Consider the following 72,089-nt stretch of genomic DNA (forward strand, 5'->3'; position numbering starts at 1 on the left):
TCGAGCACCACTACTTCTATCACAGACACTAATAATACTACCACCACCACGAGAGCACCTACTTCTACCACTGACCTGCCTACTCCTACCACCACCATGAGCGCTCCTACTTCTACCACAGAAACTACTACTCCTACCACCAACACGAGTGCACCTACCTCTACCACAAAATCTGTTACTCCTACCTCGAAATTGAGAGCACCTAATTCTACCATAGGCCCTGTTGCTCCTACCAACACCACGAGCTTTCCTATTTCTACCACAGAATTAATTACTACTAACACCACCACAAGCGCTCCTCCTTCTAGCACAGAAACTACTAATCCTACCACCAACAAGAGCACTCCTACTACTACCACAGACAATACTACTCCTAACAGCACCACTAGCGCTCCTACTTCTGCCACAGTCACTACTACTCCAAGCTCCACCACAAGTGCTCCTACTTCTACCAAAGAAACTACGACCCTACCACAACCATGAGCACTCCTACTTCTACCACAGAGCATGCAACTCCTACCACCACCACAGGTAATACTAATTCTACCACAAAACTTGCTACTCATATCACCACCACGAGTGCAACTACATTTACCACAAAACCTGCTACTCCTACCACCACCACGAGACCACCTACTTCTACCACAGTTCCTGCTACACCTACCTCCATCACGGTCAATCTTACTTCTACCACAGAATCTACTACTCCTACCAACAAGAAGAATGCTCCTACTTCTACCACAGAAACTACTAGTCCCACCACTACCATGAGGACATCTACTTCCACCTAAGACTCTAATACTCTTACCACCCCCATGATGGCTCCTACTACTACCACAGAAACTATTCCTACCACCGCAAATAGAGCCCCTACTTTTACCCCAGTAACTACTACTACTACAATTACGACAAGCGCTCCTACTTCTAAAACAAAACCTGCTACTCCTACCACCAACAAGAGCCCTCCTACTTCTACCGCAGAAACTACTACTCCTAATACCACCATTATTGCAAATACTTCTACCACAGACCCTGCTAGTCCTACCACAACCACGAGAGCACCTACTTCTAGCAGCTGTCCTGCTGCTCCTACCACCACTATGATAGCTCCTAATTCTACCACAGACATTACTACACTTATCAACACTATGAGCGCCCCTACTTCTACCACAGAACATGCAACAACTTCCACCACCACGTGTGCTCCTACTTCTAAGGCAGAAACTACTACTCCTTCCACCACCACGAGTGCAACTACTTCTACAAGAGACATTACTACTCCTGCCACCAGCATGAGCACTCATACAACTACGAAAGACATTTCTACTCCTACCACACACACGAAAACCATTGCTTTTACCACAGACACTAGTACACCTACCACCACCACGAGAGCACCTATTTGTACCACAGAGCCTGTTACTCCTACCACCAACATGAGCATAGTGACTTCTACCACAGAAACTACTACTCCTACCACCACAACAAGCATTCCTAATTCTACCACAGAGAATACTACACCTAACACCACCACGAGCGATCATACTTCTACCAGAGACACTACTATTCCTGCCACCCCCATGAGCGCTCATACTTCTACCAAAAACATTATTTCTCCTACTACCACTTCGAGCACCACTACTTCTATCACAGACACTAAGAATACTACGGCCACCACGAGAGAACCTATTTCTACCACTGACCTGCCTACTCCTACCACCACCACGAGTGCTCCTACATCTACCACAGAAACTACTACTCCTACCACCACCACGAGTGCACCTACCTCTACCACAAAATCTGCTACTCCTACCTCCAACAAGAGAGCACCTAATTCTACCATAGGCCCTGTTACTCCTACCACCACCACAAGCTTTCCTATTTCTACCACAGAATTAACTACTACTAACACCACCACGAGCGCTCCTGCTTTTACCACAGAGACTACTAATCCTATCACCAACAAGAGTACTCCTACTTCTACCTCAGAACTACTAATCCTACCTCCAACACGAGCACAACTACTACTACCACAGACAATACAACTCCTAACACCGCCACTAGTGCTCCTACTTCTACCACAGTCACTACTACTCCAAGTACCACCACAAGCGCTCCTACTTCTACCAAAGAAACTACTACCCTACCACAACAATGAGCACTCCTACTTCTACCACAGAGCATGCAACTCCTACCACCAACCCAGGCAATACGACTTCTACCACAAAACCTGCTACTCCTATCACCACCACAAGTGCAACTACTTTTACCACAAAACCTGCTACTCCTACCACCACCACGAGAGCACCTACTTCTACCACAGGCCTTGCTACACCTACCTCCATCACGGGCGATTCTACTTCTACCACAGAATCTACTACTTCTACCAACAACAAGAGTGCTCCTACTGCTACCACAGAAATTATTAGTCGTACCACCACCATGAGGACAACTACTTCTACCAAAGACACTACTACTACTACCACCCCCATGACTGCTCCTACTTCTACCCCAGAAACTATTCCTTCCACCACAAAAAGAGCCCCTACTTCTACCCCAGTAATTGCTACTACCACAACTACGACAAGCGCTCCTATTTCTACCACAAAACCTGCTACTTGACAACGACCATGAGTGCCCCTACATCTACTACAAAATCTACTACTCCTACCTCCTACAAGAGAGCACCTAATTCTACCATAGGCCCTGTTACTCCTACCACCACAATGAGCTTTCCTATTTCTACCACAGAATCAACTACTAATAACACCACTATGAGCGATCCTGCTTCTACCACAGAAACTACTAATCCTACCACCAGTACGAGCGCAACTATTTCTACTACAGACACTACTACTCCTACCACCAAGATGAGTGCTCCTACGTCTACCACAGTCACTACTACTCCGACCAGCAACACGACCGCTCCTACTTCTACCACAGACAGTACTAATACTACCACTACCATCAGCACTCCTAATTCAAACAAAGAAAGTACTACTCCTAACAACACCACGAGCTCTCCTACTTCTACAAGAGAAACTACCACTACCATGACCACGATTGCTCCTACTTCTTCCACAGACACTACTACTCCTACCACAACCACGAGTGCAACTACTTCTACCACCGACAGTACTACACCTACCACCACCAAGAGTGCTCCTACTTATATCATAGAAGCTACTACTCCTACCACCATAACGAGAACTCATACTTCAACCCCAGGAACTACTACTACCACCACCACCACGAGTGCTCCTACTTCTCCCACAAAACCTCCTACTCCTCCCACCACCACGAGAGCACCTATTTCTACCACAGGTCCTGCTACTCTTACCACAACCGTGAGAGATCCTACTTCTACCACTGACACTACTACTCCAAGCACCACCACGAGCACTCCTACTTCTACCAAAGACTCTACTACTCCTACCAACACAGCGAGCGCTCCTACTTCTATCAAAGAAACTACTACCTACCAGCACCATGAGCGCTCCTACTTTTACCACAGAACATGCAACACCTAGCACCACCACAAGCAATATTACTTCTACTACAGACACCACTACACTTACCAGCAAGATGAGCGCTCCTCCTTCTAGCACAGACACAGCTACTCCCACCACCACCACAGGCACTCCCATACTAGCACAGACACTACTACTCCTACCACCACCACGAACACTCCTACTTCTAACAAAGACTGTGCACCTCCTACCAGCACAACGAGCACTCCTACTTCTAAAACAGAACTTGCTACTCCTATCACCAGCATGAGCGAAACTACTAACACAGACCCTGCTAATCCTACAACCACCAGGAGAGCACCTAATTCTACCTCAGGCCATGCAACTTCTAACACCACCACGAGCGCTCCTACTTCTACAGCAGAAACTACTACTCCTACCACCACCACGAGCGCAGCTACTTCTACCACAGACTCTAGTAATTCCTACCTCCACCACGAGTGCGACTACTTCTGGCACAGACACTACTACTCCTGCCATTATCACGAGCACTCTTACTCCTACCACAGAAACTACTAGTACCCCTTCCACGTTGAGCGAAACAACTTCTACCAAAGTCACTACTACTCCTACCACGACCACGAGCACTCCTACTTCTACCACAGACTGTGCAACACCTACCACCAACACTAGCACTCCCACTTAAACCACAGACAATACTACTCCTACTTCCACCACGAGCGCAAGTACTTCTACCACAGAAACTACTACTCCTACCACCACCACGAGTGATCCTAATTCTACAACAGACAATACTACTACTACCAACACCACGAGCACTCCATCTTCGACCACAGACACAGCTACTCCTAACACCACCACGAGCGCCACTACTTTGAAGAGACACTACTACTCCTACTACCACCATGAGTGCTCCTACTTCTTCCACAGAATCTACTGCTCCTAATACCACCATGATTGCAACTACTTCTACCACAGACCCTGCTATTCCTACCACAACCACGAGAGCACCTACGTCTACCACTTGTCCGGCTACTCCTACCACCACTATGATCACTCCTAATTCTACCACAGACATTACCACTCTTATCACCACTACGAGCTCCCCTACTTCTACCACAGACCATGAAACAACTTCCACCACCATGAGTGCTCCTCCTTCTAAGGCAGAAATTACTACTCCTTCCACCACCACGAGTGCAACTACTTCTACCACAGACACTACTAATCCTGCCACAAGCACGAGCACTCATACAACTACGAAAGACATTACTACTCCTACCACCCCCACGAGAACCACTGCTTCTACCACAGAAACTACTACTCCTGCCACGAGCACGAGTACTCATACAACTACGAAAGACATTACTACTCCTACCACCCCCATGAGAACCACTGCTTTTACCACAGACACTACTACACCTACCATCACCACGAGAGCTCCTATTGTTACCACAGACCCTGCTACTCCCACCACCACCACGAGAATTGTGACTTCTACCACAGAAACTACTACTCCTACCACCACAACGAGCACTCCTACTTCTACCGCAGAGAATACTACTCCTAACACCACCACGAGCGCTCATACTTCTACCAGAGACACGACTACTCCTGCCATCGCTACGAGCACTCATACTTCTACCAAAAACATTATTACTCCTACTACCACTTCGAGCACCACTACTTCTATCACAGACACTAATAATACTACCACCACCACGAGAGCACCTACTTCTACCACTGACCCACCTACTCCTACCACCACCACGAGTGCTCCTACTCCTACTACGGAAACTACCACTCCTACCACCACCACGAGTGCACCTACCTCTACCACAAAATCTGCTACTCCTACCTCCAACAAGAGAGCACCTAATTCTACCATAGGCCATGTTACTACTACCACCACCACGAGCTTTCCTATTTCTACCAGAGAATTAACTACTACTAACACCACCACGAGCGTTCTTGCTTCTACCACAGAAACTACTAATCCTACCACCAGTACGAGCACAATAATATCTACTACAGACACTACTACTCCTACCAGCAGGACGAGTGCTCCTACTTCTACCACAGTCACTAATACTCCCACCAGCAAGAAGAGCACTCCTACTTCTACCACACACAGTACTACTCCTACCACTACCTTCAGCACTCCTACTTCGAACAAAGAAAGTACTACTCCTAACACCACCACGAGCTCTCCTACTTCTACCAGAGAAACTACCACTACCATGACCACGATTGCTCCAACTTCTTCCACAGACATTACTACTCCTACCACAACCAGGAGCGCAACTACTTCTACCAAAGGCAGTACTACACCTACCACCACCATGAGTGCTCCTACTTATACCATAGAAGCTACTACTCCTACCACCACAACCAGAGCTCATACTTCTACCTCAGGAACTACTACTACCACCACCACCACGAGTGTTCCTATTTCTCCCACAAAACCTCCTACTCTTCCCACCACCACGAGAGCACCTATTTCTATCACAGGTCCTGCTACTCCTACCAAAACCACGAGAGATCCTACTTCTACCACTGACACTACTACTCCAAGCACCACCACGAGCGCTCCTACTTCTACCAAAGACTCTACTACTCCTACCAACACAGCGAGCGCTCCTACTTCTATCAAAAAAACTACTACCTACCAACACCATGATTGCTCCTACTTTTACCACAGAGCATGCAACACTTAGCACCACCACAAGCAATACTACTTCTACCACACACACCACTACACTTACCACCAAGATGAGTGCTCCTCCTTCTAGCACAGACACAGCTACTCCCACCACCACCACAGGCCCTCCCACTTCTACCACAGACACTACTACTCCTACCACCACCAAGAACACTCCTACTTCTACCACAGACTGTGCAACTCCTACCAGCACAACGAGCACTCCTACTTCTAACACAGAACATGCTACTCCTAGCACAACCATGAGCGAAACTACTGCTAACACAGACCCTGCTACTCCTACAACCACCAGGAGAGCACCTATTTCTACCTCAGGCCATGCAACTTCTAACAGCACCACGAGCGCTCCTACTTCTACAGCAGAAACTACTACTCCTACCACCACCAAAGCGCAGCTACTTCGACCACAGTTTCTAGTAATTCCTACCTCCACCACGAGTGCGACTACTTCTGGCACAGTCACTACTACTCCTGCCATTATCACGAGCACTCTTACTCCTTCCACAGAAACTACTATTACCCCTTCCACGTTGAGTGAAAAAACTTCTACCAAAGTCTCTACTACTCCTACCACCACCACGAGCACTCCTACTTCTACCACAGTCTGTGCAAAACCGACCACCAACACTACCTCTCCCACTTATACCACAGACAATACTACTCCTACCTCCACCTCGAGCGCAATTACTTCTAACACAGAAACTACTACTCCTAACACAACCACGAGCGATACTAATTCTACCACAGACACTACTACTCCTACCAACACCACGAGCACTCCTACTTCGACCACAGACAGAGCTACTCCTACCACCACCACGAGCGCCACTAATTTGACCAGAGACACTACTACTCCTACTACCACCATGAGTGCTCCTACTTCTTCCACAGAACCTACTACTCCTAATACCACCATGATTGCAACTACTTCTACCACAGACCCTGCTAGTCCTACCACAACCATGAGAGCACCTACTTCTACCACTTGTCCTGCTACTCCTACCACCACTATGATCACTCCTAATTCTACGACAGACACTACCACTCTTATCACCACTATGAGCTCCCCTACTTCTACCACAGACCATGCAACAACTTCCACCACTACGAGTGCTCCTCCTTCAAAGGCAGAAACTACTACTCCTACCATCACCACGAGTGCAACTACTTCTACCACAGACACTACTACTCCTGCCACCAGCACGAGCACTCATACAACTACGAAACACATTAATACTCCTACCACCCCCACGAGAACCACTTCTCCTACCACAGAAACTACTACTCCTGCCACAAGCATGAGCACTCATACAACTACGAAAGACATTACTACTCCTACCACCTCCACAAAAACCACTGCTTTTACCACAGACACTACTACACCTACCACCACCACGAGAGAACCCATTTTTACCACAGACCCTGCTACTCCCACCACCACCATGAGAATTGTGACTTCTACCACAGAAACTACTACTCCTACCACCACAACGAGCACTCCTACTTCTACCGCAGAGAATACTACTCCTAACACCACCACGAACGCTCATACTTATACCAGAGGCACGACTACTCCTGCCATCCCTACGAGCACTCATACTTCTACCAAAAACATTATTACTCCTACTACCACTTCGAGCACCACTACTTCTAGCACAGACACTAAGAATACTACCACCACCACGAGAGCACCTGCTTCTACCACTGACCCGCCTACTCCTACCACCACCACGAGTGCGCCTACTCCTACCACAGAAACTACTACCTCTCCCACCACCACAAGTGCACCTACCTCTACCACAAAATCTGCTACTCCTACCTCCAGTAAGAGAGCAACTAATTCTACCATAGGCCATGTTACTACTACCACCACCACGAGCTTTCCTATTTCTACCACAGAATTAACTACTAGTAACACCACCACGAGCGTTCTTGCTTCTACCACAGAAACTACTAATCCTACCACCACTATGAGTGCAACAACATCTACTACAGACACTACTACACCCACCATCAAGACGAGTGCTCCTACATCTACCACTGTCACTAATACTCCCACCAGCAAGAGGAGCACTCCTACTTCTACCACAGACAGTACTACTCCTACCCCTACCATCAGCACTCCTACTTCGAACAAAGAAAGTACTACTCCTAACACCACCACGAGTATACCTACTTATACCATAGAGGCTACTACTCCTACCACCACAACGAGAGCTCATACTTCTACCCCAGGAACAACTACAACCACCACCACCATGAGCGTTCCTACTTCTCCCACAAAACCTCCTACTCCTCCCACCACCACGAGAGCACCTATTTCTATCACAGGTCCTGCTACTCCTACCACACCCGCGAGAGATCCTACTTCAACCACTGACACTACTACTCCAAGCACCACCACGAGCGCTCCTAATTCTACCAAAGACTCTACTACTCCTACCAACACAGCAAGCGCTCCTACTTCTATCAAAAAAACTACTACCTACCAACACCATGAGTGCTCCTACTTTTCCCACAGAACATGCAACACTTAGCACCACCACAAGCAATACTACTTCTACCACACACACCAGTACACTTACCACCATGATGAGTGCTCCTCCTTCTAGCACAGACACAGCTACTCCCACCACCACCATTGGCCCTCCCACTTCTACCACAGACACTACTACTCCTACCACCACCACGAACACTCCTACTTCTACCACAGACTGTGCAACTCCTACCAGCACAACGATCACTCCTACTTCTAACACAGAATATTCTACTCCTACCATCTCCATCAGCGAAACAACTTCTAACACAGACCCTGCTACTCCTACAACCACCAGGGGAGCACCTATTTCTACCTCAGGCCGTGCAAATTCTAACACCACCACGATCGCCTCTACATCTACAGCATCAACTACTACTCCTACCACCACCACGAGTGCAGCTACTTCTACCACAGACAGTAGTACTACTAACATCAACACGAGTGCAACTACTTCTGGCACAGACACTACTACTCCTGCCATTATCACGAGCACTCCCACTCCTACCACAAAAACTACTACTACCGCTTCCACGATGAGCGCAACAACTTCTACCAAAGTCACTACTACTCCTACCACCAACACGAGCACTCCTACTTCTACCACAGACCGTGCAACACCTACCACCAACACTACCTCCCCCACTTTTACCACAGACAATACTACTCCTACCTCCACGACGAGCGCAAGTACTTCTACCACAGAAACTACTACTCCTAACACAACCACGAGCGATACTAATTCTACCACAGACACTACTACTCGTACCAACACCACGAGCGCTCCTACCTCGACCACAGACAGAGCTACTCCTACCACCACCACGAGCACCACTACTTTGACCAGAGACACTTCTACTCCTAGTACCACCATGAGTGCTCCTACTTCTTCCACAGAATCTACTACTCCTAATACCACCATGATTGCAACTACTTCTACCATAGACCCTGCTAGTCCTACCACAACCATGAGAGAACCTACTTCTACCACTTGTCCTCCTACTCCTACCACCACTATGATCACTCCTAATTCTACCACAGACATGACCACTCTTATCACCACTACGAGCTCCCCTACTTCTACCACAGACCATGCAACAACTTCCACCACCACAAGTGCTCCTCCTTCTAAGGCAGAAACTACTACTCCTTCCACCACCACGAGTGCAACTACTTCTACCACAGACACTACTACACCTGCCACCAGCACGAGCACTCATACAACTACGAAACACATAACTACTCCTACCACCCCCACGAGAACCACTGCTTTTACCACAGACACTACTACACCTACCACCACCACGAGAGCACCTATTTTTACCACAGACCCTGCTACTCCCACCACCACCACGAGAATTGTGACTTCTACCACTGAAACTACTACTCCTACCACCACAAAGAGCACTCCTACTTCTACCACAGAGAATACTACTCCTAACACCACCACGAGCGCTCATACATCTACCAGAGACACGACTACTCCTGCCATCGCTACGAACACTCATACTTCTACCAAAAACATTATTACTCCTACTACCACTTCGAGCACCACTACTTCTATCACAGACACTAAGAATACTACCACCACCACGAGAGCACCTACTTCTACCACTGACCCGCCTACTCCTACCACCACCATGAGTGCTCCTACTCCTACCACAGAAACTACTACTCCTACCACCACCACGAGTGCACCTACCTCTACCACAAAATCTGCTACTCCTACCTCCAACAAGAGAGCACCTAATTCTACCATAGGCCATGTTACTACTACCACCACCACGAGCTTTCCTTTTTCTACCATAGCACTTACTACTACTAGCACCACAACGAACGCTCCTGCTTCTACTGCAGAGAATACTACTCCTAACACCACCACGAGCATTCATACTTCTACCAGAGTCACTACTAATCCTGCCACCCCCACGAGCGCTCATACTTCTACCAAAAACATTGTTACTCCTACTACCACTTCGAGCACCACTACTTCTATCACAGACACTAATAATACTACCACCCCACGAGAGCACTTACTTCTACCACTGACCCACCTACTCCTACCAGCACCATGAGCCCTCCTACTTCTACCACAGAAACTACTACTCCTACCACCACCACGAGTGCACCTACCTCTACAACAACATCTGCTACTCCTACCTTCAACAAGAGAGCACCTAATTCTACCATAGGCCATGTTACTCCTACCACCACCACGAGCTTTCCTATTTCTACCACAGCATTAACTACTACTAACACCACCACGAGCACTCCTTCTTCTACCAGAGAAACTACTAATCCTACCACCAGTACGAGTGCAACCATTTCTACTACACACACTACTACTCCTACCACCAAGGCGAGTGCTTCTACGTCTACCACAGTCACTACTACTCTCACCAGCAACACGAGCGCTCCTACTTCTGCCACAGACAGTACTACTCCTACCACTACCACCAGCGCTCCTACTTCGAACAAAGAAAGTACTACTCCTAACGCCACCACGAGTATACCTACTTATACCATAGAGGCTACTACTCCTACCACCACAACGAGAGCTCCTACTTCTACCCCAGGAACTACTACTACCACCACTACCACCAGCGCTCCTACTTCAAACAAAGAAAGTACTACTCCTAACACCACCACGAGTTCTCCTACTTCTACCAGAGAAATTACCACTACCATGACCGCGGTTGCTCCTACTTCTTCCACAGACACTACTACTCCTACCACTACCACGAGCGCAACTACTTCTACCACAGACAGTACTACACCTACCACCACCACGAGCATTCCTACTTATACCATAGAGGCTACTACTCCTACCACCACAACGAGAGCTCTTACTTCTACCCCAGGAACTACTACTACCACCACCACCACGAGTGCTCCTACTTCTCCCACGAAACCTTCTACACCTCCCACAAACACGAGAGCACCTATTTCTACTACAGGTCCTGCTACTCCTTCCACAACCTTGAGAGATCCTACTTCTTCCACTGACACTACTACTCCAAGCACCACCATGAGCGCTCCTACTTCTACCAAAGACTCTACTACTCCTGCCAACACAGCGAGAGCTCCTACTTCTATGAAAGAAACTACTACCTACCACCACCATGAGCGCTCCTACTTTTACCACAGAACATGCAACACGTAGCACCACCACAAGCAATACTACTTCTACCACAGACACCACTACACTTACCACCAAGATGAGCGCTCCTCCTTCTAGCACAGACACATCTACTCCCACCACCACCACAGGCACTCCCACTTCTACCACAGACACTGCTAGCCCTACCACCACCACGAGCGCCACTACTTTGACCAGAGACACTACTACTCCTACTACCAACATGAGTGCTCCTACTTCTTCCACAGAATCTTCTACTCCAAATACCACCATGATTGCAACTCCTTCTACCACAGACCCTGCTAGTCCTACCACAACCACGAAAGCACCTACATCTACCACCTGTCCTGCTACTCCTACCACCACTATGACCGATCATTATTCTACCACAGACACTACTACTCTTATCACCACTACGAGCTCCCCTACTTCTTCCACAGACCATGCAACAACTTCCACCACTACGAATGCTCCTACTTCTAAGGCAGAAACTACTACTCCTACCAACACCACGAGTGCAACTACTTCTACCACAGACACTACTACTTCTGCCACCAGCACGAGCACTCATACAACTACGAAAGACATTACTACTCCTACCACCCCCACGAGAACCACTGCTTTTACCACAGACCTTACTACACCTACCACCATCAGGAGAGCACCTATTTGTACCACAGACCCTGCTACTCCTACCACCACCACGAGCATTGTGACTTCTACCACAGAAACTACTACTCCTACCACCACCACGAGTGCACCTACCTCTACAACAACATCTGCTACTCCTACCTTCAACAAGAGAGCACCTAATTCTACCATAGGCCATGTTACTCCTACCACCACCACGAGCTTTCCTATTTCTACCACAGCATTAACTACTACTAACACCACCACGAGCACTCCTTCTTCTACCAGAGAAACTACTAATCCTACCACCAGTACGAGTGCAACCATTTCTACTACACACACTACTACTCCTACCACCAAGGCGAGTGCTTCTACGTCTACCACAGTCACTACTACTCTCACCAGCAACACGAGCGCTCCTACTTCTGCCACAGACAGTACTACTCCTACCACTACCACCAGCGCTCCTACTTCGAACAAAGAAAGTACTACTCCTAACACCACCACGAGTATACCTACTTATACCATAGAGGCTACTACTCCTACCACCACAACGAGAGCTCCTACTTCTACCCCAGGAACTACTACTACCACCACTACCACCAGCGCTCCTACTTCGAACAAAGAAAGTACTACTCCTAACACCACCACGAGTTCTCCTACTTCTATCAGAGAAATTACCACTACCATGACCGCGGTTGCTCCTACTTCTTCCACAGACACTACTACTCCTACCACTACCACGAGCGCAACTACTTCTACCACAGACAGTACTACACCTACCACCACCACGAGCATTCCTACTTATACCATAGAGGCTACTACTCCTACCACCACAACGAGAGCTCTTACTTCTACCCCAGGAACTACTACTACCACCACCACCACGAGTGCTCCTACTTCTCCCACGAAACCTTCTACACCTCCCAAAACACGAGAGCACCTATTTCTACTACAGGTCCTGCTACTCCTTCCACAACCTTGAGAGATCCTACTTCTTCCACTGACACTACTACTCCAAGCACCACCATGAGCGCTCCTACTTCTACCAAAGACTCTACTACTCCTACCAACACAGCGAGAGCTCCTACTTCTATGAAAGAAACTACTACCTACCACCACCATGAGCGCTCCTACTTTTACCACAGAACATGCAACACGTAGCACCACCACAAGCAATACTACTTCTACCACAGACACCACTACACTTACCACCAAGATGAGCGCTCCTCCTTCTAGCACAGACACATCTACTCCCACCACCACCACAGGCACTCCCACTTCTACCACAGACACTGCTAGCCCTACCACCACCACGAGCGCCACTACTTTGACCAGAGACACTACTACTCCTACTACCAACATGAGTGCTCCTACTTCTTCCACAGAATCTTCTACTCCTAATACCACCATGATTGCAACTCCTTCTACCACAGACCCTGCTAGTCCTACCACAACCACGAAAGCACCTACATCTACCACCTGTCCTGCTACTCCTACCACCACTATGACCGATCATTATTCTACCACAGACACTACTACTCTTATCACCACTACGAGCTCCCCTACTTCTTCCACAGACCATGCAACAACTTCCACCACTACGAATGCTCCTACTTCTAAGGCAGAAACTACTACTCCTACCAACACCACGAGTGCTCCTACTCCTACCACAGAAACTACTACTCCTACCACCACCACAAGTGCACCTACCTCTACCACAAAATCTGCTACTCCTACCTCCAACAAGAGAGCAACTAATTCTACCATAGGCCCTGTTGCTCCTACCAACACCACGAGCTTTCCTATTTCTACCACAGAATTAATTACTACTAACACCACCACAAGCGCTCCTCCTTCTAGCACAGAAACTACTAATCCTACCACCAACAAGAGCACTCCTACTACTACCACAGACAATACTACTCCTAACAGCACCACTAGCGCTCCTACTTCTGCCACAGTCACTACTACTCCAAGCTCCACCACAAGTGCTCCTACTTCTACCAAAGAAACTACGACCCTACCACAACCATGAGCACTCCTACTTCTACCACAGAGCATGCAACTCCTACCACCACCACAGGTAATACTAATTCTACTACAAAACTTGCTACTCATATCACCACCACGAGTGCAACTACATTTACCACAAAACCTGCTACTCCTACCACCACCACGAGACCACCTACTTCTACCACAGGTCCTGCTACACCTACCTCCATCACGGTCAATCTTACTTCTACCACAGAATCTACTACTCCTACCAACAAGAAGAATGCTCCTACTTCTACCACAGAAACTACTAGTCCCACCACTACCATGAGGACATCTACTTCCACCTAAGACTCTAATACTCTTACCACCCCCATGATGGCTCCTACTACTACCACAGAAACTATTCCTACCACCGCAAATAGAGCCCCTACTTTTACCCCAGTAACTACTACTACCACAATTACGACAAGCGCTCCTACTTCTAAAACAAAACCTGCTACTCCTACCACCAACAAGAGCACTCCTACTTCTACCGCAGAAACTACTACTCCTAATACCACCATTATTGCAAATACTTCTACCACAGACCCTGCTAGTCCTACCACAACCACGAGAGCACCTACTTCTAGCAGCTGTCCTGCTGCTCCTACCACCACTATGATAGCTCCTAATTCTACCACAGACATTACTACACTTATCAACACTATGAGCGCCCCTACTTCTACCACAGACCACGCAACAACTTCCACCACCACGTGTGCTCCTACTTCTAAGGCAGAAACTACTACTCCTTCCACCACCACGAGTGCAACTACTTCTACAAGAGACATTACTACTCCTGCCACCAGCATGAGCACTCATACAACTACGAAAGACATTTCTACTCCTACCACACACACGAAAACCATTGCTTTTACCACAGACACTAGTACACCTACCACCACCACGAGAGCACCTGTTTGTACCACAGAGCCTGGTACTCCTACCACCAACATGAGCATAGTGACTTCTACCACAGAAACTACTACTCCTACCACCACAACAAGCATTCCTAATTCTACCACAGAGAATACTACACCTAACACCACCACGAGCGATCATACTTCTACCAGAGACACTACTATTCCCGCCACCCCCACGAGCGCTCATACTTCTACCAAAAACATTATTTCTCCTACTACCACTTCGAGCACCACTACTTCTATCACAGACACTAAGAATACTACCGCCACCACGAGAGAACCTATTTCTACCACTGACCTGCCTACTCCTACCACCACCACGAGTGCTCCTACTTCTACCACAGAAACTACTACTCCTACCACCACCACGAGTGCACCTACCTCTACCACAAAATCTGCAACTCCTACCTCCAACAAGAGAGCACCTAATTCTACCATAGGCCCTGTTACTCCTACCACCACCACAAGCTTTCCTATTTCTACCACAGAATTAACTACTACTAACACCACCACGAGCGCTCCTGCTTTTACCACAGAGACTACTAATCCTACCACCAACAAGAGTACTCCTACTTCTACCTCAGAACTACTAATCCTACCTCCAACACGAGCACAACTACTACTACCACAGACAATACAACTCCTAACACCGCCACTAGTGCTCCTACTTCTACCACAGTCACTACTACTCCAAGTACCACCACAAGCGCTCCTACTTCTACCAAAGAAACTACTACCCTACCACAACAATGAGCACTCCTACTTCTACCACAGAGCATGCAACTCCTACCACCAACCCAGGCAATACGACTTCTACCACAAAACCTGCTACTCCTATCACCACCACAAGTGCAACTACTTTTACCACAAAACCTGCTACTCCTACCACCACCACGAGAGCACCTACTTCTACCGCAGGCCTTGCTACACCTACCTCCATCACGGGCGATTCTACTTCTACCACAGAATCTACTACTTCTACCAACAACAAGAGTGCTCCTACTGCTACCACAGAAATTATTAGTCCTACCACCACCATGAGGACAACTACTTCTACCAAAGACACTACTACTACTACCACCCCCATGACTGCTCCTACTTCTACCCCAGAAACTATTCCTTCCACCACAAAAAGAGCCCCTACTTCTGCCCCAGTAATTGCTACTACCACAACTACGACAAGCGCTCCTACTTCTACCACAAAACCTGCTACTTGACAACGACCATGAGTGCACCTACATCTACTACAAAATCTACTACTCCTACCTCCTACAAGAGAGCACCTAATTCTACCATAGGCCCTGTTACTCCTACCACCACAATGAGCTTTCCTATTTCTACCACAGGATCAACTACTAATAACACAACCATGAGCGATCCTGCTTCTACCACAGAAACTACTAATCCTACCACCAGTACGAGCGCAACTATTTCTACTACAGACACTACTACTCCTACCACCAAGATGAGTGCTCCTACGTCTACCACAGTCACTACTACTCCGACCAGCAACACGACCGCTCCTACTTCTACCACAGACAGTACTAATACTACCACTACCATCAGCACTCCTAATTCAAACAAAGAAAGTACTACTCCTAACAACACCACGAGCTCTCCTACTTCTACAAGAGAAACTACCACTACCATGACCACGATTGCTCCTACTTCTTCCACAGACACTACTACTCCTGCCACAACCACGAGTGCAACTACTTCTACCACCGACAGTACTACACCTACCACCACCAAGAGTGCTCCTACTTATATCATAGAAGCTACTACTCCTACCACCATAACGAGAACTCATACTTCAACCCCAGGAACTACTACTACCACCACCACCACGAGTGCTCCTACTTCTCCCACAAAACCTCCTACTCCTCCCACCACCACGAGAGCACCTATTTCTACCACAGGTCCTGCTACTCCTACCACAACCGTGAGAGATCCTACTTCTACCACTGACACTACTACTCCAAGCACCACCACGAGCACTCCTACTTCTACCAAAGACTCTACTACTCCTACCAACACAGCGAGCGCTCCTACTTCTATCAAAGAAACTACTACCTACCACCACCATGAGCGCTCCTACTTTTACCACAGAACATGCAACACCTAGCACCACCACAAGCAATATTACTTCTACTACAGACACCACTACACTTACCAGCAAGATGAGCGCTCCTCCTTCTAGCACAGACACAGCTACTCCCACCACGACCACAGGCACTCCCATACTAGCACAGACACTACTACTCCTACCACCACCACGAACACTCCTACTTCTAACAAAGACTGTGCACCTCCTACCAGCACAACGAGCACTCCTACTTCTAAAACAGAACTTGCTACTCCTATCACCAGCATGAGCGAAACTAGTAACACAGACCCTGCTAATCCTACAACCACCAGGAGAGCACCTATTTCTACCTCAGGCCATGCAACTTCTAACACCACCACGAGCGCTCCTACTTCTACAGCAGAAACTACTACTCCTACCACCACCACGAGCACAGCTACTTCGACCACAGACTCTAGTAATTCCTACCTCCACCACGAGTGTGACTACTTCTGGCACAGACACTACTACTCCTGCCATTATCACGAGCACTCTTACTCCTACCACAGAAACTACTACTACCCCTTCCACGTTGAGCGAAACAACTTCTACCAAAGTCACTACTACTCCTACCACGACCACGAGCACTCCTACTTCTACCACAGACTGTGCAACACCTACCACCAACACTAGCACTCCCACTTAAACCACAGACAATACTACTCCTACTTCCACCACGAGCGCAAGTACTTCTACCACAGAAACTACTACTCCTACCACCACCACGAGTGATCCTAATTCTACAACAGACAATACTACTACTACCAACACCACGAGCACTCCATCTTCGACCACAGACACAGCTACTCCTAACACCACCACGAGCGCCACTACTTTGAAGAGACACTACTACTCCTACTACCACCATGAGTGCTCCTACTTCTTCCACAGAATCTACTGCTCCTAATACCACCATGATTGCAACTACTTCTACCACAGACCCTGCTATTCCTACCACAACCACGAGAGCACCTACTTCCACCACTTGTCCTGCTACTCCTACCACCACTATGATCACTCCTAATTCTACCACAGACATTACCACTCTTATCACCACTACGAGCTCCCCTACTTCTACCACAGACCATGAAACAACTTCCACCACCATGAGTGCTCCTCCTTCTAAGGCAGAAATTACTACTCCTTCCACCACCACGAGTGCAACTACTTCTACCACAGACACTACTAATCCTGCCACAAGCACGAGCACTCATACAACTACGAAAGACATTACTACTCCTACCACCCCCACGAGAACCACTGCTTCTACCACAGAAACTACTACTCCTGCCACGAGCACGAGTACTCATACAACTACGAAAGACATTACTACTCCTACCACCCCCATGAGAACCACTGCTTTTACCACAGACACTACAACACCTACCATCACCACGAGAGCTCCTATTGTTACCACAGACCCTGCTACTCCCACCACCACCACGAGAATTGTGACTTCTACCACAGAAACTACTACTCCTACCACCACAACGAGCACTCCTACTTCTACCGCAGAGAATACTACTCCTAACACCACCACGAGCGCTCATACTTCTACCAGAGACACGACTACTCCTGCCATCGCTACGAGCACTCATACTTCTACCAAAAACATTATTACTCCTACTACCACTTCGAGCACCACTACTTCTATCACAGACACTAATAATACTACCACCACCACGAGAGCACCTACTTCTACCACTGACCCACCTACTCCTACCACCACCACGAGTGCTCCTACTCCTACTACGGAAACTACCACTCCTACCACCACCACGAGTGCACCTACCTCTACCACAAAATCTGCTACTCCTACCTCCAACAAGAGAGCACCTAATTCTACCATAGGCCATGTTACTACTACCACCACCACGAGCTTTCCTATTTCTACCAGAGAATTAACTACTACTAACACCACCACGAGCGTTCTTGCTTCTACCACAGAAACTACTAATCCTACCACCAGTACGAGCACAATAATATCTACTACAGACACTACTACTCCTACCAGCAGGACGAGTGCTCCTACTTCTACCACAGTCACTAATACTCCCACCAGCAAGAAGAGCACTCCTACTTCTACCACACACAGTACTACTCCTACCACTACCATCAGCACTCCTACTTCGAACAAAGAAAGTACTACTCCTAACACCACCACGAGCTCTCCTACTTCTACCAGAGAAACTACCACTACCATGACCACGATTGCTCCAACTTCTTCCACAGACACTACTACTCCTACCACAACCAGGAGCGCTACTACTTCTACCAAAGGCAGTACTACACCTACCACCACCATGAGTGCTCCTACTTATACCATAGAAGCTACTACTCCTACCACCACAACCAGAGCTCATACTTCTACCTCAGGAACTACTACTACCACCACCACCACGAGTGTTCCTATTTCTCCCACAAAACCTCCTACTCCTCCCACCACCACGAGAGCACCTATTTCTATCACAGGTCCTGCTACTCCTACCAAAACCACGAGAGATCCTACTTCTACCACTGACACTACTACTCCAAGCACCACCACGAGCGCTCCTACTTCTACCAAAGACTCTACTACTCCTACCAACACAGCGAGCGCTCCTACTTCTATCAAAAAAACTACTACCTACCAACACCATGATTGCTCCTACTTTTACCACAGAGCATGCAACACTTAGCACCACCACAAGCAATACTACTTCTACCACACACACCACTACACTTACCACCAAGATGAGTGCTCCTCCTTCTAGCACAGACACAGCTACTCCCACCACCACCACAGGCCCTCCCACTTCTACCACAGACACTACTACTCCTACCACCACCAAGAACACTCCTACTTCTACCACAGACTGTGCAACTCCTACCAGCACAACGAGCACTCCTACTTCTAACACAGAACATGCTACTCCTAGCACAACCATGAGCGAAACTACTGCTAACACAGACCCTGCTACTCCTACAACCACCAGGAGAGCACCTATTTCTACCTCAGGCCATGCAACTTCTAACAGCACCACGAGCGCTCCTACTTCTACAGCAGAAACTACTACTCCTACCACCACCAAAGCGCAGCTACTTCGACCACAGTTTCTAGTAATTCCTACCTCCACCACGAGTGCGACTACTTCTGGCACAGTCACTACTACTCCTGCCATTATCACGAGCACTCTTACTCCTTCCACAGAAACTACTATTACCCCTTCCACGTTGAGTGAAAAAACTTCTACCAAAGTCTCTACTACTCCTACCACCACCACGAGCACTCCTACTTCTACCACAGTCTGTGCAAAACCGACCACCAACACTACCTCTCCCACTTATACCACAGACAATACTACTCCTACCTCCACCTCGAGCGCAATTACTTCTAACACAGAAACTACTACTCCTAACACAACCACGAGCGATACTAATTCTACCACAGACACTACTACTCCTACCAACACCACGAGCACTCCTACTTCGACCACAGACAGAGCTACTCCTACCACCACCACGAGCGCCACTAATTTGACCAGAGACACTACTACTCCTACTACCACCATGAGTGCTCCTACTTCTTCCACAGAACCTACTACTCCTAATACCACCATGATTGCAACTACTTCTACCACAGACCCTGCTAGTCCTACCACAACCATGAGAGCACCTACTTCTACCACTTGTCCTGCTACTCCTACCACCACTATGATCACTCCTAATTCTACGACAGACACTACCACTCTTATCACCACTATGAGCTCCCCTACTTCTACCACAGACCATGCAACAACTTCCACCACTACGAGTGCTCCTCCTTCAAAGGCAGAAACTACTACTCCTACCATCACCACGAGTGCAACTACTTCTACCACAGACACTACTACTCCTGCCACCAGCACGAGCACTCATACAACTACGAAACACATTAATACTCCTACCACCCCCACGAGAACCACTTCTCCTACCACAGAAACTACTACTCCTGCCACAAGCATGAGCACTCATACAACTACGAAAGACATTACTACTCCTACCACCTCCACAAAAACCACTGCTTTTACCACAGACACTACTACACCTACCACCACCACGAGAGAACCCATTTTTACCACAGACCCTGCTACTCCCACCACCACCATGAGAATTGTGACTTCTACCACAGAAACTACTACTCCTACCACCACAACGAGCACTCCTACTTCTACCGCAGAGAATACTACTCCTAACACCACCACGAACGCTCATACTTATACCAGAGGCACGACTACTCCTGCCATCCCTACGAGCACTCATACTTCTACCAAAAACATTATTACTCCTACTACCACTTCGAGCACCACTACTTCTAGCACAGACACTAAGAATACTACCACCACCACGAGAGCACCTGCTTCTACCACTGACCCGCCTACTCCTACCACCACCACGAGTGCGCCTACTCCTACCACAGAAACTACTACCTCTCCCACCACCACAAGTGCACCTACCTCTACCACAAAATCTGCTACTCCTACCTCCAGTAAGAGAGCAACTAATTCTACCATAGGCCATGTTACTACTACCACCACCACGAGCTTTCCTATTTCTACCACAGAATTAACTACTAGTAACACCACCACGAGCGTTCTAGCTTCTACCACAGAAACTACTAATCCTACCACCACTATGAGTGCAACAACATCTACTACAGACACTACTACACCCACCATCAAGACGAGTGCTCCTACATCTACCACTGTCACTAATACTCCCACCAGCAAGAGGAGCACTCCTACTTCTACCACAGACAGTACTACTCCTACCCCTACCATCAGCACTCCTACTTCGAACAAAGAAAGTACTACTCCTAACACCACCACGAGTATACCTACTTATACCATAGAGGCTACTACTCCTACCACCACAACGAGAGCTCATACTTCTACCCCAGGAACAACTACAACCACCACCACCATGAGCGTTCCTACTTCTCCCACAAAACCTCCTACTCCTCCCACCACCACGAGAGCACCTATTTCTATCACAGGTCCTGCTACTCCTACCACACCCGCGAGAGATCCTACTTCTACCACTGACACTACTACTCCAAGCACCACCACGAGCGCTCCTAATTCTACCAAAGACTCTACTACTCCTACCAACACAGCAAGCGCTCCTACTTCTATCAAAAAAACTACTACCTACCAACACCATGAGTGCTCCTACTTTTCCCACAGAACATGCAACACTTAGCACCACCACAAGCAATACTACTTCTACCACACACACCAGTACACTTACCACCATGATGAGTGCTCCTCCTTCTAGCACAGACACAGCTACTCCCACCACCACCATTGGCCCTCCCACTTCTACCACAGACACTACTACTCCTACCACCACCACGAACACTCCTACTTCTACCACAGACTGTGCAACTCCTACCAGCACAACGATCACTCCTACTTCTAACACAGAACATTCTACTCCTACCATCTCCATCAGCGAAACAACTTCTAACACAGACCCTGCTACTCCTACAACCACCAGGGGAGCACCTATTTCTACCTCAGGCCGTGCAAATTCTAACACCACCACGATCGCCTCTACATCTACAGCATCAACTACTACTCCTACCACCACCACGAGTGCAGCTACTTCTACCACAGACAGTAGTACTACTAACATCAACACGAGTGCAACTACTTCTGGCACAGACACTACTACTCCTGCCATTATCACGAGCACTCCCACTCCTACCACAAAAACTACTACTACCGCTTCCACGATGAGCGCAACAACTTCTACCAAAGTCACTACTACTCCTACCACCAACACGAGCACTCCTACTTCTACCACAGACCGTGCAACACCTACCACCAACACTACCTCCCCCACTTATACCACAGACAATACTACTCCTACCTCCACGACGAGCGCAAGTACTTCTACCACAGAAACTACTACTCCTAACACAACCACGAGCGATACTAATTCTACCACAGACACTACTACTCGTACCAACACCACGAGCGCTCCTACCTCGACCACAGACAGAGCTACTCCTACCACCACCACGAGCACCACTACTTTGACCAGAGACACTTCTACTCCTAGTACCACCATGAGTGCTCCTACTTCTTCCACAGAATCTACTACTCCTAATACCACCATGATTGCAACTACTTCTACTACAGACCCTGCTAGTCCTACCACAACCATGAGAGAACCTACTTCTACCACTTGTCCTCCTACTCCTACCACCACTATGATCACTCCTAATTCTACCACAGACATGACCACTCTTATCACCACTACGAGCTCCCCTACTTCTACCACAGACCATGCAACAACTTCCACCACCACAAGTGCTCCTCCTTCTAAGGCAGAAACTACTACTCCTTCCACCACCACGAGTGCAACTACTTCTACCACAGACACTACTACACCTGCCACCAGCACGAGCACTCATACAACTACGAAACACATAACTACTCCTACCACCCCCACCAGAACCACTGCTTTTACCACAGACACTACTACACCTACCACCACCACGAGAGCACCTATTTTTACCACAGACCCTGCTACTCCCACCACCACCACGAGAATTGTGACTTCTACCACTGAAACTACTACTCCTACCACCACAAAGAGCACTCCTACTTCTACCACAGAGAATACTACTCCTAACACCACCACGAGCGCTCATATATCTACCAGAGACACGACTACTCCTGCCATCGCTACGAACACTCATACTTCTACCAAAAACATTATTACTCCTACTACCACTTCGAGCACCACTACTTCTATCACAGACACTAAGAATACTACCACCACCACGAGAGCACCTACTTCTACCACTGACCCGCCTACTCCTACCACCACCATGAGTGCTCCTACTCCTACCACAGAAACTACTACTCCTACCACCACCACGAGTGCACCTACCTCTACCACAAAATCTGCTACTCCTACCTCCAACAAGAGAGCACCTAATTCTACCATAGGCCATGTTACTACTACCACCACCACGAGCTTTCCTTTTTCTACCATAGCACTTACTACTACTAGCACCACAACGAACGCTCCTGCTTCTACTGCAGAGAATACTACTCCTAACACCACCACGAGCATTCATACTTCTACCAGAGTCACTACTAATCCTGCCACCCCCACGAGCGCTCATACTTCTACCAAAAACATTGTTACTCCTACTAACACTTTGAGCACCACTAATTCTATCACAGACACTAATAATACTACCACCCCACGAGAGCAATTACTTCTACCACTGACCCACCTACTCCTACCAGCACCATGAGCCCTCCTACTTCTACCACAGAAACTACTACTCCTACCACCACCACGAGTGCACCTACCTCTACAACAACATCTGCTACTCCTACCTTCAACAAGAGAGCACCTAATTCTACCATAGGCCATGTTACTCCTACCACCACCACGAGCTTTCCTATTTCTACCACAGCATTAACTACTACTAACACCACCACGAGCACTCCTTCTTCTACCAGAGAAACTACTAATCCTACCACCAGTACGAGTGCAACCATTTCTACTACACACACTACTACTCCTACCACCAAGGCGAGTGCTTCTACGTCTACCACAGTCACTACTACTCTCACCAGCAACACGAGCGCTCCTACTTCTGCCACAGACAGTACTACTCCTACCACTACCACCAGCGCTCCTACTTCGAACAAAGAAAGTACTACTCCTAACACCACCACGAGTATACCTACTTATACCATAGAGGCTACTACTCCTACCACCACAACGAGAGCTCCTACTTCTACCCCAGGAACTACTACTACCACCACTACCACCAGCGCTCCTACTTCAAACAAAGAAAGTACTACTCCTAACACCACCACGAGTTCTCCTACTTCTACCAGAGAAATTACCACTACCATGACCGCGGTTGCTCCTACTTCTTCCACAGACACTACTACTCCTACCACTACCACGAGCGCAACTACTTCTACCACAGACAGTACTACACCTACCACCACCACGAGCATTCCTACTTATACCATAGAGGCTACTACTCCTACCACCACAACGAGAGCTCTTACTTCTACCCCAGGAACTACTACTACCACCACCACCACGAGTGCTCCTACTTCTCCCACGAAACCTTCTACACCTCCCACAAACACGAGAGCACCTATTTCTACTACAGGTCCTGCTACTCCTTCCACAACCTTGAGAGATCCTACTTCTTCCACTGACACTACTACTCCAAGCACCACCATGAGCGCTCCTACTTCTACCAAAGACTCTACTACTCCTGCCAACACAGCGAGAGCTCCTACTTCTATGAAAGAAACTACTACCTACCACCACCATGAGCGCTCCTACTTTTACCACAGAACATGCAACACGTAGCACCACCACAAGCAATACTACTTCTACCACAGACACCACTACACTTACCACCAAGATGAGCGCTCCTCCTTCTAGCACAGACACATCTACTCCCACCACCACCACAGGCACTCCCACTTCTACCACAGACACTGCTAGCCCTACCACCACCACGAGCGCCACTACTTTGACCAGAGACACTACTACTCCTACTACCAACATGAGTGCTCCTACTTCTTCCACAGAATCTTCTACTCCTAATACCACCATGATTGCAACTCCTTCTACCACAGACCCTGCTAGTCCTACCACAACCACGAAAGCACCTACATCTACCACCTGTCCTGCTACTCCTACCACCACTATGACCGATCATTATTCTACCACAGACACTACTACTCTTATCACCACTACGAGCTCCCCTACTTCTTCCACAGACCATGCAACAACTTCCACCACTACGAATGCTCCTACTTCTAAGGCAGAAACTACTACTCCTACCAACACCACGAGTGCAACTACTTCTACCACAGACACTACTACTTCTGCCACCAGCACGAGCACTCATACAACTACGAAAGACATTACTACTCCTACCACCCCCACGAGAACCACTGCTTCTACCACAGAAACTACTACTCCTGCCATGAATACGAGCACTCATACAACTACAAAAGACATTACTACTCCTACCACCCCCACGAGAACCACTGCTTTTACCACAGACCTTACTACACCTACCACCATCAGGAGAGCACCTATTTGTACCGCAGACCCTGCTACTCCTTCCACCACCACGAGCATTGTGACTTCTACCACAGAAACTACTACTCCTACCACCACAACGAGCAATCCAACTTCTACAGCAGAGAATACTACACCTAACACCAACACGAGCGCTCATACTTCTACCAGAGACACTACTACATCTCCCAATGACACGAGAACTCATACTTCTACCAAAAACATTATTACACCTACTACCACTTCGAGCACCACTATTTCTATCACAGACACTAATAATACTACCACCACCACGAGAGCACCTACTTCTACCACTGACCTGCCTACTCCTACCACCACCATGAGCGCTCCTACTTCTACCACAGAAACTACTACTCCTACCACCAACACGAGTGCACCTACCTCTACCACAAAATCTGTTACTCCTACCTCCAAATTGAGAGCACCTAATTCTACCATAGGCCCTGTTGCTCCTACCAACACCACGAGCTTTCCTATTTCTACCACAGAATTAATTACTACTAACACCACCACAAGGGCTCCTCCTTCTAGCACAGAAACTACTAATCCTACCACCAACAAGAGCACTCCTACTACTACCACAGACAATACTACTCCTAACAGCACCACTAGCGCTCCTACTTCTGCCACAGTCACTACTACTCCAAGCTCCACCACAAGTGCTCCTACTACTACCAAAGAAACTACGACCCTACCACAACCATGAGCACTCCTACTTCTACCACAGAGCATGCAACTCCTACCACCACCACAGGTAATACTAATTCTACCACAAAACTTGCTACTCATATCACCACCACGAGTGCAACTATATTTACCACAAAACCTGCTACTCCTACCACCACCACGAGACCACCTACTTCTACCACAGGTCCTGCTACACCTACCTCCATCACGGTCAATCTTACTTCTACCACAGAATCTACTACTCCTACCAACAAGAAGAATGCTCCTACTTCTACCACAGAAACTACTAGTCCCACCACTACCATGAGGACATCTACTTCCACCTAAGACTCTAATACTCTTACTACCCCCATGATGGCTCCTACTACTACCACAGAAACTATTCCTACCACCGCAAATAGAGCCCCTACTTTTACCCCAGTAACTACTACTACCACAATTACGACAAGCGCTCCTACTTCTAAAACAAAACCTGCTACTCCTACCACCAACAAGAGCACTCCTACTTCTACCGCAGAAACTACTACTCCTAATACCACCATTATTGCAAATACTTCTACCACAGACCCTGCTAGTCCTACCACAACCACGAGAGCACCTACTTCTAGCAGCTGTCCTGCTGCTCCTACCACCACTATGATAGCTCCTAATTCTACCACAGACATTACTACACTTATCAACACTATGAGCGCCCCTACTTCTACCACAGACCACGCAACAACTTCCACCACCACGTGTGCTCCTACTTCTAAGGCAGAAACTACTACTCCTTCCACCACCACGAGTGCAACTACTTCTACAAGAGACATTACTACTCCAGCCACCAGCATGAGCACTCATACAACTACGAAAGACATTTCTACTCCTACCACACACACGAAAACCATTGCTTTTACCACAGACACTAGTACACCTACCACCACCACGAGAGCACCTATTTGTACCACAGAGCCTGTTACTCCTACCACCAACATGAGCATAGTGACTTCTACAACAGAAACTACTACTCCTACCACCACAAAAAGCATTCCTAATTCTACCACAGAGAATACTACACCTAACACCACGACGAGCGATCATACTTCTACCAGAGACACTACTATTCCTGCCACCCCCACGAGCGCTCATACTTCTACCAAAAACATTATTTCTCCTACTACCACTTCGAGCACCACTACTTCTATCACAGACACTAAGAATACTACCACCACCACGAGAGAACCTATTTCTACCACTGACCTGCCTACTCCTACCACCACCACGAATGCTCCTACTTCTACCACAGAAACTACTACTCCTACCACCACCACGAGTGCACCTACCTCTACCACAAAATCTGCTACTCCTACCTCCAACAAGAGAGCACCTAATTCTACCATAGGCCCTGTTACTCCTACCACCACCACAAGCTTTCCTATTTCTACCACAGAATTAACTACTACTAACACCACCACGAGCGCTCCTGCTTTTACCACAGAGACTACTAATCCTACCACCAACAAGAGTACTCCTACTTCTACCTCAGAACTACTAATCCTACCTCCAACACGAGCACAACTACTACTACCACAGACAATACAACTCCTAACACCGCCACTAGTGCTCCTACTTCTACCACAGTCACTACTACTCCAAGTACCACCACAAGCGCTCCTACTTCTACCAAAGAAACTACTACCCTACCACAACAATGAGCACTCCTACTTCTACCACAGAGCATGCAACTCCTACCCCAACCCAGGCAATACGACTTCTACCACAAAACCTGCTACTCCTATCACCACCACAAGTGCAACTACTTTTACCACAAAACCTGCTACTCCTACCACCACCACGAGAGCACCTACTTCTACCGCAGGCCTTGCTACACCTACCTCCATCACGGGCGATTCTACTTCTACCACAGAATCTACTACTTCTACCAACAACAAGAGTGCTCCTACTGCTACCACAGAAATTATTAGTCCTACCACCACCATGAGGACAACTACTTCTACCAAAGACACTACTACTACTACCACCCCCATGACTGCTCCTACTTCTACCCCAGAAACTATTCCTTCCACCACAAAAAGAGCCCCTACTTCTACCCCAGTAATTGCTACTACCGCAATTACGACAAGCGCTCCTACTTCTACCACAAAACCTGCTACTTGACAACGACCATGAGTGCACCTACATCTACTACAAAATCTACTACTCCTACCTCCTACAAGAGAGCACCTAATTCTACCATAGGCCCTGTTATTCCTACCACCACAATGAGCTTTCCTATTTCTACCACAGAATCAACTACTAATTACACCACCATGAGCGATCCTGCTTCTACCACAGAAACTACTAATCCTACCACCAGTACGAGCGCAACTATTTCTACTACAGACACTACTACTCCTACCACCAAGATGAGTGCTCCTACGTCTACCACAGTCACTACTACTCCGACCAGCAACACGACCGCTCCTACTTCTACCACAGACAGTACTAATACTACCACTACCATCAGCACTCCTAATTCAAACAAAGAAAGTACTACTCCTAACAACACCACGAGCTCTCCTACTTCTACAAGAGAAACTACCACTACCATGACCACGATTGCTCCTACTTCTTCCACAGACACTACTACTCCTACCACAACCACGAGTGCAACTACTTCTACCACCGACAGTACTACACCTACCACCACCAAGAGTGCTCCTACTTATATCATAGAAGCTACTACTCCTACCACCATAACGAGAACTCATACTTCAACCCCAGGAACTACTACTACCACCACCACCACGAGTGCTCCTACTTCTCCCACAAAACCTCCTACTCCTCCCACCACCACGAGAGCACCTATTTCTACCACAGGTCCTGCTACTCCTACCACAACCGTGAGAGATCCTACTTCTACCACTGACACTACTACTCCAAGCACCACCACGAGCACTCCTACTTCTACCAAAGACTCTACTACACCTACCAACACAGCGAGCGCTCCTACTTCTATCAAAGAAACTACTACCTACCACCACCATGAGCGCTCCTACTTTTACCACAGAACATGCAACACCTAGCACCACCACAAGTAATATTACTTCTATTACAGACACCACTACACTTACCAGCAAGATGAGCGCTCCTCCTTCTAGCACAGACACAGCTACTCCCACCACCACCACAGGCACTCCCATACTAGCACAGACACTACTACTCCTACCAACACCACGAACACTCCTACTTCTACCAAAGACTGTGCACCTCCTACTAGCACAACGAGCACTCCTACTTCTAAAACAGAACTTGCTACTCCTATCACCAGCATGAGCGAAACTAGTAACACAGACCCTGCTAATCCTACAACCACCAGGAGAGCACCTATTTCTACCTCAGGCCATGCAACTTCTAACACCACCACGAGCGCTCCTACTTCTACAGCAGAAACTACTACTCCTACCACCACCACGAGCGCAGCTACTTCGACCACAGACTCTAGTAATTCCTACCTCCACCACGAGTGCGACTACTTCTGGCACAGACACTACTACTCCTGCCATTATCACGAGCACTCTTACTCCTACCACAGAAACTACTACTACCCCTTCCACGTTGAGCGAAACAACTTCTACCAAAGTCACTACTACTCCTACCACGACCACGAGCACTCCTACTTCTACCACAGACTGTGCAACACCTACCACCAACACTAGCACTCCCACTTAAACCACAGACAATACTACTCCTACTTCCACCACGAGCGCAAGTACTTCTACCACAGAAACTACTACTCCTACCACCACCACGAGTGATCCTAATTCTACAACAGACAATACTACTACTACCAACACCACGAGCACTCCATCTTCGACCACAGACACAGCTACTCCTAACACCACCACGAGCGCCACTACTTTGAAGAGACACTACTACTCCTACTACCACCATGAGTGCTCCTACTTCTTCCACAGAATCTACTGCTCCTAATACCACCATGATTGCAACTACTTCTACCACAGACCCTGCTATTCCTACCACAACCACGAGAGCAACTACTTCTACCACTTGTCCTGCTACTCCTACCACCACTATGATCACTCCTAATTCTACCACAGACATTACCACTCTTATCACCACTACGAGCTCCCCTACTTCTACCACAGACCATGAAACAACTTCCACCACCATGAGTGCTCCTCCTTCTAAGGCAGAAATTACTACTCCTTCCACCACCACGAGTGCAACTACTTCTACCAAAGACACTACTAATCCTGCCACAAGCACGAGCACTCATACAACTACGAAAGACATTACTACTCCTACCACCCCCACGAGAACCACTGCTTCTACCACAGAAACTACTACTCCTGCCACGAGCACGAGTACTCATACAACTACGAAAGACATTACTACTCCTACCACCCCCATGAGAACCACTGCTTTTACCACAGACACTACTACACCTACCATCACCACGAGAGCACCTATTGTTACCACAGACCCTGCTACTCCCACCACCACCACGAGAATTGTGACTTCTACCACAGAAACTACTACTCCTACCACCACAACGAGCACTCCTACTTCTACCGCAGAGAATACTACTCCTAACACCACCACGAGCGCTCATAATTCTACCAGAGACACGACTACTCCTGCCACCCCCACGAGCACTCATACATCTACCAAAAACATTATAACTCCTACTACCACTTCGAGCACCACTATTTATAGCACAGACACTAATAATACTACCACCACCACGAGAGCACCTACTTCGACCACTGACCCGCCTACTCCTACCACCACCACGAGTGCTCCTACTCCTACCACAGAAACTACTACTCCTACCACCACCACAAGTGCACCTACCTCTACCACAAAATCTGCTACTCCTACCTCCAACAAGAGAGCAACTAATTCTACCATAGGCCATGTTACTACTACCACCACCACGAGCTTTCCTATTTCTACCACAGAATTAACTACTACTAACAAGACCACGAGCGTTCTTGCTTCTACCACAGAAACTACTAATCCTACCACCAGTACAAGCACAATAATATCTACTACAGACACTACTACTCCTACCAGCAAGACGAGTGCTCCTACTTCTACCACAGTCACTAATACTCCCACCAGCAAGATGAGCACTCCTACTTCTACCACAGACAGTACTACTCCTACTACTACCATCAGCACTCCTACTTTGAACAAAGAAAGTACTGCTCCTAACACCACCATGAGCTCTCCTACTTCTACCAGAGAAACTACCACTACCATGACCACGATTGCTCCTACTTCTTCCACAGACACTACTACTCCTACCACAACCAGGAGCGCAACTACTTCTACCAAAGGCAGTGCTACACCTACCACCACCATGAGTGTTCCTACTTATACCATAGAAGCTACTACTCCTACCACCACAACCAGAGCTCATACTTCTACCCCAGGAACTACTACTACCACCACCACCACGAGTGTTCCTATTTCTCCCACAAAACCTCCTACTCCTCCCACCACCACGAGAGCACCTATTTCTATCACAGGTCCTGCTACTCCTACCAAAACCACGAGAGATCCTACTTCTACCACTGACACTACTACTCCAAGCACCACCACGAGCGCTCCTACTTCTACCAAAGACTCTACTAATCCTACCAACACAGCGAGCGCTCCTACTTCTATCAAAAAAACTACTACCTACCAACACCATGATTGCTCCTACTTTTCCCACAGAGCATGCAACACTTAGCACCACCACAAGCAATACTACTTCTACCACACACACCACTACACTTACCACCAAGATGAGTGCTCCTCCTTCTAGCACAGACACAGCTACTCCCACCACCACCACAGGCCCTCCCACTTCTACCACAGACACTACTACTCCTACCACCACCAAGAACACTCCTACTTCTACCACAGACTGTGCAACTCCTACCAGCACAACGAGCACTCCTACTTCTAACACAGAACATGCTACTCCTAGCACAACCATGAGCGAAACTACTGCTAACACAGACCCTGCTACTCCTACAACCACCAGGAGAGCACCTATTTCTACCTCAGGCCATGCAACTTCTAACAGCACCACGAGCGCTCCTACTTCTACAGCAGAAACTACTACTCCTACCACCAGCAAAGCGCAGCTACTTCGACCACAGTTTCTAGTAATTCCTACCTCCACCACGAGTGCGACTACTTCTGGCACAGTCACTACTACTCCTGCCATTATCACGAGCACTCTTACTCCTACCACAGAAACTACTATTACCCCTTCCACGTTGAGTGAAAAAACTTCTACCAAAGTCTCTACTACTCCTACCACCACCACGAGCACTCCTACTTCTACCACAGTCTGTGCAAAACCGACCACCAACACTACCTCTCCCACTTATACCACAGACAATACTACTCCTACCTCCACCTCGAGCGCCATTACTTCTAACACAGAAACTACTACTCCTAACACAACCACGAGCGATACTAATTCTACCACAGACACTACTACTCCTACCAACACCACGAGCACTCCTACTTCGACCACAGACAGAGCTACTCCTACCACCACCACGAGCGCCACTAATTTGACCAGAGACACTACTACTCCTACTACCACCATGAGTGCTCCTACTTCTTCCACAGAACCTACTACTCCTAATACCACCATGATTGCAACTACTTCTACCACAGACCCTGCTAGTCCTACCACAACCATGAGAGCACCTACTTCTACCACTTGTCCTGCTACTCCTACCACCACTATGATCACTCCTAATTCTACGACAGACACTACCACTCTTATCTCCACTACGAGCTCCCCTACTTCTACCACAGACCATGCAACAACTTCCACCACTACGAGTGCTCCTCCTTCAAAGGCAGAAACTACTACTCCTACCATCACCACGAGTGCAACTACTTCTACCACAGACACTACTACTCCTGCCACCAGCACGAGCACTCATACAACTACGAAACACATTAATACTCCTACCACCCCCACGAGAACCACTTCTCCTACCACAGAAACTACTACTCCTGCCACAAGCATGAGCACTCATACAACTACGAAAGACATTACTACTCCTACCACCTCCACAAAAACCACTGCTTTTACCACAGACACTACTACACCTACCACCACCACGAGAGAACCCATTTTTACCACAGACCCTGCTACTCCCACCACCACCATGAGAATTGTGACTTCTACCACAGAAACTACTACTCCTACCACCACAACGAGCACTCCTACTTCTACCGCAGAGAATACTACTCCTAACACCACCACGAACGCTCATACTTATACCAGAGGCACGACTACTCCTGCCATCCCTACGAGCACTCATACTTCTACCAAAAACATTATTACTCCTACTACCACTTCGAGCACCACTACTTCTAGCACAGACACTAAGAATACTACCACCACCACGAGAGCACCTGCTTCTACCACTGACCCGCCTACTCCTACCACCACCACGAGTGCGCCTACTCCTACCACAGAAACTACTACTTCTCCCACCACCACAAGTGCACCTACCTCTACCACAAAATCTGCTACTCCTACCTCCAACAAGAGAGCAACTAATTCTACCATAGGCCATGTTACTACTACCACCACCACGAGCTTTCCTATTTCTACCACAGAATTAACTACTACTAACAAGACCACGAGCGTTCTTGCTTCTACCACAGAAACTACTAATCCTACCACCAGTACGAGCACAATAATATCTACTACAGACACTACTACTCCTACCAGCAAGACGAGTGCTCCTACTTCTACCACAGTCACTAATACTCCCACCAACAAGATGAGCACTCCTACTTCTACCACAGACAGTACTACTCCTACCACTACCATCAGCACTCCTACTTCGAACAAAGAAAGTACTTCTCCTAACACCACCACGAGCTCTCCTACTTCTACCAGAGAAACTACCACTACCATGACCACGATTGCTCCTACTTCTTCCACAGACACTACTATTCCTACCACAACCAGGAGCGCAACTACTTCTACCAAAGGCAGTACTACACCTACCACCACCATGAGTGCTCCTACTTATACCATAGAAGCTACTACTCCTACCACCACAACCAGAGCTCATACTTCTACCTCAGGAACTACTACTACCACCACCACCACGAGTGTTCCTATTTCTCCCACAAAACCTCCTACTCCTCCCACCAACACGAGAGCACCTATTTCTATCACAGGTCCTGCTACTCCTACCAAAACCACGAGAGATCCTACTTCTACCACTGACACTACTACTCCAAGCACCACCACGAGCGCTCCTACTTCTACCAAAGACTCTACTACTCCTACCAACACAGCGAGCGCTCCTACTTCTATCAAAAAAACTACTACCTACCAACACCATGATTGCTCCTACTTTTCCCACAGAACATGCAACACTTAGCACCACCACAAGCAATACTACTTCTACCACACACACCACAACACTTACCACCAAGATGAGTGCTCCTCCTTCTAGCACAGACACAGCTACTCCCACCACCACCACAGGCCCTCCCACTTCTACCACAGACACTACTACTCCTACCACCACCACGAACACTCCTACTTCTACCACAGACTGTGCAACTCCTACCAGCACAACGAGCACTCCTACTTCTAACACAGAACATGCTACTCCTACCACCACCATGAGCGAAACTACTTCTAACACAGACCCTGCTTCTCCTACAACCACCAGGAGAGCACCTATTTCTACCTCAGGCCGTGCAAATTCGAACACCACCACGATCGCCTCTACATCTACAGCATCAACTACTACTCCTACCACCACCACGAGTGCAGCTACTTCTACCACAGAAAGTAGTACTACTAACATCAACACGAGTGCAACTACTTCTGGCACAGACACTACTACTCCTGCCATTATCACGAGCACTCCTACTCCTACCACAAAAACTACTACTACCGCTTCCACGATGAGCGCAACAACTTCTACCAAAGTCATTACTACTCCTACCACCAACACGAGCACTCCTACTTCTGCCACAGACCGTGCAACACCTACCACCAACACTACCTCTCCCACTTATACCACAGACAATACTACTCCTACCTCCACCACGAGCGCAAGTACTTCTACCACAGAAACAACTACTCCTAACACAACCACGAGCGATACTAATTCTACCAAAGACACTACTACTCCTACGAACACCACGACTGCTCCTACTTCGACCACAGAGAGAGCTACTCCTACCACCACCACGCGCGCCACTACTTTGACCAGAGCCACTACTACTCCTACTACCACTATGAATGCTCCTACTTCTTCCACAGAATCTACTACTCCTAATACCACCATGATTGCAACTACTTCTACCACAGACCCTGCTAGTTCTACCACAGCCACGACAGCACCTACTTCTACCACCTGTCCTGCTACTCCTACCACCACTATGATCGCTCCTAATTCTACCAGAGACACTACCACTCTTATCAACACTACGAGCTCCCCTACTTCTACCACAGACCATGCAATAACTTCCACCACCACGAGTGTTCCTACTTCTAAGGAAGAAACTACTACTCCTACCACCACCACGAGAGCACCTATTTTTACCACAGACCCTGCTAGTCCCACCACCACCACGAGAATTGTGACTTCTGCCACAGAAACTACTACTCCTACCACAACAACGAGCACTCCTACTTCTACCACAGAGAATATTACTCCTAACACCACCACGAGCGCTCATATATCTACCAGAGACACGACTACTCCTGCCACCCCCACGAGCACTCATACTTCTACCAAAAACATTATTACTCCTACTACTACTTCGAGCACCACTACTTCTATCACAGACACTAATAATACTACCACCACCACGAGAGCACCTACTTCTACCACTGACCCGCCTACTCCTACCACCACCACGAGTGCTCCTAATTCTACCACAGAAAGTACTTCTCCTACCACCACCACGAGGGCACCTACCTCTACCACAAAATCTGCTACTCCTACCTCCAACAAGAGAGCACCTAGTTCTACCATAGGCCCTGTTATTCCTACCACCACCAAGAGCTTTCCTATTTCTACCACAGAATTAAATATTACTAACACCACGACGAGCGCTCCTGCTTCTACCACAGAAACTACTAATCCTACCACCAGTACGAGTGCAACAACATCTACTACAGACACTACTACTCCTACCAGCAAGACGAGTGCTCCTGCTTCTACCACTGTCACTAATACTCCCACCAGCAAGAGGAGCACTCCTACTTCTACCACAGACAGTACTACTCCTACCACTACCATCAGCACTCCTACTTCGAACAAAGAAAGTACTACTCCTAACACCACCACGAGCTCTCTTACTTGTACCAGAGAAACTACCACTACCATGACCACGATTGCTCCTACTTCTTCCACAGACACTACTACTCCTACCACCACCACAAGTGCAACTACTTCTACCACAGACACTACTACTCCTTTCAAAAGCACGAGCACTCATACAACTATGAAAGACATTAGTACTCCTACCTCCACCACGAGAAACACTGCTTCTACCACAGAAAATACTACACCTACCACCACCACGAGAGCACCTATTTTTACCACAGACCCTGCTACTCCCACCACCACAGCGAGAATTGTGTCTTCTACCACAGAAACTACTACTCCTACCACCACAACGAGCACTCCTACTTCTACCACAGAGAATACTACTCCTAACACCACCACGAGCGCTCCTACTTCTACCAGAGACAGGACTACTCCTGCCACCCCCACGAGCACTCATACATCTTCCAAAAACATTATAACTCCTACTACCACTTCGAGCACCACTACTTATAGCACAGACACTAATAATACTACCACCACCACGAGAGCACCTATTTCTACCACTGACCCGCCTACTCCTACCACCACCACGAGTGCTCCTACTCCTACCACAGAAACTACTACTCCTACCACCACCACAAGTGCACCTACCTCTACCACAAAATCTGCTACTCCTACCTCCAACAAGAGAGCAACTAATTCTACCATAGGCCATGTTACTACTACCACCACCACGAGCTTTCCTATTTCTACCACAGAATTAACTACTACTAACAAGACCACGAGTGTTCTTGCTTCTACCACAGAAACTACTAATCCTACCACCAGTACAAGCACAATAATATCTACTACAGACACTACTACTCCTACCAGCAAGACGAGTGCTCCTACTTCTACCACAGTCACTAATACTCCCACCAGCAAGATGAGCACTCCTACTTCTACCACAGACAGTACTACTCCTACTACTACCATCAGCACTCCTACTTTGAACAAAGAAAGTACTGCTCCTAACACCACCATGAGCTCTCCTACTTCTACCAGAAAAACTACCACTACCATGACCACAATTGCTCCTACTACTTCCACAGACACTACTACTCCTACCACAACCAGGAGCGCAACTACTTCTACCAAAGGCAGTACTACACCTACCACCACCATGAGTGTTCCTACTTATACCATAGAAGCTACTACTCCTACCACCACAGCCAGAGCTCATATTTCTACCCCAGGAACTACTACTACCACCACCACCACGAGTGTTCCTATTTCTCCCACAAAACCTCCTACTCCTCCCACCAAGACGAGAGCACCTATTTCTATCACAGGTCCTGCTACTCCTACCAAAACCACGAGAGATCCTACTTCTACCACTGACACTACTACTCCAAGCACCACCACGAGCGCTCCTACTTCTACCAAAGACTCTACTACTCCTACCAACACAGCGAGCGCTCCTACTTCTATCAAAAAAACTACTACCTACCAACACCATGATTGCTCCTACTTTTCCCACAGAACATGCAACACTTAGCACCACCACAAGCAATACTACTTCTACCACACACACCACTACACTTACCACCAAGATGAGTGCTCCTCCTTCTAGCACAGACACAGCTACTCCCACCACCACCACAGTCCCTCCCACTTCTACCACAGACACTACTACTCCTACCACCACCACGAACACTCCTACTTCTACCACAGACTGTGCAACTCCTACCAGCACAACGAGCACTCCTACTTCTAACACAGAACATGCTACTCCTAACACCACCATGAGTGAAACTACTGCTAACACAGACCCTGCTACTCCTACAACCACCAGGAGAGCACCCATTTCTACCTCAGGCCATGCAACTTCTAACACCACCACGAGCGCTCCTACTTCTACAGCAGAAACTATTACTCCTACCACCACCACGAGCGCTCCCAATTCTACCACAGAAAGTACTTCTCCTACCACCACCACGAGTGCATCTACCTCTACCACAAAATCTGCTATTCCTACCTCCAAGAAGAGAGCACCTAGTTCTACCATAGGCCCTGTTACTACTACCACCACCACGAGCTATCCTATTTCTACCACAGAATTAACTATTACTAACACCACCACGAGCGCTCCTGCTTCTACCACAGAAACTACTAATCCTACCACCAGTACGAGTGCAACAACATCTACTACAGACACTACTACTCCTACCAGCAAAACGAGTGCCCCTACTTCTACCACAGTCACTACTACTCCCACCAGCAAGATGAGCACTCCTACTTCTACCACAGACAGTACTACTCCTACCACTACCATCAGCACTCCTACTTCGAAAAAAGAAAGTACTACTCCTAACACCACCACGAGCTCTCCTACTTCTACCAGAGAAACTACCACTACCATGACCACGATTGCTCCTACTTCTTCCACGGACACTACTACTCCTACCACAACCACGTGCGCAACTACTTCTACCACAGACAGTACTACACCTACCACCACCATGAGTGCTCCTACTTATACCATAGAAGCTACTACTCCTACCACCACAACCAGAGCTCATACTTCTACCCCAGGAACTACTACTACCACCAACACCACGAGTGTTCCTATTTCTCCCACAAAACCTCCTACTCCTCCCACCACGACGAGAGCACCTATTTCTATCACAGGTCCTGCTACTCCTACCAAAACCACGAGAGATCCTACTTCTACCACTGACACTACTACTCCAAGCACCACCACGAGCGCTCCTACTTCTACCAAAGACTCTACTACTCCTACCAACACAGCGAGCGCTCCTACTTCTATCAAAAAAACTACTACCTACCAACACCATGATTGCTCCTACTTTTCCCACAGAACATGCAACACTTAGCACCACCACAAGCAATACTACTTCTACCACACACACCACTACACTTAATACCAAGATGAGTGCTCCTCCTTCTAGCACAGACACAGCTACTCCCACCACCACCACAGGCCCTCCCACTTCTACCACAGACACTACTACTCCTACCACCACCACGAACACTCCTACTTCTACCACAGACTGTGCAACTCCTACCAGCACAACGAGCACTCCTACTTCTAACACAGAACATGCTACTCCTAACACCACCATGAGCGAAACTACTTCTAACACAGACCCTGCTACTCCTACAACCACCAGGAGAGCACCTATTTCTACCTCAGGCCATGCAATTTCTAACACCACCACGAGCGCTCCTACTTCTACAGCAGAAACTACTACTCCTACCACCACCAAGAGTGCAGCTACTTCGACCACAGTTTCTAGTAATTCCTACCTCCACCACGAGTGCGACTACTTCTGGCACAGACACTACTACTCCTGCCATTATCACGAGCACTCTTACTCCTACCACAGAAACTACTATTACCCCTTCCACGTTGAGCGAAAAAACTTCTACCAAAGTCACTACTACTCCTACCACCACCACGAGCACTCCTACTTCTACCACAGTCTGTGCAAAACCGACCACCAACACTACCTCTCCCACTTATACCACAGACAATACTACTCCTACCTCCACCTCGAGCGCAATTACTTCTAACACAGAAACTACTACTCCTAACACAACCACGAGCGATACTAATTCTACCACAGACACTACTACTCCTACCAACACCACGAGCACTCCTACTTCGACCACAGACAGAGCTACTCCTACCACCACCACGAGCGCCACTAATTTGACCAGAGACACTACTACTCCTACTACCACCATGAGTGCTCCTACTTCTTCCACAGAATCTACTACTCCTAATACCAACATGATTGCAACTACTTCTACCACAGACCCTGCTTGTCCTACCACAACCATGAGAGCACCTACTTCTACCACTTGTCCTGCTACTCCTACCACCACTATGATCGCTCCTAATTCTACGACAGACACTACCACTCTTATCACCACTACGAGCTCCCCTACTTCTACCACAGACCATGCAACAACTTCCACCACTACGAGTGCTCCTCCTTCAAAGGCAGAAACTACTACTCCTACCATCACCACGAGTGCAACTACTTCTACCACAGACACTACTACTCCTGCCACCAGCACGAGCACTCATACAACTACGAAACACATTAATACTCCTACCACCCCCACGAGAACCACTTTCCCTACCACAGATACTACTACTCCTGCCACGTGCATGAGCACTCATACAACTACGAAAGACATTACTACTCCTACCACCTCCACAAAAACCACTGCTTTTACCACAGACACTACTACACCTACCACGACCACGAGAGAACCCATTTTTACCACAGACCCTGCTACTCCCACCACCACCACGAGAATTGTGACTTGTACCACAGAAACTACTACTCCTACCACCACAACGAGCACTCCTACTTCTACCACAGAGAATACTACTCCTAACACCACCACGAGCGCTCATACTTATACCAGAGACACGACTACTCCTGCCATCCCTACGAGCACCCATACTTCTACCAAAAACATTATTACTCCTACTACCACTTCGAGCACCACTACTTCTAGCACAGACACTAAGAATACTACCACCACCACGAGAGCACCTACTTCTACCACTGACCCGCCTACTCCTACCACCACCACGAGTGCGCCTACTCCTACCACAGAAACTACTACTCCTCCCACCACCACGAGTGCACCTACCTCTACCACAAAATCTGCTACTCCTACCTCCAACAAGAGAGCAACTAATTCTACCATAGGCCATGTTACTACTACCACGACCACGAGCTTTCCTATTTCTACCACAGAATTAACTACTACTAACACCACCACGAGCGTTCTTGCTTCTACCACAGAAACTACTAATCCTACCACCAGTACGAGCGCAACAACATCTACTACAGACACTACTACTCCCACCAGCAGGACGAGTGCTCCTACGTCTACCACTGTCACTAATACTCCCACCAGCAAGAGGAGCACTCCTACTTCTACCACAGACAGTACTCCTCCTACCACTACCATCAGCACTCCTACATCGAACAAAGAAAGTACTATTCCTAACACCACCACGAGCTCTCCTACTTCTACCAGAGAAACTACCACTACCATGACCACGATTGCTCCTACTTCTTCCACAGACACTACTACTCCTACCACAACCAGGAGCACAACTACTTCTACCAAAGGCAGTACTACACCTACCACCACCATGAGTGCTCCTACTTATACCATAGAAGCTACTACTCCTACCACCACAACCAGAGCTCATACTTCTACCCCAGGAACTACTACAACCACCACCACCATGAGCGTTCCTACTTCTCCCACAAAAACTCCTACTCCTCCCACCACCACGAGAGCACCTATTTCTATCACAGGTCCTGCTACTCCTACCACACCCGCGAGAGATCCTACTTCTACCACTGACTCTACTACTCCAAGCACCACCACGAGCGCTCCTACTTCTACCAAAGACTCTACTACTCCTACCAACACAACAAGCGCTCCTACTTCTATCAAAAAAACTACTACCTACCAACACCATGATTGCTCCTACTTTTACCACAGAACATGAAACACTTAGCACCACCACAAGCAATACTACTTCTACCACACACACCACAACGCTTACCACCAAGATGAGTGCTCCTCCTTCTAGCACAGACACAGCTACTCCCACCACCACCACAGGCCCTCCCACTTCTACCACAGACACTACTACTCCTACCACCACCACGAACACTCCTACTTCTACCACAGACTGTGCAACTCCTACCAGCACAACGAGCACTCCTACTTCTAACACAGAACATGCTACTCCTACCACCACAATGAGCGAAACTACTTCTAACACAGACCCTGCTTCTCCTACAACCACCAGGAGAGCACCTATTTCTACCTCAGGCCGTGCAAATTCGAACACCACCACGATCGCCTCTACATCTACAGCATCAACTACTACTTCTACCACCACCACGAGTGCAGCTACTTCTACCACAGACAGTAGTACTACTTACATCAACACGAGTGCAACTACTTCTGGCACAGACACTACTACTCCTGCCATTATCACGAGCACTCCTACTCCTACCACAAAAACTACTAATACCGCTTCCACGATGAGCGCAACAACTTCTAGCAAAGTCATTACTACTCCTACCACCAACACGAGCACTCCTACTTCTACCACAGACCGTGCAACACCTACCACCAACACTACCTCTCCCACTTATACCACAGACAATACTACTCCTACCTCCACCACGAGCGCAAGTACTTCTACCACAGAAACAACTACTCCTAACACAACCACGAGTGATACTAATTCTACCAAAGACACTACTACTCCTACCAACACCACGAGTGCTCCTACTTCGACCACAGAGAGAGCTACTCCTACCACCACCACGCGCGCCACTACTTTGACCAGAGCCACTACTACTCCTACTACCACTATGAATGCTCCTACTTCTTCCACAGAATCTACTACTCCTAATACCACCATGATTGCAACTACTTCTACCACAGACCCTGCTAGTTCTACCACAGCCACGAGAGCACCTACTTCTACCACCTGTCCTGCTCCTCCTACCACCACTATGATCGCTCCTAATTCTACCAGAGACACTACCACTCTTATCAACACTACGAGCTCCCCTACTTCTACCACAGACCATGCAATAACTTCCACCACCACGAGTGTTCCTACTTCTAAGGAAGAAACTACTACTCCTACCACCACCACGAGAGCACCTATTTTTACCACAGACCCTGCTACTCCCACCACCACCACGAGAATTGTGACTTCCACCACAGAAACTACTACTCCTACCACAACAACGAGCACTCCTACTTCTACCACAGAGAATATTACTCCTAACACCACCACGAGCGCTCATATATCTACCAGAGACACGACTACTCCTGCCACCCCCACGAGCACTCATACTTCTACCAAAAACATTATTACTCCTACTACTACTTCGAGCACCACTACTTCTATCACAGACACTAATAATACTACCACCACCATGAGAGCACCTACTTCTACCACTGACCCGCCTACTCCTACCACCACCACGAGCGCTCCTAATTCTACCACAGAAAGTACTTCTCCTACCACCACCACGAGTGCACCTACCTCTACCACAAAATCTGCTATTCCTACCTCCAACAAGAGAGCACCTAGTTCTAACATAGGCCCTGTTATTCCTACCACCACCAAGAGCTTTCCTATTTCTACCACAGAATTAACTATTACTAACACCACCACAAGCGCTCCTGCTTCTACCACGGAAACTACTAATCCTACCACCAGTACGAGTGCAACAACATCTACTACAGACACTACTACTCCTACCAGCAAGACGAGTGCTCCTACTTCTACCACTGTCACTAATACTCCCACCAGCAAGAGGAGCACTCCTACTTCTACCACAGACAGTACTACTCCTACCACTACCATCAGCACTCCAACTTCGAACAAAGAAAGTACTACTCCTAACACCACCACGAGCTCTCCTACTTGTACCAGAGAAACTACCACTACCATGACCACGATTGCTCCTACTTCTTCCACAGACACTACTACTCCTACCACCACCACGAGTGCAACTACTTCTACCACAGACACTACTACTCCTTTCAAAAGCACGAGCACTCATACAACTACGAAAGACATTAGTACTCCTACCACCACCACGAGAACCACTGCTTCTACCACAGAAAATACTACACCTACCACCACCACGAGAGCACCTATTTTTACCACAGACCCTGCTACTCCCACCACCACAGCGAGAATTGTGTCTTCTACCACAGAAACTACTACTCCTACCACCACAACGAGCACTCCTACTTCTACCACAGAGAATACTACTCCTAACACCACCACGAGCGCTCATACTTCTACCAGAGACACGACTACTCCTGCCACCCCCACGAGCACTCATACATCTACCAAAAACATTATTACTCCTACTACCACTTCGAGCACCACTACTTATAGCACAGACACTAATAATACTACCACCACCACGAGAGCACCTACTTCTACCACTGACCCGCCTACTCCTACCACCACCACGAGTGCTCCTACTCCTACCACAGAAACTACTACTCCTACCACCACCACAAGTGCACCTACCTCTACCACAAAATCTGCTACTCCTACCTCCAACAAGAGAGCAACTAATTCTACCATAGGCCATGTTACTACTACCACCACCACGAGCTTTCCTATTTCTACCACAGAATTAACTACTACTAACAAGACCACGAGCGTTCTTGCTTCTACCACAGAAACTACTAATCCTACCACCAGTACAAGCACAATAATATCTACTATAGACACTACTACTCCTACCAGCAAGACGAGTGCTCCTACTTCTACCACAGTCACTAATACTCCCACCAGCAAGATGAGCACTCCTACTTCTACCACAGACAGTACTACTCCTTCTACTACCATCAGCACTCCTACTTTGAACAAAGAAATTACTGCTCCTAACACCAACATGAGCTCTCCTACTTCTACCAGAGAAACTACCACTTCCATGACCACGATTGCTCCTACTTCTTCCACAGACACTACTACTCCTACCACAACCAGGAGCGCAACTACTTCTACCAAAGGCAGTACTACACCTACCACCACCATGAGTGTTCCTACTTATACCATAGAAGCTACTACTCCTACCACCACAACCAGAGCTCATTCTTCTACCCCAGGAACTACTACTACCACCACCACCACGAGTATTCCTATTTCTCCCACAAAACCTCCTACTCGTCCCACCAACACGAGAGCACCTATTTCTATCACAGGTCCTGCTACTCCTACCAAAACCACGAGAGATCCTACTTCTACCACTGACACTACTACTCCAAGCACCACCACGAGCGCTCCTACTTCTACCAAAGACTCTACTACTCCTACCAACACAGCGAGCGCTCCTACGTCTATCAAAAAAACTACTACCTACCAACACCATGATTGCTCCTACTTTTCCCACAGAACATGCAACACGTAGCACCACCACAAGCAATACTACTTCTACCACACACACCACTACACTTAATACCAAGATGAGTGCTCCTCCTTCTAGCACAGACACAGCTACTCCCACCACCACCACAGGCCCTCCCACTTCTACCACAGACACTACTACTCCTACCACCACCACGAACACTCCTACTTCTACCACAGACTGTGCAACTCCTACCAGCACAACGAGCACTCCTACTTCTAACACAGAACATGCTACTCCTACCACCACCATGAGCGAAACTACTTCTAACACAGACCCTGCTTCTCCTACAACCACCAGGAGAGCACCTATTTCTACCTCAGGCCGTGCAAATTCTAACACCACCACGATCGCCTCTATATCTACAGCATCAACTACTACTCCTACCACCACCACGAGTGCAGCTACTTCTACCACAGACAGTAGTACTACTTACATCAACACGAGTGCAACTACTTCTGGCACAGACACTACTACTCCTGCCATTATCACGAGCACTCCTACTCCTACCACAAAAACTACTACTACCGCTTCCACGATGAGCGCAACAACTTCTACCAAAGTCATTACTACTCCTACCACCAACACGAGCACTCCTACTTCTACCACAGACCGTGCAACACCTACCACCAACACTACCTCTCCCACTTATACCACAGACAATACTACTCCTACCTCCACCACGAGCGCAAGTACTTCTACCACAGAAACAACTACTCCTAACACAACCACGAGTGATACTAATTCTACCAAAGACACTACTACTCCTACCAACACCACGAGTGCTCCTACTTCGACCACAGAGAGAGCTACTCCTACCACCACCACGCGCGCCACTACTTTGACCAGAGCCACTACTACTCCTACTACCACTATGAATGCTCCTACTTCTTCCACAGAATCTACTACTCCTAATACCACCATGATTGCAACTACTTCTACCACAGACCCTGCTAGTTCTACCACAGCCACGAGAGCACCTACTTCTACCACCTGTCCTGCTCCTCCTACCACCAATATGATTGCTCCTAATTCTACCAGAGACACTACCACTCTTATCAAAACTACGAGCTCCCCTACTTCTACCACAGACCATGCAATAACTTCCACCACCACGAGTGTTCCTACTTCTAAGGAAGAAACTACTACTCCTACCACCACCACGAGAGCACCTATTTTTACCACAGACCCTGCTACTCCCACCACCACCACGAGAATTGTGACTTCTACCACAGAAACTACTACTCCTACCACAACAACGAGCACTCCTACTTCTACCACAGAGAATATTACTCCTAACACCACCACGAGCGCTCATATATCTACCAGAGACACGACTACTCCTGCCACCCCCACGAGCATTCATACTTCTACCAAAAACATTATTACTCCTACTACTACTTCGAACACCACTACTTCTATCACAGACACTAATAATACTACCACCACCATGAGAGCACCTACTTCTACCACTGACCCGCCTACTCCTACCACCACCACGAGCGCTCCTAATTCTACCACAGAAAGTACTTCTCCTACCACCACCACGAGTGCACCTACCTCTACCACAAAATCTGCTATTCCTACCTCCAACAAGAGAGCACATAGTTGTACCATAGGCCCTGTTATTCCTACCACCACCAAGAGCTTTCCTATTTCTACCACAGAATTAACTATTACTAACACCACCACAAGCGCTCCCGCTTCTACCACAGAAACTACTAATCCTACCACCAGTACGAGTGCAATAACATCTACTACAGACACTACTACTCCTACCAGCAAGACGAGTGCTCCTACTTCTACCACTGTCACTAATACTCCCACCAGCAAGAGGAGCACTCCTACTTCTACCACAGACAGTACTACTCCTTTCAAAAGCACGAGCACTCATACAACTACGAAAGACATTAGTACTCCTACCACCACCACGAGAACCACTGCTTCTACCACAGAAAATACTACACCTACCACCACCACGAGAGCACCTATTTTTACCACAGACCCTGCTACTCCCACCACCACAGCGAGAATTGTGTCTTCTACCACAGAAACTACTACTCCTACCACCACAACGAGCACTCCTACTTCTACCACAGAGAATACTACTCCTAACACCACCACGAGCGCTCATACTTCTACCCGAGACACGACTACTCCTGCCACCCCCACGAGCACTCATACTTCTACCAAAAACATTATTACTCCTACTACCACTTCGAGCACCACTACTTATAGCACAGACACTAATAATACTACCACCACCACGAGAGAACCTACTTCTACCACTGACCCGCCTACTCCTACCACCACCACGAGTGCTCCTACTCCTACCACAGAAACTACTACTCCTACCACCACCACAAGTGCACCTACCTCTACCACAAAATCTGCTACTCCTACCTCCAACAAGAGAGCAACTAATTCTACCATAGGCCATGTTACTACTACCACCACCACGAGCTTTCCTATTTCTACCACAGAATTAACTACTACTAACAAGACCACGAGCGTTCTTGCTTCTACCACAAAAACTACTAATCCTACCACCAGTACAAGCACAATAATATCTACTATAGACACTACTACTCCTACCAGCAAGACGAGTGCTCCTACTTTACCACAGTCACTAATACTCCCACCAGCAAAATGAGCACTCCTACTTCTACCACAGACAGTACTACTCCTTCTACTACCATCAGCACTCCTACTTTGAACAAAGAAATTACTGCTCCTAACACCAACATGAGCTCTCCTACTTCTACCAGAGAAACTACCACTACCATGACCACGATTGCTCCTACTTCTTCCACAGACACTACTACTCCTACCACAACCACGTGCGCAACTACTTCTACCACAGACAGTACTACACCTACCACCACCATGAGTGCTACTACTTATACCATAGAAGCTACTACTCCTACCACCACAACCAGAGCTCATACTTCTACCCCAGGAACTACTACTACCACCACCACCACGAGTGTTCCTATTTCTCCCACAAAACCTCCTACTCCTCCCACCACCACGAGAGCACCTATTTCTATCACAGGTCCTGCTACTCCTACCAAAACCACGAGAGATCCTACTTCTACCACTGACACTACTACTCCAAGCACCACCACGAGCGCTCCTACTTCTACCAAAGACTCTACTACTCCTACCAACACAGCGAGCGCTCCTACGTCTATCAAAAAAACTACTACCTACCAACACCATGATTGCTCCTACTTTTCCCACAGAACATGCAACACGTAGCACCACCACAAGCAATACTACTTCTACCACACACACCACTACACTTAATACCAAGATGAGTGCTCCTCCTTCTAGCACAGACACAGCTACTCCCACCACCACCACAGGCCCTCCCACTTCTACCACAGACACTACTACTCCTACCACCACCACGAACACTCCTACTTCTACCACAGACTGTGCAACTCCTACCAGCACAACGAGCACTCCTACTTCTAACACAGAACATGCTACTCCTACCACCACCATGAGCGAAACTACTTCTAACACAGACCCTGCTTCTCCTACAACCACCAGGAGAGCACCTATTTCTACCTCAGGCCGTGCAAATTCTAACACCACCACGATCGCCTCTATATCTACAGCATCAACTACTACTCCTACCACCACCACGAGTGCAGCTACTTCTACCACAGACAGTAGTACTACTTACATCAACACGAGTGCAACTACTTCTGGCACAGACACTACTACTCCTGCCATTATCACGAGCACTCCTACTCCTACCACAAAAACTACTACTACCGCTTCCACGATGAGCGCAACAACTTCTACCAAAGTCATTACTACTCCTACCACCAACACGAGCACTCCTACTTCTACCACAGACCGTGCAACACCTACCACCAACACTACCTCTCCCACTTATACCACAGACAATACTACTCCTACCTCCACCACGAGCGCAAGTACTTCTACCACAGAAACAACTACTCCTAACACAACCACGAGTGATACTAATTCTACCAAAGACACTACTACTCCTACCAACACCACGAGTGCTCCTACTTCGACCACAGAGAGAGCTACTCCTACCACCACCACGCGCGCCACTACTTTGACCAGAGCCACTACTACTCCTACTACCACTATGAATGCTCCTACTTCTTCCACAGAATCTACTACTCCTAATACCACCATGATTGCAACTACTTCTACCACAGACCCTGCTAGTTCTACCACAGCCACGAGAGCACCTACTTCTACCACCTGTCCTGCTCCTCCTACCACCAATATGATTGCTCCTAATTCTACCAGAGACACTACCACTCTTATCAAAACTACGAGCTCCCCTACTTCTACCACAGACCATGCAATAACTTCCACCACCACGAGTGTTCCTACTTCTAAGGAAGAAACTACTACTCCTACCACCACCACGAGAGCACCTATTTTTACCACAGACCCTGCTACTCCCACCACCACCACGAGAATTGTGACTTCTACCACAGAAACTACTACTCCTACCACAACAACGAGCACTCCTACTTCTACCACAGAGAATATTACTCCTAACACCACCACGAGCGCTCATATATCTACCAGAGACACGACTACTCCTGCCACCCCCACGAGCATTCATACTTCTACCAAAAACATTATTACTCCTACTACTACTTCGAGCACCACTACTTCTATCACAGACACTAATAATACTACCACCACCATGAGAGCACCTACTTCTACCACTGACCCGCCTACTCCTACCACCACCACGAGCGCTCCTAATTCTACCACAGAAAGTACTTCTCCTACCACCACCACGAGTGCACCTACCTCTACCACAAAATCTGCTATTCCTACCTCCAACAAGAGAGCACCTAGTTGTACCATAGGCCCTGTTATTCCTACCACCACCAAGAGCTTTCCTATTTCTACCCCAGAATTAACTATTACTAACACCACCACAAGCGCTCCCGCTTCTACCACAGAAACTACTAATCCTACCACCAGTACGAGTGCAATAACATCTACTACAGACACTACTACTCCTACCAGCAAGACGAGTGCTCCTACTTCTACCACTGTCACTAATACTCCCACCAGCAAGAGGAGCACTCCTACTTCTACCACAGACAGTACTACTCCTTTCAAAAGCACGAGCACTCATACAACTACGAAAGACATTAGTACTCCTACCACCACCACAAGAACCACTGCTTCTACCACAGAAAATACTACACCTACCACCACCACGAGAGCACCTATTTTTACCACAGACCCTGCTACTCCCACCACCACAGCGAGAATTGTGTCTTCTACCACAGAAACTACTACTCCTACCACCACAAAGAGCACTCCTACTTCTACCACAGAGAATACTACTCCTAACACCACCACGAGCGCTCATACTTCTACCCGAGACACGACTACTCCTGCCACCCCCACGAGCACTCATACTTCTACCAAAAACATTATTACTCCTACTACCACTTCGAGCACCACTACTTATAGCACAGACACTAATAATACTACCACCACCACGAGAGAACCTACTTCTACCACTGACCCGCCTACTCCTACCACCACCACGAGTGCTCCTACTCCTACCACAGAAACTACTACTCCTACCACCACCACAAGTGCACCTACCTCTACCACAAAATCTGCTACTCCTACCTCCAACAAGAGAGCAACTAATTCTACCATAGGCCATGTTACTACTACCACCACCACGAGCTTTCCTATTTCTACCACAGAATTAACTACTACTAACAAGACCACGAGCGTTCTTGCTTCTACCACAAAAACTACTAATCCTACCACCAGTACAAGCACAATAATATCTACTATAGACACTACTACTCCTACCAGCAAGACGAGTGCTCCTACTTTACCACAGTCACTAATACTCCCACCAGCAAGATGAGCACTCCTACTTCTACCACAGACAGTACTACTCCTTCTACTACCATCAGCACTCCTACTTTGAACAAAGAAATTACTGCTCCTAACACCAACATGAGCTCTCCTACTTCTACCAGAGAAACTACCACTACCATGACCACGATTGCTCCTACTTCTTCCACAGACACTACTACTCCTACCACAACCAGGAGCGCAACTACTTCTACCAAAGGCAGTACTACACCTACCACCACCATGAGTGTTCCTACTTATACCATAGAAGCTACTACTCCTACCACCACAACCAGAGCTCATTCTTCTACCCCAGGAACTACTACTCCCACCACAACCACGAGTGTTCCTATTTCTCCCTCAAAACCTCCTACTCGTCCCACCAACACGAGAGCACCTATTTCTATCACAGGTCCTGCTACTCCTACCAAAACCACGAGAGATCCTACTTCTACCACTGACACTACTACACCAAGCACCACCACGAGCGCTCCTACTTCTACCAAAGACTCTACTACTCCTACCAACACAGCGAGCGCTCCTACTTCTATCAAAAAAACTACTACCTACCAACACCATGATTGCTCCTACTTTTCCCACAGAGCATGCAACACTTAGCACCACCACAAGCAATACTACTTCTACCACAGACACCACTACACTTACCACCAAGATGAGTGCTCCTCCTTCTAGCACAGACACAGCTACTCCCACCACCACCACAGGCCCTCCCACTTCTACCACAGACACTACTACTCCTACCACCACCACGAACACTCCTACTTCTACCACAGACTGTGCAACTCCTACCAGCACAACGAGCACTCCTACTTCTAACACAGAACATGCTACTCCTAGCACAACCATGAGCGAAACTACTGCTAACACAGACCCTGCTACTCCTACAACCACCAGGAGAGCACCCATTTCTACCTCAGGCCATGCAACTTCTAACACCACCACGAGCGCTCCTACTTCTACAGCAGAATCTACTACTCCTACCACCACCACGAGCGCTCCCAATTCTACCACAGAAAGTACTTCTCCTACCACCACCACGAGTGCACCTACCTCTACCACAAAATCTGCTATTCCTACCTCCAAGAAGAGAGCACCTAGTTCTACCATAGGCCCTGTTACTACTACCACCACCACGAGCTATCCTATTTCTACCACAGAATTAACTATTACTAACATCACCACGAGCGCTCCTGCTTCTACCACAGAAACTACTAATCCTACCACCAGTACGAGTGCAACAACATCTACTACAGACACTACTACTCCTACCAGCAAAACGAGTGCCCCTACTTCTACCACAGTCACTACTACTCCCACCAGCAAGATGAGCACTCCTACTTCTACCACAGACAGTACTACTCCTACCACTACCATCAGCACTCCTACTTCGAACAAAGAAAGTACTACTCCTAACACCACCACGAGCTCTCCTACTTCTACCAGAGAAACTACCACTACCATGACCACGATTGCTCCTACTTCTTCCACAGACACTACTACCCCTACCACAACCACGTGCGCAACTACTTCTACCACAGACAGTACTACACCTACCACCACCATGAGTGCTCCTACTTATACCATAGAAGCTACTACTCCTACCACCACAACCAGAGCTCATACTTCTACCCCAGGAACTACTACTACCACCACCACCACGAGTGTTCCTATTACTCCCACAAAACCTCCTACTCCTCCCACCACCACGAGAGCACCTATTTCTATCACAGGTCCTGCTACTCCTACCAAAACCACGAGAGATCCTACTTCTACCACTGACACTACTACTCCAAGCACCACCACGAGCGCTCCTACTTCTACCAAAGACTCTACTACTCCTACCAACACAGCGAGCGCTCCTACGTCTATCAAAAAAACTACTACCTACCAACACCATGATTGCTCCTACTTTTCCCACAGAACATGCAACACTTAGCACCACCACAAGCAATACTACTTCTACCACACACACCACTACACTTAATACCAAGATGAGTGCTCCTCCTTCTAGCACAGACACAGCTACTCCCACCACCACCACAGGCCCTCCCACTTCTACCACAGACACTACTACTCCTACCACCACCACGAACACTCCTACTTCTACCACAGACTGTGCAACTCCTACCAGCACAACGAGCACTCCTACTTCTAACACAGAACATGCTACTCCTAACACCACCATGAGCGAAACTACTTCTAACACAGACCCTGCTACTCCTACAACCACCAGGAGAGCACCTATTTCTACTTCAGGCCATGCAATTTCTAACACCACCACGAGCGCTCCTACTTCTACAGCAGAAACTACTACTCCTACCACCACCAAGAGTGCAGCTACTTCAACCACAGTTTCTAGTAATTCCTACCTCCACCACGAGTGCGACTACTTCTGGCACAGACACTACTACTCCTGCCATTATCACGAGCACTCTTACTCCTACCACAGAAACTACTATTACCCCTTCCACGTTGAGCGAAAAAACTTCTACCAAAGTCACTACTACTCCTACCACCACCACGAGCACTCCTACTTCTACCACAGTCTGTGCAAAACCGACCACCAACACTACCTCTCCCACTTATACCACAGACAATACTACTCCTACCTCCACCTCGAGCGCAATTACTTCTAACACAGAAACTACTACTCCTAACACAACCACGAGCGATACTAATTCTACCACAGACACTACTACTCCTACCAACACCACGAGCACTCCTACTTCGACCACAGACAGAGCTACTCCTACCACCACCACGAGCGCCACTAATTTGACCAGAGACACTACTACACCTACTACCACCATGAGTGCTCCTACTTCTTCCACAGAATCTACTACTCCTAATACCAACATGATTGCAACTACTTCTACCACAGACCCTGCTTGTCCTACCACAACCATGAGAGCACCTACTTCTACCACTTGTCCTGCTACTCCTACCACCACTATGATCGCTCCTAATTCTACGACAGACACTACCACTCTTATCACCACTACGAGCTCCCCTACTTCTACCACAGACCATGCAACAACTTCCACCACTACGAGTGCTCCTCCTTCAAAGGCAGAAACTACTACTCCTACCATCACCACGAGTGCAACTACTTCTACCACAGACACTACTACTCCTGCCACCAGCACGAGCACTCATACAACTACGAAACACATTAATACTCCTACCACCCCCACGAGAACCACTTCCCCTACCACAGAAACTACTACTCCTGCCACGTGCATGGACACTCATACAACTACGAAAGACATTACTACTCCTACCACCTCCACAAAAACCACTGCTTTTACCACAGACACTACTACACCTACCACGACCACGAGAGAACCCATTTTTACCACAGACCCTGCTACTCCCACCACCACCACGAGAATTTTGACTTGTACCACAGAAACTACTACTCCTACCACCACAACGAGCACTCCTACTTCTACCACAGAGAATACTACTCCTAACACCACCACGAGCGCTCATACTTATACCAGAGACACGACTACTCCTGCCATCCCTACGAGCACTCATACTTCTACCAAAAACATTATTACACCTACTACCACTTCGAGCACCACTACTTCTAGCACAGACACTAAGAATACTACCACCACCACGAGAGCACCTACTTCTACCACTGACCCGCCTACTCCTACCACCACCACGAGTGCGCCTACTCCTACCACAGAAACTACTACTCCTCCCACCACCACAAGTGCACCTACCTCTACCACAAAATCTGCTACTCCTACCTCCAACAAGAGAGCAACTAATTCTACCATAGGCCATGTTACTACTACCACGACCACGAGCTTTCCTATTTCTACCACAGAATTAACTACTACTAACACCACCACGAGCGTTCTTGCTTCTACCACAGAAACTACTAATCCTACCACCAGTACGAGCGCAACAACATCTACTACAGACACTACTACTCCCACCAGCAAGACGAGTGCTCCTACGTCTACCACTGTCACTAATACTCCCACCAGCAAGAGGAGCACTCCTACTTCTACCACAGAAAGTACTCCTCCTACCACTACCATCAGCACTCCTACATCGAACAAAGAAAGTACTACTCCTAACACCACCACGAGCTCTCCTACTTCTACCAGAGAAACTACCACTACCATGACCACGATTGCTCCTACTTCTTCCACAGACACTACTACTCCTACCACAACCAGGAGCGCAACTACTTCTACCAAAGGCAGTACTACACCTACCACCACCATGAGTGCTCCTACTTATACCAGAGAAGCTACTACTCCAACCACCACAACCAGAGCTCATACTTCTACCCCAGGAACTACTACAACCACCACCACCATGAGCGTTCCTACTTCTCCCACAAAAACTCCTACTCCACCCACCACCACGAGAGCACCTATTTCTATCACAGGTCCTGCTACTCCTACCACACACGCGAGAGATCCTACTTCTACCACTGACTCTACTACTCCAAGCACCACCACGAGCGCTCCTAATTCTACCAAAGACTCTATTACTCCTACCAACACAACAAGCGCTCCTACTTCTATCAAAAAAACTACTACCTACCAACACCATGATTGCTCCTACTTTTACCACAGAACATGCAACACTTAGCACCACCACAAGCAATACTACTTCTACCACACACACCACAACACTTACCACCAAGATGAGTGCTCCTCCTTCTAGCACAGACACAGCTACTCCCACCACCACCACAGGCCCTCCCACTTCTACCACAGACACTACTACTCCTACCACCACCACGAACACTCCTACTTCTACCACAGACTGTGCAACTCCTACCAGCACAACGAGCACTCCTACTTCTAACACAGAACATGCTACTCCTACCACCACAATGAGCGAAACTACTTCTAACACAGACCCTGCTTCTCCTACAACCACCAGGAGAGCACCTATTTCTACCTCAGGCCGTGCAAATTCTAACACCACCACGATCGCCTCTACATCTACAGCATCAACTACTACTCCTACCACCACCACGAGTGCAGCTACTTCTACCACAGACAGTAGTACTACTTACATCAACACGAGTGCAACTACTTCTGGCACAGACACTACTACTCCTGCCATTATCACGAGCACTCCTACTCCTACCACAAAAACTACTACTACCGCTTCCACGATGAGCGCAACAACTTCTACCAAAGTCATTACTACTCCTACCACCAACACGAGCACTCCTACTTCTACCACAGACCGTGCAACACCTACCACCAACACTACCTCTCCCACTTATACCACAGACAATACTACTCCTACCTCCACCACGAGCGCAAGTACTTCTACCACAGAAACAACTACTCCTAACACAACCACGAGCGATACTAATTCTACCAAAGACACTACTACTCTTACCAACACCACGACTGCTCCTACTTCGACAACAGAGAGAGCTACTCCTACCACCACCACGCGCGCCACTACTTTGACCAGAGCCACTACTACTCCTACTACCACTATGAATGCTCCTACTTCTTCTACAGAATCTACTACTCCTAATACCACCATGATTGCAACTACTTCTACCACAGACCCTGCTAGTTCTACCACAGCCACGAGAGCACCTACTTCTACCACCTGTCCTGCTCCTCCTACCACCACTATGATCGCTCTTAATTCTACCAGAGACACTACCACTCTTATCAACACTACGAGCTCCCCTACTTCTACCACAGACCATGCAATAACTTCCACCACCACGAGTGTTCCTACTTCTAAGGAAGAAACTACTACTCCTACCACCACCACGAGTGCACCTACCTCTACCACAAAATCTGCTATTCCTACCTCCAACAAGAGAGCACCTAGTTCTAACATAGTCCCTGTTATTCCTACCACCACCAAGAGCTTTCCTATTTCTACCACAGAATTAACTATTACTAACACCACCACAAGCGCTCCTGCTTCTACCACGGAAACTACTAATCCTACCACCAGTACGAGTGCAACAACATCTACTACAGACACTACTACTCCTACCAGCAAGACGAGTGCTCCTACTTCTACCACTGTCACTAATACTCCCACCAGCAAGAGGAGCACTCCTACTTCTACCACAGACAGTACTACTCCTACCACTACCATCAGCACTCCAACTTCGAACAAAGAAAGTACTACTCCTAACACCACCACGAGCTCTCCTACTTGTACCAGAGAAACTACCACTACCATGACCACGATTGCTCCTACTTCTTCCACAGACACTACTACTCCTACCACCACCACGAGTGCAACTACTTCTACCACAGACACTACTACTCCTTTCAAAAGCACGAGCACTCATACAACTACGAAAGACATTAGTACTCCTACCACCACCACGAGAACCACTGCTTCTACCACAGAAAATACTACACCTACCACCACCACGAGAGCACCTATTTTTACCACAGACGCTGCTACTCCCACCACCACAGCGAGAATTGTGTCTTCTACCACAGAAACTACTACTCCTACCACCACAACGAGCACTCCTACTTCTAACACAGAGAATACTACTCCTAACACCACCACGAGCGCTCATACTTCTACCAGAGACACGACTACTCCTGCCACCCCCACGAGCACTCATACATCTACCAAAAACATTATTACTCCTACTACCACTTCGAGCACCACTACTTATAGCACAGACACTAATAATACTACCACCACCACGAGAGCACCTACTTCTACCACTGACCCGCCTACTCCTAACACCACCACGAGTGCTCCTACTCCTACCACAGAAACTACTACTCCTACCACCACCACAAGTGCACCTACCTCTACCACAAAATCTGCTACTCCTACCTCCAACAAGAGAGCAACTAATTCTACCATAGGCCATGTTACTACTACCACCACCACGAGCTTTCCTATTTCTACCACAGAATTAACTAGTACTAACAAGACCACGAGCGTTCTTGCTTCTACCACAGAAACTACTAATCCTACCACCAGTACAAGCACAATAATATCTACTATAGACACTACTACTCCTACCAGCAAGACGAGTGCTCCTACTTCTACCACAGTCACTAATACTCCCACCAGCAAGATGAGCACTCCTACTTCTACCACAGACAGTACTACTCCTTCTACTATCATCAGCACTCCTACTTTGAACAAAGAAATTACTGCTCCTAACACCAACATGAGCTCTCCTACTTCTACCAGAGAAACTACCACTTCCATGACCACGATTGCTCCTACTTCTTCCACAGACACTACTACTCCTACCACAACCAGGAGCGCAACTACTTCTACCAAAGGCAGTACTACACCTACCACCACCATGAGTGTTCCTACTTATACCATAGAAGCTACTACTCCTACCACCACAACCAGAGCTCATTCTTCTACCCCAGGAACTACTACTACCACCACCACCACGAGTGTTCCTATTTCTCCCACAAAACCTCCTACTCGTCCCACCAACACGAGAGCACCTATTTCTATCACAGGTCCTGCTACTCCTACCAAAACCACGAGAGATCCTACTTCTACCACTGACACTACTACACCAAGCACCACCACGAGCTCTCCTACTTCTACCAAAGACTCTACTACTCCTACCAACACAGCGAGCGCTCCTACTTCTATCAAAAAAACTACTACCTACCAACACCATGATTGCTCCTACTTTTCCCACAGAGCATGCAACACTTAGCACCACCACAAGCAATACTACTTCTACCACAGACACCACTACACTTACCACCAAGATGAGTGCTCCTCCTTCTAGCACAGACACAGCTACTCCCACCACCACCACAGGCCCTCCCACTTCTACCACAGACACTACTACTCCTACCACCACCACGAACACTCCTTCTTCTACCACAGACTGTGCAACTCCTACCAGCACAACGAGCACTCCTACTTCTAACACAGAACATGCTACTCCTAGCACAACCATGAGCGAAACTACTGCTAACACAGACCCTGCTACTCCTACAACCACCAGGAGAGCACCCATTTCTACCTCAGGCCATGCAACTTCTAACACCACCACGAGCGCTCCTACTTCTACAGCAGAATCTACTACTCCTACCACCACCACGAGCGCTCCCAATTCTACCACAGAAAGTACTTCTCCTACCACCACCACGAGTGCACCTACCTCTACCACAAAATCTGCTATTCCTACCTCCAAGAAGAGAGCACCTAGTTCTACCATAGGCCCTGTTACTACTACCACCACCACGAGCTATCCTATTTCTACCACAGAATTAATTATTACTAACATCACCACGAGCGCTCCTGCTTCTACCACAGAAACTACTAATCCTACCACCAGTACGAGTGCAACAACATCTACTACAGACACTACTACTCCTACCAGCAAAACGAGTGCCCCTACTTCTACCACAGTCACTACTACTCCCACCAGCAAGATGAGCACTCCTACTTCTACCACAGACAGTACTACTCCTACCACTACCATCAGCACTCCTACTTCGAACAAAGAAAGTACTACTCCTAACACCACCACGAGCTCTCCTACTTCTACCAGAGAAACTACCACTACCATGACCACGATTGCTCCTACTTCTTCCACAGACACTACTACTCCTACCACAACCACGTGCGCAACTACTTCTACCACAGACAGTACTACACCTACCACCACCATGAGTGCTCCTACTTATACCATAGAAGCTACTACTCCTACCACCACAACCAGAGCTCATACTTCTACCCCAGGAACTACTACTACCACCACCACCACGAGTGTTCCTATTACTCCCACAAAACCTCCTACTCCTCCCACCACCACGAGAGCACCTATTTCTATCACAGGTCCTGCTACTCCTACCAAAACCACGAGAGATCCTACTTCTACCACTGACACTATTACTCCAAGCACCACCACGAGCGCTCCTACTTCTACCAAAGACTCTACTACTCCTACCAACACAGCGAGCGCTCCTACGTCTATCAAAAAAACTACTACCTACCAACACCATGATTGCTCCTACTTTTCCCACAGAACATGCAACACTTAGCACCACAACAAGCAATACTACTTCTACCACACACACCACTACACTTAATACCAAGATGAGTGCTCCTCCTTCTAGCACAGACACAGCTACTCCCACCACCACCACAGGCCCTCCCACTTCTACCACAGACACTACTACTCCTACCACCACCACGAACACTCCTACTTCTACCACAGACTGTGCAACTCCTACCAGCACAACGAGCACTCCTACTTCTAACACAGAACATGCTACTCCTAACACCACCATGAGCGAAACTACTTCTAACACAGACCCTGTTACTCCTACAACCACCAGGAGAGCACCTATTTCTACCTCAGGCCATGCAATTTCTAACACCACCACGAGCGCTCCTACTTCTACAGCAGAAACTACTACTCCTACCACCACCAAGAGTGCAGCTACTTCAACCACAGTTTCTAGTAATTCCTACCTCCACCACGAGTGCGACTACTTCTGGCACAGACACTACTACTCCTGCCATTATCACGAGCACTCTTACTCCTACCACAGAAACTACTATTACCCCTTCCACGTTGAGTGAAAAAACTTCTACCAAAGTCACTACTACTCCTACCACCACCACGAGCACTCCTACTTCTACCACAGTCTGTGCAAAACCGACCACCAACACTACCTCTCCCACTTATACCACAGACAATACTACTCCTACCTCCACCTCGAGCGCAATTACTTCTAACACAGAAACTACTACTCCTAACACAACCACGAGCGATACTAATTCTACCACAGACACTACTACTCCTACCAACACCACGAGCACTCCTACTTCGACCACAGACAGAGCTACTCCTACCACCACCACGAGCGCCACTAATTTGACCAGAGACACTACTACTCCTACTACCACCATGAGTGCTCCTACTTCTTCCACAGAATCTACTACTCCTAATACCAACATGATTGCAACTACTTCTACCACAGACCCTGCTTGTCCTACCACAACCATGAGAGCACCTACTTCTACCACTTGTCCTGCTACTCCTACCACCACTATGATCGCTCCTAATTCTACGACAGACACTACCACTCTTACCACCACTACGAGCTCCCCTACTTCTACCACAGACCATGCAACAACTTCCACCACTACGAGTGCTCCTCCTTCAAAGGCAGAAACTACTACTCCTACCATCACCACGAGTGCAACTACTTCTACCACAGACACTACTACTCCTGCCACCAGCACGAGCACTCATACAACTACGAAACACATTAATACTCCTACCACCCCCACGAGAACCACTTCCCCTACCACAGAAACTACTACTCCTGCCACGTGCATGAGCACTCATACAACTACGAAAGACATTACTACTCCTACCACCTCCACAAAAACCACTGCTTTTACCACAGACACTACTACACCTACCACGACCACGAGAGAACCCATTTTTACCACAGACCCTGCTACTCCCACCACCACCACGAGAATTGTGACTTGTACCACAGAAACTACTACTCCTACCACCACAACGAGCACTCCTACTTCTACCACAGAGAATACTACTCCTAACACCACCACGAGCGCTCATACTTATACCAGAGACACGACTACTCCTGCCATCCCTACGAGCACTCATACTTCTACCAAAAACATTATTACTCCTACTACCACTTCGAGCACCACTACTTCTAGCACAGACACTAAGAATACTACCACCACCACGAGAGCACCTACTTCTACCACTGACCCGCCTACTCCTACCACCACCACGAGTGCGCCTACTCCTACCACAGAAACTACTACTCCTACCACCACCACAAGTGCACCTACCTCTACCACAAAATCTGCTACTCCTACCTCCAACAAGAGAGCAACTAATTCTACCATAGGCCATGTTACTACTACCACGACCACGAGCTTTCCTATTTCTACCACAGAATTAACTACTACTAACACCACCACGAGCGTTCTTGCTTCTACCACAGAAACTACTACTCCTACCACCAGTACGAGCGCAACAACATCTACTACAGACACTACTACTCCCACCAGCAAGACGAGTGCTCCTACGTCTACCACTGTCACTAATACTCCCACCATCAAGAGGAGCACTCCTACTTCTACCACAGAAAGTACTCCTCCTACCACTACCATCAGCACTCCTACATCGAACAAAGAAAGTACTACTCCTAACACCACCACGAGCTCTCCTACTTCTACCAGAGAAACTACCACTACCATGACCACGATTGCTCCTACTTCTTCCACAGACACTACTACTCCTACCACAACCAGGAGCGCAACTACTTCTACCAAAGGCAGTACTACACCTACCACCACCATGAGTGCTCCTACTTATACCATAGAAGCTACTACTCCTACCAGCACAACCAGAGCTCATACTTCTACCCCAGGAACTACTACAACCACCACCACCATGAGCGTTCCTACTTCTCCCACAAAAACTCCTACTCCTCCCACCACCACGAGAGCACCTATTTCTATCACAGGTCCTGCTACTCCTACCACACCCGCGAGAGATCCTACTTCTACCACTGACTCTACTACTCCAAGCACCACCACGAGCGCTCCTAATTCTACCAAAGACTCTACTACTCCTACCAACACAACAAGCGCTCCTACTTCTATCAAAAAAACTACTACCTACCAACACCATGATTGCTCCTACTTTTACCACAGAACATACAACACTTAGCACCACCACAAGCAATACTACTTCTACCACACACACCACAACACTTACCACCAAGATGAGTGCTCCTCCTTCTAGCACAGACACAGCTACTCCCACCACCACCACAGGCCCTCCCACTTCTACCACAGACACTACTACTCCTACCACCACCACGAACACTCCTACTTCTACCACAGACTGTGCAACTCCTACCAGCACAACGAGCACTCCTACTTCTAACACAGAACATGCTACTCCTACCACCACCATGAGCGAAACTACTTCTAACACAGACCCTGCTTCTCCTACAACCACCAGGAGAGCACCTATTTCTACCTCAGGCCGTGCAAATTCTAACACCACCACGATCGCCTCTACATCTACAGCATCAACTACTACTCCTACCACCACCACGAGTGCAGCTACTTCTACCACAGACAGTAGTACTACTTACATCAACACGAGTGCAACTACTTCTGGCACAGACACTACTACTCCTGTCATTATCACGAGCACTCCTAATCCTACCACAAAAACTACTACTACCGCTTCCAAGATGAGCGCAACAACTTCTACCAAAGTCATTACTACTCCTACCACCAACACGAGCACTCCTACTTCTACCACAGACCGTGCAACACCTACCACCAACACTACCTCTCCCACTTATACCACAGACAATACTACTCCTACCTCCACCACGAGCGCAAGTACTTCTACCACAGAAACAACTACTCCTGACACAACCACGAGCGATACTAATTCTAACAAAGACACTACTACTCTTACCAACACCATGACTGCTCCTACTTCGACCACAGAGAGAGCTACTCCTACCACCACCACGCGCGCCACTACTTTGACCAGAGCCACTACTACTCCTACTACCACTATGAATGCTCCTACTTCTTCCACAGAATCTACTACTCCTAATACCACCATGATTGCAACTACTTCTACCACAGACCCTGCTAGTTCTACCACAGCCACGAGAGCACCTACTTCTACCACCTGTCCTGCTCCTCCTACCACCACTATGATCGCTCCTAATTCTACCAGAGACACTACCACTCTTATCAACACTACGAGCTCCCCTACTTCTACCACAGACCATGCAATAACTTCCACCACCACGAGTGTTCCTACTTCTAAGGAAGAAACTACTACTCCTACCACCACCACGAGAGCACCTATTTTTACCACAGACCCTGCTACTCCCACCACCACCACGAGAATTGTGACTTCCACCACAGAAACTACTACTCCTACCACAACAACGAGCACTCCTACTTCTACCACAGAGAATATTACTCCTAACACCACCACGAGCGCTCATATATCTACCAGAGACACGACTACTCCTGCCACCCCCACGAGCACTCGTACTTCTACCAAAAACATTATTACTCCTACTACTACTTCGAGCACCACTACTTCTATCACAGACACTAATAATACTACCACCACCATGAGAGCACCTACTTCTACCACTGACCCGCCTACTCCTACCACCACCACGAGCGCTCCTAATTCTACCACAGAAAGTACTTCTCCTACCACCACCACGAGTGCACCTACCTCTACCACAAAATCTGCTATTCCTACCTCCAACAAGAGAGCACCTAGTTCTAACATAGGCCCTGTTATTCCTACCACCACCAAGAGCTTTCCTATTTCTACCACAGAATTAACTATTACTAACACCACCACAAGCGCTCCTGCATCTACCACGGAAACTACTAATCCTACCACCAGTACGAGTGCAACAACATCTACTACAGACACTACTACTCCTACCAGCAAGACGAGTGCTCCTACTTCTACCACTGTCACTAATACTCCCACCAGCAAGAGGAGCACTCCTACTTCTACCACAGACAGAACTACTCCTACCACTACCATCAGCACTCCAACTTCGAACAAAGAAAGTACTACTCCTAACACCACCACGAGCTCTCCTACTTGTACCAGAGAAACTACCACTACCATGACCACGATTGCTCCTACTTCTTCCACAGACACTACTACTCCTACCACCACCACGAGTGCAACTACTTCTACCACAGACACTACTACTCCTTTCAAAAGCACGAGCACTCATACAACTACGAAAGACATTAGTACTCCTACCACCAACACGAGAACCACTGCTTCTACCACAGAAAATACTACACCTACCACCACCACGAGAGCACCTATTTTTACCACAGACCCTGCTACTCCCACCACCACAGCGAGAATTGTGTCTTCTACCACAGAAACTACTACTCCTACCACCAAAACGAGCACTCCTACTTCTACCACAGAAAATACTACTCCTAACACCACCACGAACGCTCATACATCTACCAGAGACACGACTACTCCTGCCACCCCCACGAGCACTCATACATCTACCAAAAACATTATTACTCCTACTACCACTTCGAGCACCACTACTTATAGCACAGACACTAATAATACTACCACCACCACGAGAGCACCTACTTCTACCACTGACCCGCCTACTCCTACCACCACCACGAGTGCTCCTACTCCTACCACAGAAACTACTACTCCTACCACCACCACAAGTGCACCTACCTCTACCACAAAATCTGCTACTCCTACCTCCAACAAGAGAGCAACTTATTCTACCATAGGCCATGTTACTACTACCACCACCACGAGCTTTCCTATTTCTACCACAGAATTAACTACTACTAACAAGACCACGAGCGTTCTTGCTTCTACCACAGAAACTACTAATCCTACCACCAGTACAAGCACAATAATATCTACTATAGACACTACTACACCTACCAGCAAGACGAGTGCTCCTACTTCTACCACAGTCACTAATACTCCCACCAGCAAGATGAGCACTCCTACTTCTACCACAGACAGTACTACTCCTACTACTACCATCAGCACTAGTACTTTGAACAAAGAAATTACTGCTCCTAACACCAACATGAGCTCTCCTACTTCTACCAGAGAAACTACCACTACCATGACCACGATTGCTCCTACTTCTTCCACAGACACTACTACTCCTACCACAACCAGGAGCGCAACTACTTCTACCAAAGGCAGTACTACACCTACCACCACCATGAGTGTTCCTACTTATACCATAGAAGCTACTACTCCTACCACCACAACCAGAGCTCATATTTCTACCCCAGGAACTACTACTAACACCACCACCACGAGTGTTCCTATTTCTCCCACAAAACCTCCTACTCCTCCCACCAAGACGAGAGCACCTATTTCTATCACAGGTCCTGCTACTCTTACCAAAACCACGAGAGATCCTACTTCTACCACTGACAATACTACACCAAGCACCACCACGAGCGCTCCTACTTCTACCAAAGACTCTACTACTCCTACCAACACAGCGAGCGCTCCTACTTCTATCAAAAAAACTACTACCTACCAACACCATGATTGCTCCTACTTTTCCCACAGAGCATGCAACACTTAGCACCACCACAAGCAATACTACTTCTACCACAGACACCACTACACTTACCACCAAGATGAGTGCTCCTCCTTCTAGCACAGACACAGATACTCCCACCACCACCACAGGCCCTCCCACTTCTACCACAGACACTACTACTCCTACCACCACCACGAGCACTCCTACTTCTACCACAGACTGTGCAACTCCTACCAGCACAACGAGCACTCCTACTTCTAACACAGAACATGCTACTCCTAGCACAACCATGAGCGAAACTACTGCTAACACAGACCCTGCTACTCCTACAACCACCAGGAGAGCACCTATTTCTACCTCAGGCCATGCAACTTCTAACACCACCACGAGCGCTCCTACTTCTACAGCAGAATCTACTACTCCTACCACCACCACGAGCGCTCCCAATTCTACAACAGAAAGTACTTCTCCTACCACCACCACGAGTGCACCTCCCTCTACCACAAAATCTGGTATTCCTACCTCCAAGAAGAGAGCACCTAGTTCTACCATAGGCCCTGTTACTACTACCACCACCACGAGCTATCCTATTTCTACCACAGAATTAACTATTACTAACACCACCACGAGCGCTCCTGCTTCTACCACAGAAACTACTAATCCTACCACCAGTACGAGTGCAACAACATCTACTACAGACACTACTACTCCTACCAGCAAAACGAGTGCCCCTACTTCTACCACAGTCACTACTACTCCCACCAGCAAGATGAGCACTCCTACTTCTACCACAGACAGTACTACTCCTACCACTACCATCAGCACTCCTACTTCGAACAAAGAAAGTACTACTCCTAACACCACCACGAGCTCTCCTACTTCTACCAGAGAAACTACCACTACCATGACCACGATTGCTCCTACTTCTTCCACAGACACTACTACTCTCACCACAACCACGTGCGCAACTACTTCTACAACAGACAGTACTACACCTACCACCACCATGAGTGCTCCTACTTATACCATAGAAGCTACTACTCCTACCACCACAACCAGAGCTCATACTTCTACCCCAGGAACTACTACTAACACCACCACCACGAGTGTTCCTATTTCTCCCACAAAACCTCCTACTCCTCCCACCACCACGAGAGCACCTATTTCTATCACAGGTCCTGCTACTCCTACCAAAACCACGAGAGATCCTACTTCTACCACTGACACTACTACTCCAAGCACCACCACGAGCGCTCCTACTTCTACCAAAGACTCTACTACTCCTACCAACACAGCGAGCGCTCCTACTTCTATCAAATAAACTACTACCTACCAACACCATGATTGCTCCTACTTTTCCCACAGAACATGCAACACTTAGCACCACCACAAGCAATACTACTTCTACCACACACACCACTACACTTAATACCAAGATGAGTGCTCCTCCTTCTAGCACAGACACAGCTACTCCCACCACCACCACAGGCCCTCCCACTTCTACCACAGACAGTACTACTCCTACCACCACCACGAACACTCCTACTTCTACCACAGACTGTGCAACTCCTACCAGCACAACGAGCACTCCTACTTCTCACACAGAACATGCTACTCCTAACACCACCATGAGCGAAACTACTTCTAACACAGACCCTGCTACTCCTACAACCACCAGGAGAGCACCTATTTCTACCTCAGGCCATGCAATTTCTAACACCACCACGAGCGCTCCTACTCCTACAGCAGAAACTACTACTCCTACCACCACCAAGAGCGCAGCTACTTCGACCACAGTTTCTAGTAATTCCTACCTCCACCACGAGTGCGACTACTTATGGCACAGACACTACTACTCCTGCCATTATCACGATCACTCTTACTCCTACCACAGAAACTACTATTACCCCTTCCACGTTGAGCGAAAAAACTTCTACCAAAATCACTACTACTCCTACCACCACCACGAGCACTCCTACTTCTACCACAGTCTGTGCAAAACCGACCACCAACACTACCTCTCCCACTTATACCACAGACAATACTACTCCTACCTCCACCTCGAGCGCAATTACTTCTAACACAGAAACTACTACTCCTAACACAACCACGAGCGATACTAATTCTACCACAGACACTACTACTCCTACCAACACCACGAGCACTCCTACTTCGACCACAGACAGAGCTACTCCTACCACCACCACGAGCGCCACTAATTTGACCAGAGACACTACTACTCCTACTACCACCATGAGTGCTCCTACTTCTTCCACAGAATCTACTACTCCTAATACCAACATGATTGCAACTACTTCTACCACAGACCCTGCTAGTCCTACCACAACCATGAGAGCACCTACTTCTACCACTTGTCCTGCTACTCCTACCACCACTATGATCGCTCCTAATTCTACGACAGACACTACCACTCTTATCACCACTACGAGCTCCCCTACTTCTACCACAGACCATGCAACAACTTCCACCACTACGAGTGCTCCTCCTTCAAAGGCAGAAACTACTACTCCTACCATCACCACGAGTGCAACTACTTCTACCACAGACACTACTACTCCTGCCACCAGCACGAGCACTCATACAACTACGAAACACATTAATACTCCTACCACCCCCACGAGAACCACTTCCCCTACCACAGAAACTACTACTCCTGCCACGTGCATGAGCACTCATACAACTACGAAAGACATTACTACTCCTACCACCTCCACAAAAACCACTGCTTTTACCACAGACACTACTACACCTACCACGACCACGAGAGAACCCATTTTTACCACAGACCCTGCTACTCCCACCACCACCACGAGAATTGTGACTTGTACCACAGAAACTACTACTCCTACCACCACAACGAGCACTCCTACTTCTACCACAGAGAATACTACTCCTAACACCACCACGAGCGCTCATACTTATACCAGAGACACGACTACTCCTGCCATCCCTACGAGCACTCATACTTCTACCAAAAACATTATTACTCCTACTACCACTTCGAGCACCACTACTTCTAGCACAGACACTAAGAATACTACCACCACCACGAGAGCACCTACTTCTACCACTGACCCGCCTACTCCTACCACCACCACGAGTGCGCCTACTCCTACCACAGAAACTACTACTCCTACCACCACCACAAGTGCACCTACCTCTACCACAAAATCTGCTACTCCTACCTCCAACAAGAGAGCAACTAATTCTACCATAGGCCATGTTACTACTACCACGACCACGAGCTTTCCTATTTCTACCACAGAATTAACTACTACTAACACCACCACGAGCGTTCTTGCTTCTACCACAGAAACTACTACTCCTACCACCAGTACGAGCGCAACAACATCTACTACAGACACTACTACTCCCACCAGCAAGACGAGTGCTCCTACGTCTACCACTGTCACTAATACTCCCACCATCAAGAGGAGCACTCCTACTTCTACCACAGAAAGTACTCCTCCTACCACTACCATCAGCACTCCTACAACGAACAAAGAAAGTACTACTCCTAACACCACCACGAGCTCTCCTACTTCTACCAGAGAAACTACCACTACCATGACCACGATTGCTCCTACTTCTTCCACAGACACTACTACTCCTACCACAACCAGGAGCGCAACTACTTCTACCAAAGGCAGTACTACACCTACCACCACCATGAGTGCTCCTACTTATACCATAGAAGCTACTACTCCTACCAGCACAACCAGAGCTCATACTTCTACCCCAGGAACTACTACAACCACCACCACCATGAGCGTTCCTACTTCTCCCACAAAAACTCCTACTCCTCCCACCACCACGAGAGCACCTATTTCTATCACAGGTCCTGCTACTCCTACCACACCCGCGAGAGATCCTACTTCTACCACTGACTCTACTACTCCAAGCACCACCACGAGCGCTCCTAATTCTACCAAAGACTCTACTACTCCTACCAACACAACAAGCGCTCCTACTTCTATCAAAAAAACTACTACCTACCAACACCATGATTGCTCCTACTTTTACCACAGAACATACAACACTTAGCACCACCACAAGCAATACTACTTCTACCACACACACCACAACACTTACCACCAAGATGAGTGCTCCTCCTTCTAGCACAGACACAGCTACTCCCACCACCACCACAGGCCCTCCCACTTCTACCACAGACACTACTACTCCTACCACCACCACGAACACTCCTACTTCTACCACAGACTGTGCAACTCCTACCAGCACAACGAGCACTCCTACTTCTAACACAGAACATGC

Source organism: Balaenoptera physalus, assembly GCF_965194825.1.
Source record: "Balaenoptera physalus genome assembly, contig: HAP1_SCAFFOLD_122, whole genome shotgun sequence".
Taxonomy (NCBI): Eukaryota; Metazoa; Chordata; class Mammalia; order Artiodactyla; family Balaenopteridae; genus Balaenoptera; species Balaenoptera physalus.